The 72,089-nt window shown below is 42.3% G+C and overlaps 1 protein-coding gene and 1 pseudogene across 1 annotated transcript; one reads left to right on the plus strand and one right to left on the minus strand.

The window, feature by feature from the left end:
• Positions 1–17,986: 17,986 nt before the first annotated feature.
• LOC115434204 (cytosolic phospholipase A2 zeta-like) lies at positions 17,987–54,049 on the plus strand. Its single transcript, XM_030156010.1, has 22 exons — positions 17,987–18,268; positions 21,476–21,505; positions 23,131–23,152; positions 23,724–23,799; positions 24,187–24,323; positions 24,471–24,602; positions 25,787–25,827; positions 25,964–26,006; positions 26,549–26,603; positions 28,771–28,904; positions 32,060–32,173; positions 32,336–32,370; positions 32,465–32,603; positions 35,079–35,215; positions 35,734–35,956; positions 36,066–36,183; positions 36,965–37,102; positions 37,206–37,310; positions 44,754–44,933; positions 45,114–45,286; positions 50,094–50,280; positions 53,304–54,049. The coding sequence occupies exons 2-22, from the start codon at positions 21,483–21,485 to the stop codon at positions 53,516–53,518; spliced, it is 2,427 nt and encodes an 808-aa protein (XP_030011870.1). The 5' UTR covers positions 17,987–18,268; positions 21,476–21,482; the 3' UTR covers positions 53,519–54,049.
• Positions 54,050–60,890: 6,841 nt separating this feature from the next.
• LOC115434536 (multimerin-2-like) overlaps positions 60,891–72,089 on the minus strand; it is a 21,500-nt pseudogene continuing 10,301 nt past the window's right edge.

The raw sequence follows: 72,089 nt of genomic DNA on the forward strand, positions 1-72,089 counted from the left end.
AATTTCAATGTCTTCTGATGAATGGGTGTAGGCCTGGGAGATTGACAAGTGATTCAAATTTGAGGCAGATCTTTGTTCGTATGTCCAAACTAAAGAAATTTTTGAATAAGTAAATCTGTAGGGGGCGCTATGCAGCTAACATTAAATTTCTTCCATTGAATGGGTGTAGGCCTGCGAGATGTACCACTGAGTCAAATTTGAGACAAATCGGTGTTCGTATGTCTGAATTAATGAAATTTTCGTGAAGGTAAATTTATAGGAGGCGCTACTGAGCGAAGTGGCAATTTCTTCTGATAAATGGGTGTAGGCCTGGGAGATTGAAAACTGATTCAAATTTGAGCCAAATTGGTGTTTGCATGTCTAACATGAAGTAATTTTTGTAAAGGTAAAATTGTAGGGGGCGCTATGGGACCGAATTTCAAATTTTTCTTATGAATGGGTGTAGGCCTGAGCGATAGACGTCTGAGTCAAATTTGAGCCAAATCGGTGTTCGTATGTCCGAACTGAAGCAATTTTAATAAAAAAATATTAAAAATTTTTGTAGGGAGTGCTGTAGTACAAAATGTCAGTTTCTTTTGACAAATAGATGTAGGCCTGGGAGACAGATGTCTGAGTCAAATTTTAGCTAAATCGGTGTTCGTATGTCAAAGCTATAGCAATTTTTGTGATGGGAAATTTTCGAAAAAACTTTGCAAAGTTTGCAACCTCGTCGCAAAAAAACGGTGACACCGAATAAAAAAATTCAGCTAACTTTTGATTCCCCACTTCTCTAGATACTGTACACCAATTTTGAGCTCATTTGTCCAAGCGGTTTAGTAGGAGATAGTTAAAATACAACGTCAGCGAAAACGCTGACTCAGCATTTTGGAAATTTCAATCCAACATGGCCGACTTCTGGTTGGTTTAGGGGCATGGCCACAATAATATTTTTTGTTTGTCTCCTCATGATGAATCTGTGTACCGATTTTCGTGGCTCTATGCCAAACTTTATGTTGGACATGCTCCCATTGACGTAATGCATTTACAGTTTTCAAGGGGGCGCTGCAGCAACATTTCTTTACCGACATCTACGAAACCTATATGTAAATTCAATTTTGCACATTTCTGAATTTTGGGCAAAATTTGGTGAGTTTTCGTAAATGTTCAGGGGGTCAAAATTGAGCTCAAAGCGCAGGAGAAAGAAAAATAAGACCAAATTAAAGCCGCAAGCGACATCTAAAGGCCCTCGCCACGGGCATGTCCAGTAGAAGTATGTCCATCGTTCAGCAGATGGCCCTCTAGCACCAAATTTCAATGTCTTTTGATGAATGGGTGTAGGCCTGGGAGATTGACAACTGATTCAAATTTGAGGCAGATCTTTGGTTTTATGTCCAAACTAAGGAAATTTTTGTATAAGTAAATCTGTAGGGGCGCTATGCAGCTAAAAATAAATTTCTTGCTTTGAATGGGTGTAGGCCTGCGAGACGTACCACTGAGTCAAATTTGAGCTAAATCGGTGTTCGTATGTCCGAATTAATGCAATTTTTTTTAAGGTAAATTTTTAGGGGGCGCTATTGAGTGAAATGGCAATTTCTTTTGATAAATGGGTGCAGGCCTGGGAGATTGACAACTGATTCAGATTTGAGTCAAATTGGTGTTCGTATGTCCAAACTGAAGCAATTATCGTAAAGGTAAAGTTGTAGGGGGCGCTATAGCACCAAATGTAAAATTTTTTAGATAAATGGGTGTAGGTCTGGGTGATAGACGTCTGACTCAAATTTGAGCCAAATCGGTGTTTGTATGTCCGAACTGAACCAATTTTAATTTTAAAAAATTTAAAAATTTGTAGGGGGCGCTGTAGTGCAAAATTTCAGTTTCTTTTGACAAATAGGTGTAGGCCTGGGAGACAGATGTCTGAGTCGAATTTGAGCCAAATTGGTGTTCGTATGTCCAAACTGGTGTCATTTTTGTAAATGTATATTTGTAGGGGGCGCTATAGTGCAAAATTTCAATTTCTTTTAATAAATGGGTGTAGGCCTGGGAGATAGACATCTGATTGAAATTTAAACCAAATCGGTGTTTGTATGTCTGAGCTGAAGCAATTGTTGTGATGGTAAATTTTCGAAAAAACTTCGCAAAGTTTGCAACCTCGTTGCACAAAAACGGTGACACCAATTTAAAAAATTCGGCTATGTTTTGATGTCCCACTTCTCTAGATACTGTACACAAATTTTGAGCTCATTTGGCCAAACGGCTTAGTAGAAGATAGTTAAAATACAACGTCAGCGAAAACGCTGACTCAGCATTTTGGAAATTTCAATCCCATATGGCCGACTAAGGGTTGGTTTAGGGGCATGGCCATAATAATATTTTTTTTGTCTCCTCATGATGAATCTGTGTACCGATTTTCGTGGCTCTACGACAAACTTTATGTTGGACGAGCTCCCATTGGCGCAATGCATTTCCACTTTTCAAGGGGGCGCTGCCGCAACATTTCTTTACTGACCTCTGCAAAACCTATATGTAAATTCAATTTCTCGCACTTCTGAATTTTAGGCGAAATTTGGTGAGTTTTCGTAAATGTTCAGAGGGTCAAAATTGAGCTCAAGAATCTGAGCACAAGAACAATATAGCCGTTTCTATGGCAACCACATATGGCCTTATTTGAAAGCTCTCGAGCTCCCCCACATGTCTGTCTCAGTGCCGTGAATGTGAATATGTGTGAGAGTGGAGACAGTGGCGAAAGGCGACCGCGTCACTTACGATTTCGTCCCCATGCGCCCACTGCAGACTCAATAGGCCCTGCGCCGGCTTTACTCGGCTCGGGCCTAAATAAATTTAAAAAAAAATAAGAATCTGAGCAAGAACAATATAGCCGTTTCTATGGCAACCACGTATTTGGCCTTATGTTAAAGCTCTCGAGGTCCCCCACATGTCTGCGGGGTCAGATGTCACGTGTCGTGCACTTTCACCCACGTGACTGATCCCGAGTGGGCGTGTCCCATTGACTCCCATTCATTCAGAGCAGGTGTAAATATGCGATTTGTGCACGTCATATACATCTTCGGAAAGGTCTCAGTGCCGTGAATGTGAATGTGTGTGAGAGTGGCGACAGTGGAGAAAGGCGACCGCGTCACTGGCGATTTCGTCCCCATGCGCCCACTGCAGACTCAATAGGCCCTGTGCCGGCTTTACTCGGCTCGGGCCTAATAATAATCTGAGCAAGAACAATATAGCCGTTTCCGTGGCAACCACGTATTTGGCCTTATTTGAAAGCTCTCGAGCTCCCCCACATGTCTGTGGGGTCAGATGTCACGTGTCGTGCACTTACACCCATGTGACTGACCCCGAGTGGCCGTGTCCCATTGACTCCCATTCATTCTGAGCAGGTGTAAATATGCGATTTGTGCACATGTCATATACATCTTCGGAAAGGTCTCAGTGCCGTGAATGTGAATGTGTGTGAGAGTGGCGACAGTGGCGAAATGCGACCGCGTCACTGTGCCGGCTTTACTCAGCTCGGGCCTAATAAAAATTAAAGCCGCAAGCGGCATCTAAAGGCCCTCGCCACGGGCACGTCCAGTAGAAGTATGCCCATCGTTCAGCAGGTGGCGCTCTAGCACCAAATTTCAGTGTCTTCTGATGAATGGGTGTAGGCCTGGGAGATTGACAACTGATTCAGATTTTAGGGAAATCATTGCTCGTATGTCTTAACTAAGGAAATTTTTGGATAAATCAATCTGTAGGTGGCGCTATGCAGCTAAAATTAAATTTCTTCCATTGAATGGGTGTAGGCCTGCGAGATGTACCACTGAGTCAAATTTGAGCCAAATCGGTGTTCATATGTCCGAGGTGATGCAATTTTCATGAAGGTGAATTTGTAGGGGGCACTAGTGAGCGAAATGGCAATTTCTTTTGATGAATGGGTGAAGGCCTGGGAGATTGACAACTGATTCAAATTTGAGTCCAATTGGTGTTCGTATGTCTGAAGTGAAGTAATTTCTTAAAGGTAAAATTGTAGGGGGCGCTATAGCTTCAAATTTCAAATTTTTCTGATAAGTGGGTGTAGCCCAGAGAGATAGACGTCAGAGTGAAATTTGAGCCAAATTGGTGTTCGTATGTCTGAACTGAAGCAACTTTAAATTAAAACTTAAAATTTTAAAAAAAAACTTGTAGGGGGCGCTGTAGTGCGAAATTTCAGTTTCTTTGGACAAGTAGGTGTAGGCCTGGGAGAAAGATGTCTGATTCAAATTTGAGCCAAATCGGTGTTCGTATCTCCGAACTGATGTCATTTTTGTAAATGTACATTTGTAGGGGGCGCTATAGTGCGAAATTCTGAGTGTAATTTGAGCCAAATCGGTGTTCGTATGTCTGAGCTGAAGCAATTTTTGTAATGGTAAATTCGCGAAGAAACTTTACAAGGTTTGCAACGTTGTCACACAAAAATGGTGACACGAATCCAAAAAATTCGGCTAACTTTTGATTCCCCACTTCTATAGATATTGTACACCGATTTTGAGCTCATTTGGCCAAACGGCCAAGGAGGACATAGTTAAAATACGATGTCAGCTAAAACGCTGACTCAGCATTTTGGAAATTTCAATCCAATATGGCCGACTTCCGGTTGGTTTAGGGGCGCGGCCACAATAATATTTTTTCTTTGTCTCCTCATGATGAATCTGTGTACCGATTTTCGTGGCTCTACGACAAACTTTATGTTGGACCTGCTCCCATTGACGTAATGCATTTCCACTTTTCAAGCAGCAACTTTTCTTTACCGACATCTACAAAACCTATATGTAAATTCAATTTTGCACATTTCTGAATTTTGGGCAAAATTTGGTGAGTTTTCGTAAATGTTCAGGGGGTCAAAATTGAGCTCAAAGCGCAGGAGAAAGAAAAATAAGACAAATTAAAGCCGCAAGCGGCATCTAAAGGCCCTCGCCACGGGCACGTCCAGTAGAAGTATGTCCATCGTTCAGCAGGTGGCGCTCTAGCACCAAATTTCAATGTCTTCTGATGAATGGGTGTAGGCCTGGGAGATTGACAAGTGATTCAAATTTGAGGCAGATCTTTGGTTTTATGTCCAAACTAAAGAAATGTTAGTATAAGTAAATCTGTAGGGGGCGCTATGCAGCTAAAATTGAATTTCTTCCTTTGAATGGGTGTAGGCCTGCGAGATTTACCACTGAGTCAAATTTGAGCCAAATCGGTGTTCGTATGTTTGAATTAATGCAATTTTCGTGACGGTAGATTTGTAGGGGGCGCTATTTAGCTAAATGTCATTTTCTGTTGATAAATGGGTGAAGGCCTGGGAGATTGACAACTAATTCAAATTTGAGCCAAATTGGTGTTTGTATGTCTAACGTGAAGTAATTTTTGTAAAGCTAAAATTGTAGGGGGCGCTATGGCACCGAATTTCAAATTTTTCTGATAAATGGGTGTAGGCCTGAGAGATAGACATCTGAGTCAAATTTGAGCCAAATCGGCATTCATATGTCTGAACTGAAGCAATTTTAATAAAAAAAAATTAAAAATTTTTGTAGGGGGCGCTGTAGTGCAAAATTTCAGTTTCTTTTGACAAATAGGTGTAGGCCTGGGAGACAGATGTCTGAGTCAAATTTAAGCCAAATCGGTGTTTGTATGTCTGAACTGATGTCATTTTTGTAAATGTACATTTGTAGGGGGCGCTATAGTGCGAAATTTCAATTTCTTTCAATAAATGGGTGTAGGCCTGGGAGATAGATGTCTGAGTCAAATTTCAGCCAAATCGGTGTTTGTATGTCCGAACTGATGTCATTTTTGTAAATGTACATTTGTAGGGGGCGCTATAGTGCGAAATTTCAATTTCTTTCAATAAATGGGTGTAGGCCTGGGAGATAGACGTCTGAGTCAAATTTCAGCCAAATCGGTGTTCATATGTCTGAGCTGAAGCAATTTTTGTGATGGTAAATTTTTGAAAAAACTTTGCAAAGTTTGTAACCTCGTCGCACAAAAACGGTGACACCGATTCAAAAAATTCGGATAAAGTTTGATGTCCCACTTCTCTAGATACTGTACACCGATTTTGAGCTCATTCAGCCAAACGGCTTAGTAGGAGATAGTTAAAATACAACATCAGCGAAAACGCTGACTCAGCATTTATGAAATTTCAATCCAATATGACCGACTAAGGGTTGGTTTAGGGGCGTGGCCATAATAATATTTTTTGTTTTTCTCCTCATGATGAATCTGTGTACCGATTTTCGTGGCTCTACGACAAACTTTATGTTGGACGAGCTCCCATTGGCGCAATGCATTTCCACTTTTCAAGGGGGCGCTGCCGCAACATTTCTTTACCGACCTCGAAAACCAGTACACAGATTCAATTTAATAACTTTTGTGTCAAAAGTCTGAAATGAATAAGCAGTAATTGCAGAAACGTAGAGTAACTTTCAAAGGCAGATTGCCAACTTCCTGTTGGAGTTAGCTCATGAGTGTCAGTGTATGATTTGTCGGCTCAATCAGACCAACATTTTGGCATTTGTTTCATGTTTCTGTGACATTCCTACTGGCCGCTAGGGCAGTTTTTGTGTGTTTTTTAGTACATAGGTGGCGCTACAGAGTCCATTTTGGCACCCAAGGGGTTAATTTTGATATTGAATCAAAGTGTTCACCAGCCATGAATATACATGGCAAATTTGGTGAGTTTTGGAGCATGTTAAGGGGGTCAAATGGCAGTCTAAAGTGGAAAAAGTATGAAAAGAAACAAATTGCTATAAATCAATAACCGTACATCCTATCTCAAAAATGTTTGCATGTGAGCGTTGTGCTGAGTCCCCTGAACATGCAGATATGTCACATGTGGGGAAAAACTCCAAAGTGAAAAATGAGTTCCAAACATCGCAACTTTGCGGGCTTGTAAAAAAAAAAAAACTAAGACAGTTATAGAAAAAGTGCGAAATAACTTTTTTGAGGAGGGTTCACTCTATCTTTTGGTGCTATTTAGAAGTCAATACGACAAACGGTGTAATCGGAGTTAGTTTTAAAAATTTAATTTTGAAAGGCATATTGCGAACTTCCTGTTGGAGATAGCTCATAGGTGTCAGTGCGTGATATTTTGGGCTCGATTAAACGAAGGTTTTGGTGTTGGTTTCGTGTGTCTATGACATTCCTACTGGAAGTTTGCAATTTGAGCATTTTATTTTGAAAGGCAAATTCTGAACTTCCTGTTGGAGTTAGGTCATGAGTATCTGTGCGTGATTTGTCGGGCTCGATGAGACGAAAATTTTGGCGTTGGTTTCATGTTTCTACGACATTCCTAGTGGGCGCTAGGGCCGATTTGTGTATCTAGGGGGCGCTAGAGAGCTCATTTTGGCACCTATGGGTATAATTTTTACATTTTATCAAATTTTTTGCCAGACCTGACATATGTGCCAAATTTGGTGAGTTTTTGAGCATGTTTAGGGGGTCAAAATCCAGTTGAAAGTGACGTCGGAAAAAAAATAAAAAACGAACAAAAAACAATAGGGCCTTGCTTGCAGGAGAGGCCTCTCACTGTGTGAGAGGGCCTGACCTTTAGGCTCGGTCCCTAAAAATAAAATAAAAATAATAATAATCTGAGCAATAACAATATAGCCGTTTCTATGGCAACCACATATTCGGCCTTATTTGAAAGCTCTCGAGGTCCCCCACATGTCTGTGGGGTCAGAGGTCACGTGTCGTGCACTTACACCCACGTGACTGACCCAGAGTGGGCGTGTCCCATTGACTCCCATTCATTCTGAGCAGGTGTAAATATGCGATTTGTGCACATGTCATGTACATCTTCGGAAAGGTCTCAGTGCCGTGAATGTGAATATGTGTGAGAGTGGCGACAGTGGAGAAAGGCGACCGCGTCACTGGCGATTTTGTCCCCATGTGCCCACTGCAGACTCAATAGGCCCTGCGCCGGCTTTACTCGGCTCGGGCCTAAAAAAAGTAGTGGCTTATAGTCCAGAAAGTACGGTACTCTGAATGAAGCCAAAAGTGTTTTTCACAGCTTTAGGGTCTAAATGTAAGGTGTAGGACAGTCCATCCAAGAGGTAAAGCACTTCAGGTAGGTTCTGCAGATCATCCATTACAATACCTCCATCAACAGTGACGGCAGTAGACAGTGGGTGAAGGTGGAGCTGATGTAGAGTGAGTTGCAGATCTTCATGGACAACACTCAGCACCCCGTCAGATACTTGAGCCAAGGCCTGATCGGTGTCACAATCCTGTGAAGAAACCAAAAAAAAAAACATTACATTACAACAGGAAAATGGTGTCAATTGTCAATTTGAAAATTGACACCATTTCATCTGGTCTGAAGCCAAAAACTAGCTTCACATCCTCAGAAGACACCCCCACTAGAGATGTTCCTGGTGACTAATTTGCTCATTAGTCACAAGGAATGAGTAATTAGAGTCTAAAAGTAAGAAAACAGCCAGAAAACTGTCAACATTTACAACAATGTAAGTAGGGATGGGAATTGAGAACCGGTTCTTTTTGAGAACTGGTTCCCAGTAGCTCAATTCCTTGGAATCATTTGCCTGCCTGTGTAACGATTCTGCTTATCGATTCCACCTTCGTTGTGCACGCGCGATGACGTCACAAGTATGCTGCATTGTTTTGGTCAGAACGAAGACAACATGAGGCAGAAACGGTCTAAACAGACCACACCAGGTCCAACCAGACCACACCAGGTCCAACCAGACCACACCAGGTCTAAACAGACCACACCAGGTCTAAACAGACCACACCAGGTCCAAACAGACCACACCAGGTCCAACCAGACCACACCAGGTCTAAACAGACCACACCAGGTCCAAACAGACCACACCAGGTCCAAACAGACCACACCAGGTCTAAACAGACCACACCAGGTCCAACCAGACCACACCAGGTCCAACCAGACCACACCAGGTCTAAACAGACCACACCAGGTCCAACCAGACCACACCAGGTCTAAACAGACCACACCAGGTCTAAACAGACCACACCAGGTCCAAACAGACCACACCAGGTCCAACCAGACCACACCAGATCTAAACAGACCACACCAGGTCCAAACAGACCACACCAGGTCTAAACAGACCACACCAGGTCCAAACAGACCACACCAGGTCTAAACAGACCACACCAGGTCCAACCAGACCACACCAGGTCTAAACAGACCACACCAGGTCCAACCAGACCACACCAGGTCTAAACAGACCACACCAGGTCCAACCAGACCACACCAGGTCCAACCAGACCACACCAGGTCCAAACAGACCACACCAGGTCTAAACAGACCACACCAGGTCCAACCAGACCACACCAGGTCCAAACAGACCACACCAGGTCCAACCAGACCACACCAGGTCCAAACAGACCACACCAGGTCCAAACAGACCACACCAGGTCTAAACAGACCACACCAGGTCCAACCAGACCACACCAGGTTCAAACAGACCACACCAGGTCCAAACAGACCACACCAGGTCCAAACAGACCACACCAGGTCTAAACAGACCACACCAGGTCCAACCAGACCACACCAGGTCTAAACAGACCACACCAGGTCCAAACAGACCACACCAGGTCCAACCAGACCACACCAGGTCCAACCAGACCACACCAGGTCCAAACAGACCACACCAGGTCTAAACAGACCACACCAGGTCCAACCAGACCACACCAGGTCCAACCAGACCACACCAGGTCCAAACAGACCACACCAGGTCTAAACAGACCACACCAGGTCCAACCAGACCACACCAGGTCCAAACAGACCACACCAGGTCCAACCAGACCACACCAGGTCCAAACAGACCACACCAGGTCTAAACAGACCACACCAGGTCCAACCAGACCACACCAGGTCCAAACAGACCACACCAGGTCTAAACAGACCACACCAGGTCCAACCAGACCACACCAGGTCTAAACAGACCACACCAGGTCTAAACAGACCACACCAGGTCTATACAGACCACACCAGGTCCAAACAGACCACACCAGGTCTAAACAGACCACAGCAGGTCCAAACAGACCACACCAGGTCCAAACAGACCACACCAGGTCTAAACAGACCACACCAGGTCCAAACAGACCACACCAGGTCTAAACAGACCACACCAGGTCTAAACAGACCACACCAGGTCCAACCAGACCACACCAGGTCTAAACAGACCACACCAGGTCTAAACAGACCACACCAGGTCCAAACAGACCACACCAGGTCCAAACAGACCACACCAGGTCTAAACAGACCACACCAGGTCCAAACAGACCACATCAGGTCTAATCAGACCACACCAGGTCCAAACAGACCACACCAGGTCTAAACAGACCACACCAGGTCCAACCAGACCACACCAGGTCTAAACAGACCACACCAGGTCCAAACAGACCACACCAGGTCCAACCAGACCACACCAGGTCCAACCAGACCACACCAGGTCCAAACAGACCACACCAGGTCTAAACAGACCACACCAGGTCCAACCAGACCACACCAGGTCCAACCAGACCACACCAGGTCCAAACAGACCACACCAGGTCTAAACAGACCACACCAGGTCCAACCAGACCACACCAGGTCTAAACAGACCACACCAGGTCCAAACAGACCACACCAGGTCTAAACAGACCACACCAGGTCCAAACAGACCACACCAGGTCCAAACAGACCACACCAGGTCTAAACAGACCACACCAGGTCCAAACAGACCACATCAGGTCTAATCAGACCACACCAGGTCCAAACAGACCACACCAGGTCTAAACAGACCACACCAGGTCCAACCAGACCACACCAGGTCTAAACAGACCACACCAGGTCTAAACAGACCACACCAGGTCCAAACAGACCACACCAGGTCCAAACAGACCACATCAGGTCTAATCAGACCACACCAGGTCCAAACAGACCACACCAGGTCTAAACAGACCACACCAGGTCCAACCAGACCACACCAGGTCTAAACAGACCACACCAGGTCTAAACAGACCACACCAGGTCCAAACAGACCACACCAGGTCCAAACAGACCACACCAGGTCCAAACAGACCACATCAGGTCTAATCAGACCACACCAGGTCTAAACAGACCACACCAGGTCCAAACAGACCACACCAGGTCCAAACAGACCACACCAGGTCTAAACAGACCACACCAGGTCCAAACAGACCACATCAGGTCTAATCAGACCACACCAGGTCCAAACAGACCACACCAGGTCTAAACAGACCACACCAGGTCCAACCAGACCACACCAGGTCCAACCAGACCACACCAGGTCCACACAGACCACACCAGGTCTAAACAGACCACACCAGGTCCAAACAGACCACACCAGGTCTAAACAGACCACACCAGGTCCAACCAGACCACACCAGGTCCAAACAGACCACACCAGGTCTAACCAGACCACACCAGGTCTAACCAGACCACACCAGGTCCAACCAGACCACACCAGGTCCAAACAGACCACACCAGGTCTAAACAGACCACACCAGGTCCAACCAGACCACACCAGGTCCAAACAGACCACACCAGGTCTAAACAGACCACACCAGGTCCAAACAGACCACACCAGGTCCAAACAGACCACACCAGGTCTAAACAGACCACACCAGGTCCAAACAGACCACATCAGGTCTAATCAGACCACACCAGGTCCAAACAGACCACACCAGGTCTAAACAGACCACACCAGGTCCAAACAGACCACACCAGGTCTAAACAGACCACACCAGGTCCAAACAGACCACACCAGGTCCAACCAGACCACACCAGGTCCAAACAGACCACACCAGGTCCAACCAGACCACACCAGGTCCAAACAGACCACACCAGGTCTAAACAGACCACACCAGGTCCAACCAGACCACACCAGGTCCAAACAGACCACACCAGGTCTAAACAGACCACACCAGGTCCAACCAGACCACACCAGGTCTAAACAGACCACACCAGGTCTAAACAGACCACACCAGGTCCAAACAGACCACACCAGGTCTAAACAGACCACACCAGGTCCAAACAGACCACACCAGGTCCAAACAGACCACACCAGGTCCAAACAGACCACATCAGGTCTAATCAGACCACACCAGGTCTAAACAGACCACACCAGGTCCAAACAGACCACATCAGGTCTAATCAGACCACACCAGGTCCAAACAGACCACACCAGGTCTAACCAGACCACACCAGGTCCAACCAGACCACACCAGGTCCAAACAGACCACACCAGGTCCAAACAGACCACATCAGGTCTAATCAGACCACACCAGGTCTAAACAGACCACACCAGGTCCAAACAGACCACATCAGGTCTAATCAGACCACACCAGGTCCAAACAGACCACACCAGGTCTAAACAGACCACACCAGGTCCAACCAGACCACACCAGGTCTAAACAGACCACACCAGGTCCAAACAGACCACACCAGGTCTAAACAGACCACACCAGGTCCAAACAGACCACACCAGGTCCAGTTGAACTCTGTCAAAGCTTCCATTTCTTCTAAAGGTGGAATCCCTCCAGTCTGTTCAAACATTTGTCCACATGTGATTCATTTACAGGAATGCCACGTATTTGATTCTCTACTTAGCGGTGCTTGTGAATGTAGCGGCAGAGTGAATGCCGGGCCGGCAACAAACGTCGTAACTCCTCAAATACAAGTTTCCGAAGGGAAGAAGGGAAAGGAAATGAGGTGCACAACAAGCCGAGCCGAGTCGAACCAGTTCCACGTAGTAGAAATGCTGCAATAGAGGAATTAGTAGAGAGTCTGAAGTTTCACTTTCACTGCACCCCCCCCCCCCCCCGAACCGGGCCCGGCATCATCTGTTCTTATTATTTGTACATATTGTATATGTAATACTTTCTGTGCAGATGGAAATATAAAAGACAGTTAATGCAAACACACCTGTTTGTACTCTTTTATTCCCTCACCCAATGAGAATCAATAAGGAATCAGATCGATAAGCTAAATCGATAATGGAATCAGAATTGTTAAATACTTAACGATTCCCATCCCTAAATGTAAGCGACACAGTCCAAAAAAAAAAACACTGCATGTAAGCAGGAGCCATTTGAATTTCCGGCCAAGTGTAGAGGTTGGGGCTGGGGGGGGCTAGTGGTCAGTGGCTGTATAACATCTTAGATGCAACATGTACATTAATAATATATTAATAATTAGTAGTGCTGGGCAGCAATTAAAATTTTTAATCACAATTAATCACATGGATTTCTGCGATTAATCGCATAGTTATTTTGGGGGGGGGGGGGGGGTTGCTGGCATCAACAGTGTGTATTTCCTTTCAGTGATATTCCAGACTGAAGTACTCTAGTGATAAAAGTAATTGCACATCTCAGTGCTTCTCTCCCCCCCATCTGAAGACATTTCAAATGAAAATGTCCATGGAACAGACCACTACTGTTACACATGTTTATGTCCACACATGTTTATTTACACTTGTGAGTGATTGACAGGAGTCTTAGTCCCACTAATCAGTTCTAATACTAATAAGCCCAATAATACGTGATGTTCAGTTGTTCAAAGTAAACAAAGGGGGCCCTCTAGTGGTGGGAAAAAGTGTCACTAACGTATGCTTTGTCCTTGCGGTGTTCCCGTAGTCAGTTCAGACATAAGAAGGAACTAACAGACACGTTTCTTTCACTGTTTGTATGGCCCCAAAAACGTTTGCCTGTGAGTATTTTACGTTCAGTTGTTGTCAGAATGAATAGTATCAAACATCTCTGATGTGAACCTTTGTTGCTGGATAAAAAGACGTTGTAAATCTTAAGTTAATCTGTAAATGCTAATTGTTAGCGTGTCTATGGATTTTCCCATTCAAGTTAGCATCGAGCTAATCACATCGTAAATAAGTAAAGGTTAGTTCAAAGGCTGGAATATTATACCTAAACACAACCAATGAATTTACATAAACTTAGCATGAGCCTGCAAAAAGAATTAGCAACCCATCTGCAACTGCTAGCATAAACGAATTAGCTTAAACATGTTAATAACACACTGTAATAAACACATCCAAAATAACGTCATAAACATGTTTCTAACGGCACGTTTGCATGTGAAATTATTTAGCAAAAACCAGAATGATTGACACATACAGGCGTTGAACTGCAGGAGTTCCACACAGTTTGATTTGGCATTACTGGGAAAGTTCGCTCTTTTCTCCTCTCAGCTGCACGTGCACAGAGCATGGCGTTTGGTGCGTGTGGAGCACCAAAATAAAAGCATGAGTTTCAAAATAAGAGTCCGTATGTATAAATGAACTAAGATTTGCTTGAAAGGCAGAACAGCAGTAACAGGAGATTTAAAAAATTGTCGGTGTCGGTGTGATTAATGAATGCGTTAACGCGGTAATAACACACCCGGCCCTAATAATTAGTTTAACCAACGAGTGTTTCTGATGCCAACTAGTGATATTAGAAACAATGAACTGACTTCTCAGGAACACCCCTAACCCCAGACCAGTCCCATTCATTAAAACTGTTCACATAATAGCATTATAGAGTGTCTAAGTCCCATCCCTTCCAGTGGACCTCATGGGACCTTTGAGCAGAAAAAAATATGAATGACACTGAATGAGAAGAAAAAAATATATATTTTTTTTGTCCTGTGTGAGGTGGGACATTTATTCAAAATGTAAATTTTAAAGTCAAGAAAGTCATACTTTGGGCTAAAGCTATGGTGGAACTGTTGAGATATAAGCTTTTGAAAAGATGTCATTAGAAAATCTACACTTCACGTGTGACGTCATAGCGTTCGCTCGCTTCTAACAGATCCTGCACCTATGTCAAAGAAGAGCTGCAGGATCTGTTAGCAGCTGCAGGAAGTGACAAAACGCTATGACGTCACACACGCAAAGTGTACACTTTCTAATTTCATCTTTTCAAAAGTTTAGATGATTCACCCAAATAGAAAAAACAGTCATCATCTGCTCATCTCAGTTTACCATGAGAAACCCAAACAGAAGCAGCCTTCACAGACGCACCGCTGCTCCAGCTGTCAGGGCCCGTCACACACTTCCTGTCTTAAAGAGCTCAACAAAGTGTGATGTGTGGCGGTCCAGGACCTCCAAGAAGTCCACCTGTAGGTTCTTGGTGACCCCCCTATGGAATTCTGCAACACCTGCAACTAGGGCTGTTAGAAAATATCGGTATCACAATATATTGTAATATTTCATTTCACTATACTGTACTGATATTAAAAAGTACTGCATGGATATTTGTAGGTATTTATTCAACTGCAGATATTGTGGAGGTTCCAGGTGGTCCAGGTGGTTCAGGTGGTCCAGATGGTCCAGGCACAGACTCCAGTTCTCATCACATGTATGTGTACAGTAATAACAGAATTCAGTCCAACCAGTGGGACACACTGATCTAAGGGGGTGTTTTCCTCTGCTGTGTGCTGATTGGCTGCTGCCTTCCTCCTCTGGGTGGGTGTGACCAGTGGCGCAGACAGGGTCCCCTGAGGCCCCAATCAATCAAGCAGTCAATAAACATAGCATGCAACCTGCACACAATATCTCACTCTGACAGAGACAAACAGGTGAGGGAAGGGCAATCTGGACTCAGAGGGCCCCTTCAGAGAACTGGAGACAGCTGGTGGTTCCTGCACCTTCTCACTGCTGCTGTGTAGTCAACTTCTTCTCTAGACTGTTTGTGTCAGGTCTGTTGGTCCTCCGGGGGCCCCTGCTGCCTTAGGGGCCCCAAGCAGCTGCCTGCCTTGCCCAATGGCAAGCTGCACCACTGGTTGTGACATGGTGACAATTGCGTCATGTGACCTGGTTTACAGTTAAGTGGTTTCAAAAGAAGTTTCATCACTTTCTAAAAAAACAGGATGAACCCAGAGTTAGAGTTTACACTGAACAACTGACTCACACACACACACACACATATACACACACACACACACATATACACACCTATACACACACACACACCCTCACACACACATATACACATATACACACACATATATACACACATATACACACACACACATATATACACACATATACACACCTATACACACACCCTCACACACCTATACACACATATACACATATACACACACACATATATACACACACACATATACACACCTATATACACACATATACACATATACACACACATATATACACACATATACACACACACATATATACACACATATACACACCTATACACACACCCTCACACACCTATACACACATATACACATATACACACACACATATATACACACACACATATACACACCTATACACACACACACACCCTCACACACCTATACACACACATATACACATATACACACACATATATACACACATATACACACACACACATATATACACACATATACACACCTATACACACACCCTCACACACCTATACACACATATACACATATACACACACACATATATACACACACACATATACACACCTATATACACACACACACACACCCTCACACACCTATACACACACATATACACATATACACACACACACATATATACACACATATACACACACACACACACATATATACACACATATATACACACACATATATACACACATATACACACCTATACACACACCCTCACACACCTATACACACACATATACACATATACACACACACATATACACACATACACACACACACACACATATATACACACATATATATACACACACAAATATATACAAACATATACACACACATACACACATATATACACACACATATACACACACATATACACACCTATACACACACATACACACACATATATACACACACACACACCCTCACACACCTACACACACACACACACATATATATACACACCTATACACACACCTTCACACACCTATACACACACACATATATATATATACACACACACACACACACAAAGACATATACACACCTATACACACACACACACACAAAGACATATACACACATATACATATATCACATACACACACACACATCACAAACTCAGGTAATATTTTCTACTATTTCACACTATATTCTTCTGTTTTCTTCTATTTTCTTTTGTTTTCTACTGTTTTCATCACACACTCATCTAATATTTTCTACTGTTTTCTTCTATTTTCTACTGTTTTCTACTGTTTTCTTCTATTTTCTACTGTTTTCTACTGTTTTCTTCTGTTTTCTTCTGTTGTCTTCTGTTGTCTTCTGTTTTCTTCTGTTGTCTTCTGTTTTCTTCTGTTGTCTTCTGTTGTCTTCTGTTTTCTTCTGTTGTCTTCTGTTTTCTTCTGTTTTCTTCTGTTTTCTTCTGTTTTCTTCTGTTTTCTTCTGTTGTCTTCTGTTGTCTTCTGTTTTCTTCTGTTGTCTTCTGTTTTCTTCTGTTGTCTTCTGTTGTCTTCTGTTTTCTTCTATTTTCTTCTGTTTTCTTCTATTTTCTTCTGTTTTCTACTGTTTTCTACTGTTTTCTTCTATTTTCTTCTGTTTTCTACTGTTTTCTTCTATTTTCTTCTGTTTTCTTGTTTTCTTCTATTTTCTTCTATTTTCTTCTGTTTTCTTGTTTTCTTCTATTTTCTTCTGTTTTCTACTGTTTTCTTCTATTTTCTTCTGTTTACTTCTGTTTTCTACCGTTTTCATCACACACTCATCTAATCTTGGTTTATTCAGATTTTTTTCTTTTTCATCAACAGGAGTCAATTAATGCAACAATAAAAGGTTCAGTTTAGATGAAAAATCAGACAAATGTACAAATCCTTGTTTTAGTTCAACAATGGAGCTGAACTTTCTGTTTAACTCATGGATCCTGGAAGTTGTTATGAAACCAGAGTTGACGACAACACTCTTCTCTGGAACTGAAGACACAATATTAACACTGATGATGTAAGACCGATTTTTTACTGCTGCTGGGTCACGCCCACAGGTGACAGGATATTTAAAGCCCACAGCTCAACACCGAGAGGCAGAGTTCAACACTGAGCAACAGAGTTCAACACTGAGCAGCAGAGTTCAACACTGAGCAGCAGAGTTCAACACCGAGAGGCAGAGTTCAACACCGAGAGGCAGAGTTCAACACTGAGAGGCAGAGTTCAACACTGAGCGGCAGAGTTCAACACTGAGAGGCAGAGTTCAACACCGAGCGGCAGAGTTCAACACCGAGAGGCAGAGTTCAACACTGAGAGGCAGAGTTCAACACCGAGCAGCAGAGTTCAACACAAGAACAACACCAGGTGCTTCCACTTCCTGCTGTTACAGGTAACACCAGTATTGGTTCTTTTAGTCCTGCAGTGTAAAAAGTTAACTCTGACCCAGTGTATTTTGTCATTTCTGTTCCAAATATGTGCTCAGATTTAAACTCAGACAGAGTCACCTCCACATGAACGGTTGAGTCTGACAGAAGAACTGATTAGAGACTCCAGATCTGGAAAACCTGAGTTTAACTAATCTGAACAGATCATTAACACTGGTTCCACTGAAGAACAGTGTTAAAATAACACTGAGTGTTCAGGTTGTCATTCACATTCTTGAATTTGGAACATTTATTTGACATCATTTTTCACATTTATTTATTTATTGAGTCTGAATCTGGTTCAGAATACTGGTACTGATCCAGTATTTTCCTGGACCCTTTACTAGGCTGGACCGGACCCTTTGGTGGGCTGGGCTGGACTGGACCCTTTGGTGGGCCGGACTGGAACCTTTAATGGGCTGGACCAGACCCTTTACTGGGCCGGATTGGACCCTTTGGTGGGCTGGACTGGACCCTTTAGTAGGCCAGACCGGACCCTTTGGTGGGCCAGATTGGACCCTTTGGTGGGCTGGACTGGACCCTTTAGTGGGCCAGACCGGACCCTTTGGTGGGCTGGACTGGACCCTTTAATGGGCTGGACTGGACCCTTTAGTGGGCCAGACCGGACCCTTTAGTGGGCCAGACCGGACCCTTTGGTGGGCTGGACTGGACCCTTTGGTGGGCCGGACTGGACCCTTTAATGGGCTGGACCGGACCCTTTGGTGGGCTGGACCGGACCCTTTGGTGGGCCGGACTGGACCCTTTGGTGGGCTGGACCAGACCCTTTACTGGGCCGGACCAGACCCTTTACTGGGCCGGATTGGACCCTTTGGTGGGCTGGACTGGACCTTTTAGTGGGCTGGACCGGACCCTCTGGTGGGTCGGACTGGACCCTTTGGCTGACCAGGTTTGGTCCAGGGGCCACATGTTGGACCTCCTGGTCTGAAATGGTTTAAACTTGAATAAAATTTGTTCAGATTTGCTTCAAAAGTTTCAAATGTTCAAAGTGTTTGAATTTCAGCTGAAAAAATGACAGTAAAATGTGTTCAAGTTCAAAAACACAGACGTACAAATGGAAAAATAAAGAAAATAGAGTTTGGTAACATTTTACAGACCAAACCAATAGTCCAGGGGATTTACTGAAAAAACACCAACAGAGGAAACAGCTGTGGTTTTTACTGTAACACTGAAAAAAAAGTACAAATATTAAGTCTGGGAGGATTTTAAATAAGGTGAAATATTTTTCTTTTAAAAAGTCTCACATTAAATACACTGAACAAAAATATAAACGCACCACTTTTGTTTTTGCTCCCATTTTTCATGAGCTGAACTCAAAGATCTAAAACTTTTTCTACGTACACAAAAGGCCTATTTCTCTCAAATATTGTTCATAAATTTGTCTAAATCTGTGTTAGTGAGCACTTCTCCTTTGTCCTTTGCTGAGATAATCCATCCACCTCACAGGTGTGGCAGATCCAGATGCTGATTAGACAGCAGGATTATTGCACAGGTGTGATTTAGGCTGGCCACAATAAAAGGCCACTCTAAAATGTGCACTTTTACTGTATTGGGTGGTCCAGGGGGGTCAGAAAACCAGTCAGTATTTGGTGTGACCACCATTTTCCTCACACAGTCTTCTTCATGAATTCTCTGAAACAGCTTTGGAGATGGCTGATGGTAGAGAAATGAACATTCAGTTCACAGGCAGAAGCTCTGGTGGAGATTCCTGAAGTCACATGACCAGTGCATATTCCCTCAAAACTTGTGACATCTGTGGTATTGTGCTGTGTGATAAAACTGCACATTTTAGAGTGGCCTTTTATTGTGGCCAGCCTAAGGCACACCTGTGCAAAAATCCTGCTGTCTAATCAGCATCTTGATCTGCCACACCTGTGAGGTGGATGGATTATCTCAGCAAAGAACAAGTGTTCACTAACACAAATGTAGACAGATTTGTGAACAATGTTTGAGAGAAATAAACCTTGTGTGTACACAGAAAAAGTTTTAGATCTTTGAGTTCAGCTCATGAAAAATGGGAGCAAAAACAAAAGTGGTGCGTTTATATTTTTGTTCAGTGTAAATGTAGGATGCATTCAGTAAAAACACAAAACAAAACAGAATATAATATAAATATAAAATGAATGAATGAAATGAAAAATAAAAATAAAAATATAAATGTACATGATATGAATCTACGAAATATATAACAGTTGAAATAAATGCACAGTGAACGTCAACTAATAAATGTAGAAGAATTCAAACTAAAGGTGAACGCTCAGATACGGACACTTCATCTGAGACTGAATAGGAGTCGAACCATCTGAATGAGAAGATTTAATTTACTTATCCCTCTGGTATCCCGCCCACCAAGGCCCTGACTAAGCACCAAGTGTGCCTTTTTCACACACTTGTGGAATAATGTCAAAAAAATTTCATACAGTTTGGTTTTAATTCTTTTACACTTTTTTCTATTTCATCAACTTGAGCTGTAAATAAAAATACCAAATACTCAATAATTGTCACATTTTTTAACCCTTTAAATGCCATGTTTGTAATGGAAACAAACCATTTTTTGATGAAAAAAACACAACTTTTTTTTTTTCCAGTATACTCCATAAAAAGTGGATCACATATTATTAGATTTTTTCCTCCTGGCATATGTCAATGATTAACTCCAACACTGGTTAATTTGCATTATTATTATTTTTGGCTCTAGGTCAAATGTTCAAAAATACTAGCATCTGTCACCAAGTGTGCGTAAAATGCACACCTATAAATCAAACTATTAAATATTATATATTGATTTATTTTTCTGCTCTAGTTTGATTTTATTTTTGTAAATCCAGCTCAGTCCTAATCATACAGATCAAATGTTAGAAATAGTGCGTTTTATGCACACTTGGCAGACAGATGCTAGTCTGGTCATTTTCTTTGTTTACAATGTGCACATTTAAGTTGGTGGACAGAATTTTAAAGATCATGAACAAATGAACAAATTTTGAATTCTAACCTTATTTAAATTGTGAAAAATAATATAAAGTTTTTTAAAATGAACTGCAAAGTGTGCATAAAAAGCACATCTAGATACCAGAGGGTTAAACCAAACCTGAATTGTCCATCATGAACTCCAGTGATGTCATTTCCTGTCTGATCATGTGACTCTGATTCCACAGGTTCAAGATGGCGTCTGGATCCGTCCCACGGTCAGAACTGGTTCACTTTGATCTGGAATGAGGTTCCGTTCACACTGTGGTCCTGAAGTGACCCACATGGACTAAAGAGGCCCTGAAGTGACCCACATGGACTAAAGAGACCCTGAAGTGACCTGGAAAGGTCGGATAAATGCGACCATGACATTCAGACTGAAGTCACATTGGAAAAGATTAGATATGGGTCAGATTTAGGACCACATATGACAGTGGTCTGGGTCAGATTTACAGGGTGGGGAAGCCAAATGTACACTGAACATTTAGTTGTTTTTTCTCAGCAGACACTACGTCAGTTGTTTTGAACCCAAACATATACTGATGTCATAATCATACCTAACACTATTATCCATACCTTTTCACAAACTTTTGCCCATATGAGTAATCAGGAAAGCAAACGTCAAAGAGTGTGTGATTTGCTGAATGCACTCGTCACACCAAAGGAGATTTCAAAAACAGTTGGAGTGTCCATAAAGACTGTTTAGAATGGAAAGAAGAGAATGACTATGAGCAAAACTATTACCAGAAAGTCTGGAAGATACTATTAAAGAAGAATGGGAGAAGTTGTCACCCCAATATTTGAGGAACACTTGCACAAGTTTCAGGAAGCGTGTGAAGGCAGTTATTGAGAAAGAAGGAGGACACATAGAATAAAAACATTTTCTATTATGGACATTTTCTTGTGGCAAATAAATTCTCATGACTTTCAATAAACTAATTGGTCATACACTGTCTTTCAATCCCTGCCTCAGAATATTGTACATTTTGCTTCCCCACCCTGTAGGACCACATATGACAGCGGTCTGGCTCAGATTTAGGACCACATATGACAGCGGTGTGGCTCAGATTTAGGACCACATATGACAGCGGTCTGGCTCAGATTTAGGACCACATATGACAGCGGTCTGGCTCAGATTTAGGACCACATATGACAGTGGTGTGGCTCAGATTTAGGACCACATATGACAGCGGTCTGGCTCAGATTTAGGACCACATATGACAGCGGTCTGGCTCAGATTTAGGACCACATATGACAGTGGTGTGGCTCAGATTTAGGACCACATATGACAGCGGTCTGGCTCAGATTTAGGACCACATATGACAGCGGTCTGGCTCAGATTTAGGACCACATATGACAGTGGTCTGGCTCAGATTTAGGACCACATATGACAGCGGTCTGGCTCAGATTTAGGACCACATATGACAGCGGTCTGGCTCAGATTTAGGACCACATATGACAGCGGTCTGGCTCAGATTTAGGACCACATATGACAGCGGTCTGGCTCAGATTTAGGACCACATATGACAGCGGTCTGGCTCAGATTTAGGACCACATATGACAGCGGTCTGGCTCAGATTTAGGACCACATATGACAGTGGTCTGGCTCAGATTTAGGACCACATATGACAGTGGTCTGGGTCAGATTTAGGACCACATCTGACAGTGGTCTGGGTCAGATTTAGGACCACATCTGACAGTGGTCTGGGTCAGATCAGGTCCAGGTCTCAGTGTAAACGGAGCCTTCTTCTCTTAAACACATTCTATGAAACAGATCAAATGTCACAGATTTTCTTGAACTCGTTCCAGATTTAAAACCTGTTTCTTGTTGTTTTTCTTTCAGGACTGATGAGGACCTTCACCTGGTGAGTCTTCTTCATCCATTCAAAACAGGTTTATGCAGATCTGCAGCTTTGACATTTATTTAAGTGTCATGTCCAGTGGAACCCAGTCAAAGGTATTTGACTGGGTTCCAGTCTAATGACTCCATTTCCTGTAAAATCTCACTGACTGTGGAATATGATGCATGTTTTAGAACGAGCCCAGACTTTGACATGATTTACCTTTAAATATGATCTAATTCTGGATTTAAGATCTTCTGGTTACATATGTTTTTTATATTATTCACACAATATTATGACTCTGTTCTTCTGTTACTCTGACTGTAATCTTTAAATATCAGGTTTTTCATGTTTTTGTGAAAACATTTTAAAATCATCCGTTTAATATTCATATTTTATTTTAGTTTTATGGTTTTAGTCACTGGGCCATAACACTGATTAAAGTTCTGGATTCAGAGGAGTACCTTTAACCCTTAAATACCCTTACAGACCCAAACGTCCACCTTTAACCCTTACAGACCCAAGCGTTTCCATGGTAACGCTGCTGTTGTCCCTCTGTCTCCAGGTGTTCATTCTGTGTTTTCTTTTCCATCAGCAGAAGGAGTCTGTTTCTTTCTGGACTCTGAACGTCACCGTACTGAGGGCCAAGACCCAGCAGAGCCTGGACTACTGTAAGTCTACCTTCAGATGGACCCGGGTCACAGTCTGGTCCTGGGTCACAGTCTGGTCCTGGACCCAGGTCACAGTCTGGTCCTGGTCCTGGGTCCCAGTTGTGGTTCTGTGTCTTTCAGGGTCTCAGTTGGACCTATACGTCCTTCTGTACCCTGGACTCAGGTCTGGTCCTGTACCCGGGTCCCAGTTGTGGTTCTGTGTCTTTCAGGGTCTCAGTTGGACCTATACGTCCTTCTGTACCCTGGACTCAGGTCTGGTCCTGTACCCGGGTCCCAGTTGTGGTTCTGTGTCTTTCAGGGTCTCAGTTGGACCTATACGTCCTTCTGTACCCTGGACTCAGGTCTGGTCCTGTACCCGGGTCCCAGTTGTGGTTCTGTGTCTTTCAGGGTCTCAGTCGGACCTGTACGTCCTCCTGTCCCTGCCCACAGCCAAGGCCACACCCTTCCGCACCAGGACCGTGTCCGGCAACAACAACCCAGAATGGAACCAGACCTTCACCTACAGGGTCCCAGTCCAGACCAAGGTGAGTCCACCTAGTCCAGACCAAGGTGAGTCCACTTTGACAGGTGTTGTGTGGGCGGAGTCAGTGTCAGGTCTGATTGACAAGTGTTGTGTGTGCGGAGTCAGCGTCAAGTCTGATTGACAGGTCTTATCTGTTGTGTTTCCACAGAACGTTCTGGAAATCCAACTGTATGATGAAGACCCTCTGTCCCCTGACGACCTGCTGTCCACGGTCCTGTTGGACCTGAGCACCCTGAGAGCCGGGACCAAGGAGACCAAGAGGTTCAACCTAGACCCACAGGTGGGACCTAGAACACATAGAACACCACCCCCATATCACACCATCTATCTGCTTCTAACTCTTCAAACTCTACTTTAACACTAGAGCAGAGTATTTATTTACAAACACTTCAAACTCTACTTTAACACTAGAGCAGAGTATTTATTTACAAACACTTCAAACTCTACTTTAACACCAGAGCAGAGTATTTATTTACAAACACTTCAAACTCTACTTTAACACCAGAGCAGAGTATTTATTTACAAACACTTCAAACTCTACTTTAACACTAGAGCAGAGAATTTATTTACAAACACTTCAAACTCTACTTTAACACCAGAGCAGAGTATTTATTTACAAACACTTCAAACTCTACTTTAACACCAGAGCAGAGTATTTATTTACAAACATTCAAATTCTACTTTAACACCAGAGCAGAGTATTTATTTACAAACACTTCAAACTCTACTTTAACACCAGAGCAGAGTATTTATTTACAAACATTCAAACTCTACTTTAACACCAGAGCAGAGTATTTATTTACAAACACTTCAAACTCTACTTTAACACTAGAGCAGAGAATTTATTTACAAACACTTCAAACTCTACTTTAACACTAGAGCAGAGAATTTATTTACAAACACTTCAAACTCTACTTTAACACTAGAGCAGAGAATTTATTTACAAACACTTCAAACTCTACTTTAACACCAGAGCAGAGTATTTATTTACAAACACTTCAAACTCTACTTTAACACTAGAGCAGAGAATTTATTTACAAACACTTCAAACTCTACTTTAACACCAGAGCAGAGTATTTATTTACAAACACTTCAAACTCTACTTTAACACTAGAGCAGAGCATTTATTTACAAACACTTCAAACTCTACTTTAACACCAGAGCAGAGTATTTATTTACAAACACTTCAAACTCTACTTTAACACTAGAGCAGAGTATTTATTTTTTCTGAACACTACAAATCAAACATTCTAATGACTGAACGGTTAAAAGTCGGACTTTTTCGGTGCAGAATGAGTTCAAGTGTGACTTCATGGCAGAACTGCACAGTCAGATGACAGGAGTTCAGGGTCAACTCTAATTTTAATATGTATTTCTGTATATATTTTTTGTTAAACTCTGTGTTCGTTCATGCGTTAAATGTTACGACGTGTCACTAGCATGTTGTTTTCTTTTTTATTACAGACTACAGATGAACTTGTGATGGAATTTGAGCTGCTTGAGAGGTAACTGAGCTGCAGAACAGAGTTAATTCTCATTGAACGTACAGTAACGTGTTTTATTCATGCATCTCTGTTTGATCAAATATATAGTTTTATTTTGTGTCTATATTCTATATTTAACATTCTTTTTTTCTTGCAGTACAGACACAAGTCATGAATACCTGACCAATGGCATCCTGATGGTGAGGCGGAGCTTTGATTTTTTATTAATTAATTAATTAATTTATTTATTTATTTTGAACATGCAAAGAAACAAAATAAAACGAAGCAAATTAAGATAAAAACAAAAAAAACTTTAAATGAACAGAATCTGTCTTCGAGCACAAACCAGTCTGAATTTTACAAAAGGAGTAGAAGAAGAAACTGTTAAGTTTTAACAATGAATGCACCTTCATTTGACTGGAAATGATTAAAGCAACCACATGGTATTTTTAATTATCATATTAATGAGACAGTGATTGGGCTTTAAAATACTATAAAAATGTAGTAGTAGGAGTTTAAATCACAAAATTACATTTAAAAAAATACATGGTCAATTCTATATGTTATAATAATGCATAAATAATACACGTGTTCTGAAAACACTCCATAACTAATATGAGCCATAAGAGAAAATAAGTGCACTGTAAAAAAAAAAAAAACAACAACAACACACAGTGTCTTATTTGTTTTTCGTGTCCGTACAGTGTCTTATTTCTTTTCTTTTTTGTCTTTTTTGGTCCAGGCTGCCCCGCTCACTGTTCTGGATGTGGGCGTTGACAAACTACTCCAAAACTACAGTAAGAAAACACTCATAAGAAGAACACATTCAGCCCCATTGACAACGTAGCTAGCTTCACTAGCTATGTGGGAACAACTACCACTTCACAAACTACACAGCTGTTTCAAAATTAACTAAATTCTCCAAAATTCTCCAAAGTTGCTCAGTAAACAGTTGGAAAAATTCAGATAAACTTAAACTAATCAGTTTGAGTCAACACAGATTCAGACCAAACAGCTTTAACAGACTCAACAGAGAACTTCATGAATTCAGTGGGTCAAAAACATCACAATTACAGCATTTATGGACCTAGAACAACTTTGGACCCAGTGAACCATGGCTCATTTAGTCCAGTGGAACATTCTGGGGTCAGGGGAACAGAAGTGGACTGGGTTCATAGGTATTCAACAGTTTGGGAGGCGGGGCCATCACCTTTCACAATGTTTGGACGTTACTTGTGGCGTCCCCCAGGGGTCAGTGTTGGGCCCTGAAACGGTTGTCTTTATGTGTACGTCGAAGTTTTCGTGTTTTCTGTTTGATTTCTCGGCACCAAGGTGGGATTCTTTTGTTGTTGTTTTTTTACAGTTTATGATGAGACAGTCGTGTCCAGTTCACATCAGATGTTTGAAATGACATTTGTAGTTCTTATTTCAACTCATTTTGGAGCCTTTAACCTCCTGAGACCCAAATATGGGTTTTCTGTCCACGCATGTGAACAAGACTTTCACAACTTTATACAAAAAACAAACAAAAAAAAAGAACAAAACAAGTGTCCACTGCAAAAGATAGTTGATACAAAGGTTCAAAAAGTGCATCTGAAAGAACTGTTGCATCTGGATGTTTCCAGTACAGACAGTTATTGAACTAAAACCAGCCCAGACGTGTCCTTTCTACTGTTTGTTGAATCCTGTATTCCAGCTCTGTCTGATTTGTGCGTCTGTTGGTTCAGTTGTGTGTCAGTATAGACTAGGGATGTAACAATCACCGGTATAATGATAAACTGTGGTAAAATTTCCGACGGTTACTGTTACGGTTCAAATTCTAATTATTATGATAACCGTGTTCGATTACCGCACTTTGAAAACTCACGGTACTGTTCATTTCCTGAAGAAGCAGCTCCGCTCCAGGCGTGTGTGCAGTTTGGAATGTTTGGCCTCTGGGAACATGGTGAAGGAACCTGCACAGACAGAGCTGCAGAGTTTAGGGATAGGGGCTCCCACACGGATCCGGTCCGCGCTAGTGTTAACCCCTTCCTGGCCCCAACACTGAAACCGTCTGAATACAGATACTGAGGACAAACTCCTGTCAGTTCAAATGAGTGAACGACAACTGGACACAGACACATGATGTGTGTGAAAACCAAAGAGAGGAGGAGTTATGAACTGAAGGAACTGACACTGGACAAACACTGACTGACCACCGCAGGAACTGGACCAGAGGACACTGACCAGGGCTGAACCACTGACCAGGGCTGAACCACTGACCAGTCTGGATCAGATCAGCCTAACGTGTTTTAAATCCTCATTCTTTCACAATATTTACATTTGTTCATTAAACAGTTCAGTTAAATCTGACTGTGTTTCACTTCCTGTTTGTTCTGGGAAGGCTTTGATCTGAAAATGTTCAAACTCCACTCTGACCTGTCCAACTACTTTTTTTCACACTCAAAAACACCTCAGGAATCAATAGGAGAATTGATAAGGAATTGGACTGATCAGCAGAACTGATAATGGCATTGATATTGATCAGATCCTCTCAGTTCCACCCTGGTGCAGATATCTCTTGTGTCCATAAGGTTCCAGCTTTAATGCACATTTGTATGTTTAATGTTTACATGTTATTATTTGAATGTTTCTGACACAGAAAGTACATTGTGCATGTTACTGTATTAGTTTTTTTCAAAGTACAACTTGGTTAAATTATTTCAGTGTGTGTATTTGTGCTTTTTGAACATTTTGAACACATTTCAACAATACCACAATAATAATGATAACTGTGATAATTTTGGTCACAATAACCATGATATGAAATTTTCATATGGTTGCATCCCTAGTATAGACACAGTCTGGTGCATTAGTGGGGGAAAAAACTAACTTTTAAAAAAAATTTTCCATAAGTATTTTGTGTTAAGTATAAGCAGTTACTTCTTTTTCTCTTGAAACTTTAATGGGTGTTTTTTTTACCAGCTGATGTTGAGGACAAGGTCCTGAAGGTAGCTGGAGCCTATGAGGACACAAAGACCCTGGAGTTAAATGAGGAAGGACCCCAGAAAGTGCGTTTCTACGTCAACAGAGACTTGGAGACTGTACTGGGAGTGGCAGTGAGTACCAAGGGTTTATACCGGTCACATGACCATAAGTACCAAGGGTTTATACCGGTCACATGACCATAAGTACCAAGGGTTTATACAGGTCACATGACCATAAGTACCAAGGGTTTATACCGGTCACATGACCATAAGTACCAAGGGTTTATACAGGTCACATGACCATAAGTACCAAGGGTTTATACAGGTCACATGACCATAAGTACCAAGGGTTTATACAGGTCACATGACCATAAGTACCTAAGGTTTATACAGGTCTCATGACCATAAGTACCAAGGGTTTATACAGGTCACATGACCATAAGTACCTAAGGTTTATACAGGTCTCATGACCATAAGTACCAAGGGTTTATACCGGTCACATGACCATAAGTACCTAAGGTTTATACAGGTCACATGACCATAAGTACCAAGGGTTTATACAGGTCTCATGACCACAGGTACCAAAGGTTTATACAGGTCACATGACCATAAGTACCAAGGGTTTATACCGGTCACATGACCATAAGTACCTAAGGTTTATACAGGTCTCATGACCACAGGTACCAAAGGTTTATACAGGTCACATGACCATAAGTACCAAGAGTTTATACAGGTCACATGACCATAAGTACCAAGGGTTTATACAGGTCACATGACCACAAGTACCAAGGGTTTATACAGGTCACATGACCATAAGTACCAAGAGTTTATACAGGTCACATGACCACAAGTACCAAGGGTTTATACAGGTCACATGACCATAAGTACCTAAGGTTTATACAGGTCACATGACCATGGGCCGTTAGTACAGAACAGGATGAGGGCCACAGGAAAAATATAAAAAGAAGGTCCAACTTATTTATATTTTTTACTATTATTATGAGAAAAAAGTCAGAATTAAGAAAAAAAATTCTGAATTCTGAGATTAAAGTCAGAATTTTGAGGGAAAAAAAGAGTCAGACGTTTGGGTGTTTAAGGGTGACACTGTGTTGTTTTGTGTATTTAAGGGTTAAACAGTGTGTTGTTTTGTGTATTTAAGGGTTAAACAGTGTGTTGTTTGTGTACTTAAGGGTTACACAGTGTGTTGTTTGTGTATTTAAGGGGTAAACAGTGTGTTGTGTGTGTGTGTTTAAGGGGTAAACAGTGTGTTGTGTGTGTATTTAAGGGTTACACAGTGTGTTGTTTGTGTGTTTAAGGGTTACACAGTGTGTTGTGTGTGTATTTAAGGGGTAAACAGTGTGTTGTGTGTGTGTTTAAGGGGTAAACAGTGTGTTGTGTGTGTATTTAAGGGTTACACAGTGTGTTGTTTGTGTGTTTAAGGGTTACACGGTGTGTTTTGTGTGTATTTAAGGGGTAAACAGTGTGTTGTGTGTGTGTTTAAGGGGTAAACAGTGTGTTGTGTGTGTATTTAAGGGTTACACAGTGTGTTGTTTGTGTGTTTAAGGGTTACACAGTGTGTTGTGTGTGTATTTAAGGGGTAAACAGTGTGTTGTGTGTGTGTTTAAGGGGTAAACAGTGTGTTGTGTGTGTATTTAAGGGTTACACAGTGTGTTGTTTGTGTGTTTAAGGGTTACACAGTGTGTTTTGTGTGTATTTAAGGGGTAAACAGTGTGTTGTGTGTGTGTTTAAGGGGTAAACAGTGTGTTGTGTGTGTGTTTAAGGGGTAAACAGTGTGTTGTGTGTGTATTTAAGGGTTACACAGTGTGTTGTGTGTGTGTTTAAGGGTTACACAGTGTGTTGTGTGTGTATTTAAGGGGTAAACAGTGTGTTGTGTGTGTGTTTAAGGGGTAAACAGTGTGTTGTGTGTGTGTTTAAGGGTTACACAGTGTGTTTTGTGTGTATTTAAGGGGTAAACAGTGTGTTGTGTGTGTATTTAAGGGGTAAACAGTGTGTTGTATGTGTATTTAAGGGTTACACAGTGTGTTGTGTGTGTGTTTAAGGGGTAAACAGTGTGTTGTATGTGTATTTAAGGGGTAAACAGTGTGTTGTGTGTGTATTTAAGGGGTAAACAGTGTGTTGTGTGTATTTAAGGGTAAACAGTGTGTTGTGTGTATTTAAGGGTTACACAGTGTGTTGTGTGTGTATTTAAGGGGTAAACTGTGTTGTGTGTGTATTTAAGGGTTACACAGTGTGTTGTGTGTGTGTTTAAGGGTTACACAGTGTGTTGTGTGTATTTAAGGGGTAAACAGTGTGTTATGTGTGTTTAAAAGGTAAACAGTGTGTTGTGTGTGTGTTTAAGGGTTACACAGTGTGTTGTGTGTATTTAAGGGGTAAACAGTGTGTTGTGTGTGTATTTAAGGGTTACACAGTGTGTTGTGTGTGTATTTAAGGGGTAAACAGTGTGTTGTATGTGTATTTAAGGGGTAAACAGTGTGTTGTGTGTGTGTTTAAGGGGTAAACAGTGTGTTTTGTGTGTATTTAAGGGGTAAACAGTGTGTTGTGTGTGTGTTTAAGGGTTACACAGTGTGTTGTGTGTGTTTAAGGGGTAAACAGTGTGTTGTGTGTGTATTTAAGGGTTACACAGTGTGTTGTGTGTGTATTTAAGGGTTACACAGTGTGTTGTATGTGTATTTAAGGGGTAAACGGTGTGTTGTGTGTGTGTTTAAGGGGTAAACAGTGTGTTGTGTGTGTATTTAAGGGGTAAACAGTGTGTTATGTGTGTATTTAAGGGGTAAATAGTGTGTTGTGTGTGTATTTAAGGGGTAAATAGTGTGTTGTGTGTGTATTTAAGGGGTAAACAGTGTGTTGTGTGTGTATTTAAGGGTTACACAGTGTGTTGTATGTGTATTTAAGGGGTAAACGGTGTGTTGTGTGTGTGTTTAAGGGGTAAACAGTGTGTTTTGTGTGTATTTAAGGGGTAAACAGTGTGTTGTGTGTGTATTTAAGGGGTAAACAGTGTGTTGTGTGTGTATTTAAGGGGTAAATAGTGTGTTGTGTGTGTATTTAAGGGGTAAACAGTGTGTTGTGTGTGTATTTAAGGGGTAAACAGTGTGTTGCGTGTGTATTTAAGGGGTAAATAGTGTGTTGCGTGTGTATTTAAGGGGTAAATAGTGTGTTGTGTGTGTATTTAAGGGGTAAATAGTGTGTTGTGTGTGTATTTAAGGGGTAAATAGTGTGTTGTGTGTGTATTTAAGGGGTAAACAGTGTGTTTTGTGTGTGTTTTTCAGCCTGGTGCTGATGACCAGTCTCCTTCTTCTTCTTCTGCTGAATTGGAAACATTTGCTGATCTTCAGCCTCTTCCTGCCAACTACACTGGGAAGGTGTCACTGACTGTGGACCAGGTAAGGGTTAGGGTAAGGGTCAGCTAAGGGGGTTTGCTCAGCTAAGGGGGTTCAGGTAAGGGTCTTCCTTCTGTGTGTGCCCCTCCTCAGTCCTGCCTCTGCTTGTCTTCTTCATATATTCTGTCATTCCTAAATAAATGCAGTTCCTTCTCCTCCTTCCAGGGTGTGGTGGACGTAGACCTAGAAACTACAGAACAGTAAGACTCCACCGTCACCTTCAGTCTGCGTGGGTTTGTTTGTGTGGAACTCAGAGCAGAGTTTCCTTTAAACCTCTGCTTTTTTTGAACCTAGAGTCAAAGCAGAGCCCAGGGTTCGGATGGAGTTTGACATTCCACCGCAGGAGAAGGAGTTCCTGAAGAAGAGGAAGAGTGTGGTGGAAGAAGCCCTGCGCAAACTCCTGGGATTTAGCCAGGAACTGACGCAGGACCAGGTGAGAGAAGGCTAACAGAGCTAACAGAGCTAACAGAAATAACACAGCTAACAGAGCTAACAGAGCTAACAGAAATAACACAGCTAACAGAGCTAACAGAAATAACACAGCTAACACAGCTAACAGAGCTAACAGAAATAACACAGCTAACACAGCTAACAGAGCTAACACAGCTAACAGAACTAACACAGCTAACACAGCTAACAGAGCTAACAGAAATAACACAGCTAACAGAGCTAACAGAGCTAACAGAAATAACACAGCTAACAGAGCTAACAGAAATAACACAGCTAAAAGAGCTAACACAGCTAACAGAGCTAACAGAAATAACACAGCTAACAGAGCTAACAGAAATAACACAGCTAACACAGCTAACAGAGCTAACAGAGCTAACAGAAATAACACAGCTAACACAGCTAACAGAGCTAACAGAAATAACACAGCTAACAGAGCTAACAGAAATAACACAGCTAACAGAGCTAACAGAAATAACACAGCTAACAGAGCTAACAGAAATAACACAGCTAACACAGCTAACAGAGCTAACACAGGTAACAGAACTAACACAGCTAACACAGCTAACAGAGCTAACACAGCTAACAGAACTAACAGAGCTAACAGAAATAACACAGCTAACAGAGCTAACAGAACTAACACAGCTAACACAGCTAACAGAGCTAACACAGCTAACAGAAATAACACAGCTAACACAGCTAACAGAGCTAACAGAAATAACACAGCTAACAGAGCTAACAGAAATAACACAGCTAACAGAGCTAACAGAGCTAACAGAAATAACACAGCTAACACAGCTAACACAGCTAACAGAAATAACACAGCTAACACAGCTAACAGAAATAACAGAGCTAACAGACCTAACAGAGCTAACAGAACTAACACAGCTAACACAGCTAACAGAGCTTACAGAGCTAACAGAAATAACACAGCTAACACAGCTAACAGAGCTAACAGAAATAACACAGCTAACACAGCTAACAGAGCTAACAGAAATAACACAGCTAACACAGCTAACAGAGCTAACAGAAATAACACAGCTAACAGAGCTAACAGAGCTAACAGAAATAACACAGCTAACAGAAATAACACAGCTAACAGAGCTAACACAGCTAATACAGCTAACAGAACTAACAGAGCTAACAGAACTAACACAGCTAACAGAACTAACAGAACTAAGCTCCTGGGATTCAGCCAGGAACTGACGCAGGACCAGGTGAGAGAAGGCTAACAGAGCTAACACAGCTAACACAGCTAACAGAGCTAACAGAACTAACACAGCTAACACAGCTAACAGAGCTAACAGAAATAACACAGCTAACACAGCTAACAGAACTAACACAGCTAACACAGCTAACAGAAATAACACAGCTAACACAGCTAACAGAGCTAACAGAGCTAATACAGCTAACAGAACTAACACAGCTAAGAGAGCTAACACAGCTAACAGAACTGACACATCTAAAACAGCTAACAGAGCTAACAGAAATAACAGAGCTAACAGAACTAAACTACTGGGATTCAGCTGGGAACTGACACAGGACCAGGTGAGAGAAGGATAACAGAGCTAACAGAGCTAATAGAGCTAATATAACTGACACAGGACCAGGTGAGAGAAGGCTAACAGAGCTAACAGAGCTAATAGAGCTAATATAACTGACACAGGACCAGGTGAGAGAAGGCTAACAGAGCTAATGTAACTAACAGAGCTAATATAACTAACAGAGCTAACAGAGCTAAACTACTGGGGTTCAGTTGGGAACCGACACAGGACCAGGTGTGAAGGAGCTAACAGAGCTAATATAACCAGACTTCAGTTTAGTTTCATTAAGTTTAGTTTGGTTCAGTTCAGTTCAGTTGGGTTTAGCTCAGTTTAGCTCAGTTTAATTCAGTTCGGTTCAGTTTAGTGTAGGTCAGTTCCTTTCAGTTTCAGTTCAGTTTCGTTCGGTTCCGTTGGGTTTCGCTCAGTTTTGCTCAGTTTAGATCAGTTTAGTTCAGTTTAGCTCAGTTTATCTTAATTTAGCTCAGTTTAGTCCAGTTCAGTTCAGTTTCAGTTCAGTTTATTTTGGTTCGGTTCAGTTTAGTTTAGTTCAGTTCTGTTCAGTTTCAGTTCAGTTCGGTTCGGTTTGATTCCATTGGGTTTAGCTCAGTTTAGCTCAGTTCAGTTGGGTTTAGCTCAGTTTAGCTCAGTTCGGTTCGGCTCAGTTCAGTTGGGTTGAACACATGTCCATGGTGAACAGGTCAGAGGTCAGACTGGCCGTCCTTCATGTCCACCACAGACAAACGTGGTCGTGCAGTTGGACGACAGGCTGACGTCTGTCTGTGATGTCACATGACCTATGCCGTGGGCTGACCCAGCCCCTCCCTCTGGTAGACAAAGCCCCTCCCTCTGGTAGATAGTTTCCATGGAAGCTCATGGAACGTTCCAGCAGTTCCAACACGTTTGTTTCCTGTGCTCAGGTTCCGTCGATAGCGGTGGTGGGTTCAGGAGGCGGAGCCAGAGCCATGACGGGTCTGCTGGGGGGTCTGAAGGCTCTGAAGGACATGGGGGTCCTGGACACTGTGTCCTACATCACAGGGGTTTCAGGATCCACGTGGTGAGTGAGGCTGATCTGAAGACGGTCAGTTTGAATGACCACAGCTGTGTGGTCAGTTTGAATGTCCACAGCTGTGGTCAGTTTGAATGTCCACACAGCTGTGGTCAGTTTGAATGTCCACAGCTATGGTCAGTTTGAATGTCCACACAGCTGTGGTCCTTGTGGTCAGTTTGAATGTCCACAGCTGTGGTCCTTGTGGTCAGTTTGAATGTCCACAGCTGTGGTCAGTTTGAATGTCCATAGCTGTGGTCTGTTTGAGTGTCCACACAGCTGTGGTCAGTTTGAATGTCCACAGCTGTGGTCTGTTTGAGTGTCCACACAGCTGTGGTCAGTTTGAATGTCCACACAGCTGTGGTCCTTGTGGTCAGTTTGAATGTCCACAGCTGTGGTCAGTTTGAATGTCCACAGCTGTGGTCTGTTTGAGTGTCCACACAGCTGTGGTCAGTTTGAATGTCCACACAGCTGTGGTCCTTGTGGTCAGTTCTAATGTCCATTTCTGTCCTCTGTCTGGTGGACAGGGCTATGTCCGCTCTGTATCAGGACCACAGCTGGTCACAGCAGGACATGGACGGATTCATCAACGCCCAAAAAGAACAGATGAAAAAGGGAAGTCTGAGCGCCTTCTCATCTGAGAAAATGAACTATTACCACAAAGAAATGGAACAGAAGGAGACAGACGGACACCTGGTGTCCTTCAGCGACATGGCAGGACTGGTGTTTGAACACCTGATCTTTGGGAAGGTGAGATGGACGGCATTTACTCTGAAGGAACTAAGCGTTCAGATGAGCAGACTAACATCACCTGTATCCAGTATTTTTTTTGAGTGTCCTCTTGTGTGTGACCTTGCAGAAGGTTTCCAGTACTCTGTCGGAGCAGCAGAAGGCGCTCAGTGAAGGACTCAACCCTTTTCCCATCTACACTGCAGTCAACATGAAGGAGGACCTGCAGGGCACCGAGTCCACCGCTGGTGAGACCCTGTTCCCACTGCCAGTCCAGTCCAGTTTAGTCCAGTCCAGTCCAGTTTAGTCTAGTCCAGTTTAGTCTAGTCCAGTCCAGTTTAGTCCAGTTTAGTCCAGTCCAGTTTAGTCCAGTCCAGTTTAGTCTAGTCCAGTCCAGTTTAGTCCAGTTTAGTTTAGTCCAGTTTAGTCCAGTCCAGTTTAGTCTAGTCCAGTCCAGTTTAGTTTAGTCCAGTTTAGTCCAGTCCAGTTTAGTCCAGTCCAGGTTAGTCCAGTTTAGTCCAGTCCAGTCCAGTTTAGTCTTGTCCAGTCCAGTTTAGTCCAGTTTAGTCCAGTCCAGGTTAGTCCAGTCCAGTTTAGTCCAGTTTAGTCCAGTCCAGTTTAGTCCAGTCCAGTTTAGTCCAGTTTAGTCCAGTCCAGTTTAGTCCAGTCCAGTTTAGTCCAGTTTAGTCCAGTCCAGTTTAGTCCAGTCCAGGTTAGTCCAGTCCAGTTTAGTCCAGTTTAGTCCAGTCCAGTTTAGTCCAGTCCAGTCCAGTTTAGTCCAGTTTAGTCCAGTCCAGGTTAGTCCAGTCCAGTCCAGTTTAGTCCAGTTTAGTCCAGTCCAGCAGAGGTCAGCACCACCCTGGTTAACAGCTGACTGATACGTGTGTGTGTGTATGTGTGTGTGTCTCTGTGTGTGTCTGCGTGTGTGTGTTTCTATGTATGTGTGTGTGTGTGTATGTGTGTGTGTCTCTGTGTGTGTGTGTGTGTGTGTGTGTCTGCGTGTGTGTGTCTCTGTGTGTGTGTGTTCAGAGTGGTGTGAGTTCACTCCCTTCGAGGTCGGACTCCATAAATACGGCGCCTTCGTTCCGACTGAACTTTTCGGCAGTCACTACTTCCTGGGTCGTCTGGTGAAGAAGCTTCCGGAGCTCCGCCTTCCTTATCTGATCGGTAAGAACAGGGTGGAGTTTGAGCCCCGCCCACAGCCCCGTCATCTGTGTAGGGTTAGGGTTACCATGGTAACCAGCCGCTTCCCTGTCTGCGCTCTGAACAGGCATCTGGAGCAGCGCCTTCGCCGTCAATCTGACTGAGCTGTGGAAGACGGTGACGGGGGTGGAGCCAACATGGACGCCACGGGGATCTGAGATCGACAGCATCGGTAACGTTTGATAGACAGGACACGCAAACCGTAAGGCCCAACCCCTGTTCACCCCTTAGCCCACAGGTGTCAAACATGCGGCCCGGGGGCCAAAACCGGCCCATCAAAGGGTCCGGTCCGACCCCCGAGATGAGTCTGTGAAATGGAAAAATGACCCTGAGGACATTAATGATCAAGGATGTTCAAATCATTTTAGGTCAGTTCAATCTAAAGTGGATCTGACCAGTCAAATACTATCAGAATAACCTAGAAATAATGACAGCTGCAAATTTTACTCTTTGTTTTAGTGTAAAAAAGTCAAATTAGAAAAAAGTTACATTGACAGACTATCCTTTTACAAAATATATGAAACACCTGAACAAATATGAACAATCTGAAACGTCTTAAGAAAAGTAAGTGGAATTTTAACAATAGTCTGCCTGTCACTAAATCTGTCAGTTGTGATTCACATGTATAAATGATCAACGGAGGCCTAATATTGTAAACATTGCACTTTTTTTCTTCAGAATTTTCAGGTTGTTCATTTTTGTTGATGTTGTGTTCAAGTACAGTTCGTAGGTGTAAACATTTTCATCACAGAATTTGACTTTTTTCACTCAAAAACAGAGAGAAAACTTTGGAGGTGACATTATTTATCAGTTCTTATTCTATTATTTATATTATTTTACTGGTCCGGCCCACTTTAGGTCAAATTAGGCTGAATGTGGAACTGAACTGAAATGAGTTTGACACCCCTGCCTTAGCCCCTCCCCCTTAGCCCCTCCCCCTTTAACCCCAGTTCTAGGGGGTAGTGGTGGAAATGGTCCAACCCTTCCAGACCTGTTCCGTCAAACAGCCCCTCCCCCTTAGCCCCTCCCCTACGACTCATCAAGAATCGGGACACCCCTACCCCTTCATGTGTATGCACAAAAGAGAGGAGGGAGGGGTAAGGGGGAGGGGTCAAAGGGTAAAATGGGATGGGGCCTAAGTCTAGGTTTGAACCCTTTCATGCATGAACTGCAAACAGATGTTTTCCAGAATGTTCTTATTCCACTTTAGGCAAGTAGTGGAATTAAGGGTTAGTAAGGGTTAAAGGTGGACATTTGGGTGTTTAAGGGTTAAAGGTTGACGTTTGAGTCTGCAAGGGTTAAAGGTGGACGTTTGGGTCTGTAAGGGTTAAAGGAGGACATTTGGGTCTGTAAGGGTTAAAGGTGGACATTTGGGTGTTTAAGGGTTAAAGCTGGACGTTTGGGTCTGTAAGGGTAAAAGGTGGACGTTTGGGTGTTTAAGGGTTAAAGGTGGACGTTTGGGTCTGTAAGGGTTAAAGGTGGACGTTTGGGTCTGTAAGGGTTAAAGGTGGACGCTTGGGTGTTTAAGGGTTAAAGGTGGACGTTTGGGTGTTTAAGGGTTAAAGGTGGACGTTTGGGTCTGTAAAGGTTAAAGGTGGACGTTTGGGTGTTTAAGGGTTAAAGGTGGACGTTTGGGTGTTTAACAGTTAAAGGTGGACGTTTGGGTCTGTAAAGGTTAAAGGTGGAGGTTTGGGTGTTTAACAGTTAAAGGTGGACGTTTGGGTCTGTAAGGGTTAAAGGTGGACGTTTGGGTGTTTAAGGGTTAAAGGTGGACGCTTGGGTCTTGATTTTTGTAACCCTTAAACACCCAAACGTCCACCTTTAACCCTTAAACACCCAAACATCCTCCTTTAACTCTTAAACACCCAAACGTCCTCCTTTAACCCTTAAACACCCAAACGTCCTCCTTTAACTCTTAAACACCCAAACGTCCACCTTTAACCCTTAAACACCCAAACGTCCACCTTTAACCCTTACAGACCCAAACGTCCTCCTTTAACCCTTAAACACCCAAACGTCCACCTTTAACCCTTACAGAATCAAACGTCCACCTTTAACCCTTACAGACCCAAACGTCCACCTTTAACTCTTAAACACCCAAACGTCCTCCTTTAACCCTTACAGACCCAAACGTCCACCTTTAACCCTTACAGACCCAAACGTCCACCTTTAACCCTTACAGACCCAAACGTCCTCCTTTAACCCTTACAGACCCAAACGTCCACCTTTAACCCTTAAACACCCAAACATCCTCCTTTAACTCTTAAACACCCAAACGTCCTCCTTTAACCCTTAAACACCCAAACATCCTCCTTTAACTCTTAAACACCCAAACGTCCACCTTTAACCCTTAAACACCCAAACGTCCACCTTTAACCCTTACAGACCCAAACGTCCACCTTTAACCCTTACAGACCCAAACGTCCTCCTTTAACCCTTAAACACCCAAACGTCCACCTTTAACCCTTACAGACCCAAACGTCCACCTTTAACCCTTACAGACCCAAACGTCCACCTTTAACTCTTAAACACCCAAACGTCCTCCTTTAACCCTTACAGACCCAAACGTCCACCTTTAACCCTTACAGACCCAAACGTCCTCCTTTAACCCTTAAACACCCAAACGTCCACCTTTAACCCTTACAGACCCAAACGTCCACCTTTAACCCTTACAGACCCAAACGTCCACCTTTAACCCTTAAACACCCAAACGTCCACCTTTAACCCTTACAGACCCAAACGTCCACCTTTAACCCTTACAGACCCAAACGTCCTCCTTTAACCCTTACAGACCCAAACGTCCACCTTTAACCCTTAAACACCCAAACGTCCACCTTTAACTCTTAAACACCCAAACGTCCACCTTTAACCCTTACAGACCCAAACGTCCTCCTATAACCCTTACAGACCCAAACGTCCACCTTTAACCCTTACAGACCCAAACGTCCTCCTTTAACCCTTACAGACCCAAACGTCCACCTTTAACCCTTACAGACCCAAACGTCCACCTTTAACCCTTACAGACCCAAACGTCCACCTTTAACCCTTACAGACCCAAACGTCCTCCTTTAACCCTTACAGACCCAAACGTCCACTTTTAACCCTTACAGACCCAAACGTCCTCCTTAACCCTTAAACACCCAAACGTCCACCTTTAACCCTTACAGACCCAAACATCCTCCTATAACCCTTACAGACCCAAACGTCCACCTTTAACCCTTACAGACCCAAACGTCCACCTTTAACCCTTACAGACCCAAACGTCCACCTTTAACCCTTACAGACCCAAACGTCCTCCTTTAACTCTTAAACACCCAAACGTCCACCTTTAACCCTTAAACACCCAAACGTCCACCTTTAACTCTTAAACACCCAAACGTCCTCCTTTAACCCTTAAAGACCCAAATGTCCTCCTTTAACCCTTACAGACCCAAACGTCCACCTTTAACCCTTAAACACCCAAACGTCCTCCTTTAACTCTTAAACACCCAAACGTCCTCCTTTAACCCTTAAACACCCAAACGTCCACCTTTAACTCTTAAACACCCAAACGTCCACCTTTAACCCTTAAACACCCAAACGTCCACCTTTAACCCTTAAACACCCAAACGTCCACCTTTAACCCTTAAACACCCAAACGTCCTCCTTTAACCCTTAAAGACCCAAACGTCCTCCTTTAACCCTTACAGACCCAAACGTCCACCTTTAACCCTTACAGACCCAAACGTCCACCTTTAACCCTTACAGACCCAAACGTCCTCCTTTAACCCTTACAGACCCAAACGTCCACCTTTAACCCTTACAGACCCAAACGTCCACCTTTAACCCTTACAGACCCAAACGTCCTCCTTTAACCCTTAAACACCCAAACGTCCACCTTTAACCCTTACAGACCCAAACGTCCACCTTTAACCCTTACAGACCCAAACGTCCACCTTTAACCCTTACAGACCCAAACGTCCTCCTTTAACCCTTACAGACCCAAACGTCCACCTTTAACCCTTACAGACCCAAACGTCCTCCTATAACCCTTACAGACCCAAACGTCCACCTTTAACCCTTACAGACCCAAACGTCCTCCTTTAACCCTTACAGACCCAAACGTCCACCTTTAACCCTTACAGACCCAAACGTCCACCTTTAACCCTTACAGACCCAAACGTCCTCCTATAACCCTTACAGACCCAAACGTCCACCTTTAACCCTTACAGACCCAAACGTCCTCCTTTAACCCTTACAGACCCAAACGTCCTCCTTTAACCCTTACAGACCCAAACGTCCACTTTTAACCCTTACAGACCCAAACGTCCTCCTTTAACCCTTAAACACCCAAACGTCCACCTTTAACCCTTACAGACCCAAACGTCCTCCTATAACCCTTACAGACCCAAACGTCCACCTTTAACCCTTACAGACCCAAACGTCCACCTTTAACCCTTACAGACCCAAACGTCCACCTTTAACCCTTACAGACCCAAACGTCCTCCTTTAACCCTTAAACACCCAAACGTCCACCTTTAACCCTTACAGACCCAAACGTCCACCTTTAACCCTTAAACACCCAAACATCCACCTTTAACCCTTAAACACCCAAACGTCCTCCTTTAACCCTTACAGACCCAAACGTCCTCCTTTAACCCTTACAGACCCAAACGTCCACCTTTAACCCTTACAGACCCAAACGTCCACCTTTAACCCTTAAACACCCAAACGTCCACCTTTAACCCTTACAGACCCAAACGTCCTCCTTTAACCCTTACAGACCCAAACGTCCACCTTTAACCCTTACAGACCCAAACGTCCACCTTTAACCCTTACAGACCCAAACGTCCTCCTATAACCCTTACAGACCCAAACGTCCACCTTTAACCCTTACAGACCCAAACGTCCACTTTAACCCTTACAGACCCAAACGTCCTCCTTTAACCCTTAAACACCCAAACGTCCACCTTTAACCCTTACAGACCGAACGTCCACCTTTAACCCTTACAGACCCAAACGTCCTCCTTTAACCCTTAAACACCCAAACGTCCACCTTTAACCCTTACAGACCCAAACGTCCACCTTTAACCCTTAAACACCCAAACATCCACCTTTAACCCTTAAACACCCAGACGTCCTCCTTTAACCCTTACAGACCCAAACGTCCTCCTTTAACCCTTACAGACCCAAACGTCCTCCTTTAACCCTTACAGACCCAAACGTCCTCCTTTAACCCTTACAGACCCAAACGTCCTCCTTTAACCCTTAAACACCCAAACGTCCACCTTTAACCCTTACAGACCCAAACGTCCACCTTTAACCCTTACAGACCCAAACGTCCACCTTTAACCCTTACAGACCCAAACGTCCTCCTTTAACCCTTACAGACCCAAACGTCCACCTTTAACCCTTACAGACCCAAACGTCTTCCTTTAACCCTTACAGACCCAAACGTCTTCCTTTAACCCTTACAGACCCAAACGTCCACCTTTAACCCTTACAGACCCAAACGTCTTCCTTTAACCCTTACAGACCCAAACGTCTTCCTTTAACCCTTACAGACCCAAACGTCCTCCTTTAACCCTTACAGACCCAAACGTCCACCTTTAACCCTTACAGACCCAAACGTCCACCTTTAACCCTTACAGACCCAAACGTCTTCCTTTAACCCTTACAGACCCAAACACACACCTTTAACCCTTACAGACCCAAACGTCCACCTTTAACCCTTACAGACCCAAACGTCCACCTTTAACCCTTAAACACCCAAACGTCCACCTTTAACTCTTAAACACCCAAACGTCCACCTTTAACCCTTAAACACCCAAACGTCCACCTTTAACTCTTAAACACCCAAACGTCCTCCTTTAACCCTTAAAGACCCAAATGTCCTCCTTTAACCCTTACAGACCAAACGTCCACCTTTAAACCCTTAAACACCCAAACGTCCTCCTTTAACTCTTAAACACCCAAACGTCCTCCTTTAACCCTTAAACACCCAAACGTCCACCTTTAACTCTTAAACACCCAAACGTCCACCTTTAACCCTTAAACACCCAAACGTCCACCTTTAACCCTTAAACACCCAAACGTCCACCTTTAACCCTTAAACACCCAAACGTCCTCCTTTAACCCTTAAAGACCCAAACGTCCTCCTTTAACCCTTAAAACCCCAAACGTCCACCTTTAACCCTTACAGACCCAAACGTCCACCTTTAACCCTTACAGACCCAAACGTCCACCTTTAACCCTTACAGACCCAAACGTCCTCCTTTAACCCTTACAGACCCAAACGTCCACCTTTAACCCTTACAGACCCAAACGTCCTCCTTTAACCCTTAAACACCCAAACGTCCACCTTTAACCCTTACAGACCCAAACGTCCTCCTTTAACCCTTACAGACCCAAACGTCCACCTTTAACCCTTAAACACCCAAACGTCCACCTTTAACCCTTACAGACCCAAACGTCCTCCTTTAACCCTTACAGACCCAAACGTCCACCTTTAACCCTTACAGACCCAAACGTCCACCTTTAACCCTTACAGACCCAAACGTCCACCTTTAACCCTTACAGACCCAAACGTCCTCCTATAACCCTTACAGACCCAAACGTCCACCTTTAACCCTTAAGGACTCAAACGTCCACCTTTAACCCTTACAGACCCAAACGTCCACCTTTAACCCTTACAGACCCAAACGTCCTCCTTTAACCCTTAAACACCCAAACGTCCACCTTTAACCCTTACAGACCCAAACGTCCACCTTTAACCCTTAAACACCCAAACATCCACCTTTAACCCTTAAACACCCAAACGTCCTCCTTTAACCCTTACAGACCCAAACGTCCACCTTTAACCCTTACAGACCCAAACGTCCTCCTTTAACCCTTACAGACCCAAACGTCCTCCTTTAACCCTTACAGACCCAAACGTCCACCTTTAACCCTTAAACACCCAAACGTCCACCTTTAACCCTTACAGACCCAAACGTCCTCCTTTAACCCTTAAACACCCAAACGTCCACCTTTAACCCTTACAGACCCAAACGTCCACCTTTAACCCTTACAGACCCAAACGTCCACCTTTAACCCTTACAGACCCAAACGTCCTCCTTTAACCCTTACAGACCCAAACGTCCACCTTTAACCCTTACAGACCCAAACGTCTTCCTTTAACCCTTACAGACCCAAACGTCCACCTTTAACCCTTACAGACCCAAACGTCTTCCTTTAACCCTTACAGACCCAAACGTCCACCTTTAACCCTTACAGACCCAAACGTCTTCCTTTAACCCTTACAGACCCAAACGTCCACCTTTAACCCTTACAGACCCAAACGTCTTCCTTTAACCCTTACAGACCCAAACGTCTTCCTTTAACCCTTACAGACCCAAACGTCCTCCTTTAACCCTTACAGACCCAAACGTCCACCTTTAACCCTTACAGACCCAAACGTCCTCCTTTAACCCTTACAGACCCAAACGTCCACCTTTAACCCTTACAGACCCAAACGTCCACCTTTAACCCTTACAGACCCAAACGTCCTCCTTTAACCCTTACAGACCCAAACGTCCTCCTTTAACCCTTACAGACCATTTCAGTTCATTTTTGTCTGTCTTCTTTTCTTTTGCAGAGTCAGACACCACCCCTTCCACCTTGGACACGTTCGTCTTTAATCCCGTCACCAAAATTGCTGGAGTATTGAACAACTTCTTCAGCAAACGTGCAGGCGTCGCAGAAATGTTCAACTACATGCGTGGTCTGTTCCTGCACAAGAACTACAACAAACACAGCAACTTTGTAGCATGGAGAGGTAGGATGGATGGATGGGTGGATGGATGGGTGGATGGATGGGTGGATGGGTGGATGGATGGATAAACAACAACCCAAAACAAACCAAAAACAATACCCCCTCCCTGGGAGGGGCTGTTTCCTGTTTCCTGTAACTCTTCCTGTTTCCTGTTTCCTGTAACTCTTCCTGTTTCCTGTCCAGACACTCACCCTGATGCCTTCCCGAACCAGCTGACCCCCAGTGACCACACCCTCCACCTGGTGGACTCTGGACACTCCATCAACATCAGCTGTGCTCCAGTTCTGAGGCCTGGCAGACACGTGGACGTCATCATAGTCCTCAGCTACTCCTGGGACCCAGACCACGCCCTCGATGTAAGGATTTATTTATGTATGTATGTATGTATGTATGTATGTATGTATGTATGTATTTATTTGTTTATTTATTTATTTATTTATTTATTTATTTATTTATTTGTTTGTTTGTTTGTTTGTACATCACAAACAACAAAAAAACTGAATTATGCAAGAGACACTATTGAGTAAGAGGTTCAAAGACAAAAAGGATTCTATCAGTGGTTCTCTAACTATGTATATCTATAAACAGTATGAACAGTATGTATTATCTATAAATAACAGTATGTATTATCTATAAATAACAATATGCATTATCTATAAATAACAGTGTGTATTATCTATAAATAACAATATGTATTATCTATGAATAACAGTATGATTTAGCTATAAATAACAATATGTATTATCTATAAATAACAATATGTATTATCTATAAATAACAGTATGATTTAGCTATAAATAACAATATGTATTATCTATAAATAACAATATGTATTATCTATAAATAACAGTATGTATTATCTATAAATAACAGTATGTATTATCTATAAATAACAATATGTATTATCTATAAATAACAGTATGTATTATCTATAAATAACAATATGTATTATCTATAAATAACAGTATGTATTATCTATAAATAACAGTATGTATTATCTATAAATAACAATATGTATTATCTATAAATAACAGTATGTATTATCTATAAATAACAATATGTATTATCTATGAATAACAGTATGATTTAGCTATAAATAACAATATGTATTATCTATAAATAACAATATGTATTATCTATAAATAACAGTATGATTTAGCTATAAATAACAATATGTATTATCTATAAATAACAATATGTATTATCTATAAATAACAGTATGTATTATCTATAAATAACTGTATGTATTATCTATAAATAACAATATGTATTATCTATAAATAACAATATGTATTATCTATAAATAACTATGTATTATCTATAAATAACAATATGTATTATCTATAAATAACAGTATGTATTATCTATAAATAACAATATGTATTATCTATGAATAACAGTATGTATTATCTATAAATAGCAGTGTGTATTATCTATAAATAACAATATGTATTATCTATAAATAACTGTATGTATTATCTATAAATAACAATATGTATTATCTATAAATAACAGTATGTATTATCTATAAATAACAATATGTATTATCTATAAATAACAGTATGTATTATCTATAAATAACAGTATGTATTATCTATAAATAACAATATGTATTATCTATAAATAACAATATGTATTATCTATAAATAACACTATGTATTATCTATAAATAACAATATGTATTATCTATAAATAACAATATGTATTATCTATAAATAACACTATGTATTATCTATAAATAACACTATGTATTATCTATAAATAACACTATGTATTATCTATAAATAACAGTATGTATTATCTATAAATAACAATATGTATTATCTATAAATAACAGTATGTATTATCTATAAATAACAGTATGTATTATCTATAAATAACAATATGTATTATCTATAAATAACAGTATGTATTATCTATAAATAACAGTATGTATTATCTATAAATAACAGTATGTATTATCTATAAATAACAATATGTATTATCTATAAATGACAGTATGTATTATCTATAAATAACAATATGTATTATCTATAAATAACAGTATGTATTATCTATAAATAACAAAATGTATTATCTATAAATAACAGTATGTATTATCTATAAATAACAGTATGTATTATCTATAAATAACAGTATGTATTATCTATAAATAACAATATGTATTATCTATAAATAACAGTATGTATTATCTATAAATAACAGTATGTATTATCTATAAATAACAATATGTATTTTCTATAAATAACAATATGTATTATCTATAAATAACATATGTATTATCTATAAATAACAATATGTATTATCTATAAATAACAGTATGTATTATCTATAAATAACAGTATGTATTATCTATAAATAACAATATGTATTATCTATAAATAACAGTATGTATTATCTATAAATAACACTATGTATTATCTATAAATAACACTATGTATTATCTATAAATAACAATATGTATTATCTATAAATAACAGTATGTATTATCTATAAATAACAATATGTATTATCTATAAATAACAGTATGTATTATCTATAAATAACAGTATGTATTATCTATAAATAACAATATGTATTATCTATAAATAACAATATGTATTATCTATAAATAACAGTATGTATTATCTATAAATAACAGTATGTATTATCTATAAATAACAGTATGTATTATCTATAAATAACAATATGTATTATCTATAAATAACAATATGTTTTATCTATAAATAACAATATGTATTATCTATAAATAACAATATGTATTATCTATAAATAACAGTATGTATTATCTATAAATAACAATATGTATTATCTATAAATAACAGTATGTATTATCTATAAATAACAGTATGTATTATCTATAAATAACAGTATGTATTATCTATAAATAACAATATGTATTATCTATAAATAACAGTATGTATTATCTATAAATAACAGTATGTATTATCTATAAATAACAATATGTATTATCTATAAATAACAGTATGTATTATCTATAAATAACAGTATGTATTATCTATAAATAACAGTATGTATTATCTATAAATAACAATATGTATTATCTATAAATAACAGTATGTATTATCTATAAATGACAGTATGTATTATCTATAAATAACAATATGTATTATCTATAAATAACAGTATGTATTATCTATAAATAACAAAATGTATTATCTATAAATAACAGTATGTATTATCTATAAATAACAATATGTATTATCTATAAATAACAGTATGTATTATCTATAAATAACAAAATGTATTATCTATAAATAACAGTATGTATTATCTATAAATAACAATATGTATTATCTATAAATAACAGTATGTATTATCTATAAATAACAGTATGTATTATCTATAAATAACAAAATGTATTATCTATAAATAACAGTATGTATTATCTATAAATAACAATATGTATTATCTATAAATAACAGTATGTATTATCTATAAATAACAGTATGTATTATCTATAAATAACAATATGTATTATCTATAAATAACAGTATGTATTATCTATAAATAACAGTATGTATTATCTATAAATAACAATATGTATTTTCTATAAATAACAATATGTATTATCTATAAATAACATATGTATTATCTATAAATAACAATATGTATTATCTATAAATAACAGTATGTATTATCTATAAATAACAGTATGTATTATCTATAAATAACAATATGTATTATCTATAAATAACAGTATGTATTATCTATAAATAACACTATGTATTATCTATAAATAACAATATGTATTATCTATAAATAACAATATGTATTATCTATAAATAACAGTATGTATTATCTATAAATAACAGTATTTATTATCTATAAATAACAATATGTATTATCTATAAATAACAATATGTATTATCTATAAATAACAGTATGTATTATCTATAAATAACAGTATGTATTATCTATAAATAACAAAATGTATTATCTATAAATAACAAAATGTATTATCTATAAATAACAATATGTATTATCTATAAATAACAGTATGTATTATCTATAAATAACAATATGTATTATCTATAAATAACAGTATGTATTATCTATAAATAACAGTATGTATTATCTATAAATAACAATATGTATTTTCTATAAATAACAATATGTATTATCTATAAATAACAGTATGTATTATCTATAAACAGTATTAATCTCGATAATGTTGGTATCAGACCCTACATGAATTTTCACTTCCTGTTTGTATTTGTATTATTTTATTTTATTTTATTTGACCTTTATTTCACCAGGAAAACCTCATTGAGATTAAGAATCTCTTTTTCAACAGCGTCCTGGCCCAGACGGGCAGCAGCTCATTAAATAGTTCCAGACTTCCACACACAAAACGAATACATTAAAAGCTCGTAGACAAGTCAAACCTTCCAAAGTCAACTCTGCAAAAAGTGCTCATGAAATGTAGACAAAGTGCGTCAGGTAGAACATCTGCAGACACGTCTGTGTCTAAGTCGTACAACGTCCTCTTCAAAGTGTCCAGTGAAAGCAGATCCTTCAGTTTCAGGTCTTTGTGTCGTTCGTTCCAGGTGAATGGGGCCGTAAACCTGAAGGCCTTTTTCAGTTCTAACTTTAGGACCAGACAAAAAGAAAAGATCCCGAGAACGCGGATTAGAAGTGTGTGGTTCTACAGCTGATGTAGGTCTGAAGGTAGGATGGAGCAGACCTAGAACAGACTTGTAAATTCAAATACACCACCGACTCAGTCTGCGAGCCGACAGAAGACCATCCTACAGCAGCAGAAAGCAGACGATGATGAGTGAGAGATTTCAAACAGCTGATGAAGCTCAGAGCTGCAGAACCCACAGTGTCAGGTGAGCGTAAACTATGGGTGGAGGCACCAGCGTAGTCCACCACAGAGAACTGGAGCTGAGACCAGTCTGCTTCTGGAGTCAAAAGACAGACAGGATCTGATTCAGAAGAAGAAAAGTTTCAGTTTGAGTTTTCTAACAAGCAGCTGAATGTGTGCAGAGAAGGAAAGGGAGCTGTCACTTAAAATGCCTAAATATTTATCGGTCAGGACGAGTTCTATCTGAGTTCCCTGATCAGTGAAGGCAGGTTTGACCGTTCGGACCTGGACTTTGAAAACATCATGTATTAACTCTCCTTGGTGTTGTCCAGGTCATTCGACTCACTGCGGAGTACTGCTCAGAACATCACATCCCCTTCCCCAACGCTGACTATTCCAGTCTGGAACAGGAGCCTGAGCAGGAGGTCTACGTCTTTGAGGACCCACAGAACCCCGCAGCCCCCCTGGTCATCCACTTCCCACTGGTCAACGTCACCTTTAAAGACTTCAAACGGCCTGGTACGTCTGCTGGACGTCCACTGGACGTCTACTGGACGTCTACTGGACATCTACTGGGTGTCTGTTTGACGGAGTCTGTTTTCAGAACTGCCCAAAGAAAATGTACCGACACATTCAGACGACAACACACACACACACACATGCACCACATACACACACACACACACATGCACCACACGCACACATGCACCACACACACACACTACACACACACACACACACACACACACACATGCACCACACACACACACCACACACACACACACATGCACCACACACACACACACACACACACATGCACCACACACACACACACACACACACACACATGCACCACACGCACACATGCACCACACACACACACCACACACACACACACATGCACCACACACACACACACACACACACACACACACACACATGCACCACACGCACACATGCACCACACACACACACACACACACACACACACATGCACCACATACACACACACACATGCACATGCACCTCCCCCCCCCACACACACACACACACACACACACACACAGGTGGAACCCTTTAACACCATTAGATCAGATTTACTTTTTTCAGTTTGTGTATTACTGCTTTTTGAACATCTTGAGCACAATTTCAACAATACCACGATAATAATAATAATAATAATAATAATAATAATAATAATAATAATAATAATAACTGTTGACACGGTGGTGCAGTGGTTAGCACTGGTGCCTCACAGACAGAAGGTCCTGGGTTCGATTCCAACACCAGTGGACGGGGGGTGGGACCTTTCTGTGTGGAGTTTGCATGTTCTCCTCATGTCTGCGTGGGTTCTCTCTGGGTACTCTGGCTCCTCCCACCATCCAAAGACATGCACTGATAGGTTAATTGGTTAATCTAAATTGCCCATAGGTGTGAATGTGAGAGTGATTGTTTGTCTGTATATGTTCAGCCCTGCAGTGAACTGGTCACATGTCCAGGGTGAACCCCACCTTCACCCCTATGTAGCTGGGATAGGCTCCAAGAGACCCCCGTGACCCCAGTGAGGAGAAAGTGGGTTCAGAAAATGAATGAATGAATAATAACTATGATAATTTTACTCACAGTAACCGTGATAAGAAATGTTCATATGGTTCCATCCCTACTCTTGAGTTTCACATGTTTCATACCATGTACGGGGGGGGGGGGGGGGGGGGGGGGGGGGGGCTGTTGTGAACAGTTCCCAGTGTGACTCAGTCGTTCCACTGCAGTCAGACTGTGCACACCTTCAGTTCACTGTCCTCAGACTGACTGGTTTCCTTCAGATAAACCCACATTAGATACAAACTGTGAACAGTAGGACTACAGACATGTGGTGAACCATCCGTGGTGTGATCAAATGTGTGCAGAAAAAGGGCTGAGCCCCCCCCCCCCCCCCCCCCCCCCCCGGACATTCATGCTGACATGGTGTCTATAGGGTTAGGGTCTGTAACCTTTATCATCAGTCAGAGCTGTTTTGCCCCCTCCCTTTTCTGCCAAAAAGAAATAGTCTGGAGCCACAAAAAATACACTGAATACAACAAACAGAAGTGCAGTGTGGAATGGATTGTGGAGTAGGATTACTCTAAAAGTACACAGTAAAAGTAGTTCATAGTATTTGTGGTAATAGTATATGAAGTAGTAACACCAAAAATACCAAATTCATGACGTACTTAATGGAAAAAAATCTTAAAAGTCTTAAAGTCTATTTCAGATGAAAAAACACACTTCTGTAGCTTGGAAGGGAATCTGTTGTAGGATTACCCCAAAAGTACACAGTACTCATACTCATACAGTCGCTCTATGAAAAGTATCACTGATGATTCTCTTCCAAACTCAGCAGTTCCCAGTCGTACTGCCCCATATTCTCCAAGAAAACCGACAGAATTACGTGAGTAATACAGTTTAGAAAGGACGGACAGAACCTTCCGTCTGCGTCTGCGTCTGTGTCTTTAACCTCGAGCAGAAATTAACCTTGACTTTTGTTGAAGGCACATTTGCTCCATTCAGCTCATCTACTGGAACTGTCCAATGAGGAGAACACGAGAAGAACACTAGCAGCTGGACTGACCGCAGTAAAGGGAGGAGCCACTACAAGGAGGAGACGCAGTAAAGGGAGGAGCCACTACAAGGAGGAGACGCAGTAAAGGGAGGAGCCACTACAAGGAGGAGGAGGAGACGCAGTAAAGGGAGGAGCCACTACAAGGAGGAGACGCAGTAAAGGGAGGAGCCACTACAAGGAGGAGGAGGAGACGCAGTAAAGGGAGGAGCCACTACAAGGAGGAGACGCAGTAAAGGGAGGAGTCACTACAAGGAGGAGGAGGAGACGCAGTAAAGGGAGGAGCCACTACATGGAGGACGAACAGATGCAGTAAAGGGAGGAGCCACTACAAGGAGGAGGAGACGCAGTAAAGGGAGGAGCCACTACAAGGAGGAGACACAGTAAAGGGTGGAGCCATTACAAGGAGGAGGAGGAGACGCATGCGGCTCTGGAGCTGCAGGTTGCCCACCCCCGCCCTAGGGGCTGATGCTTCATTTTTATCAACTGTGCAAAACTGGGAAGAGGAATTCAAGAGGGGGAGGGAGAACGAGGGAGAACGAGGGAGGGGTGAAGAGCAAACATTTACATGAACTGTCTGTGGTCCTGCTGTTCACAGTTTGTATCTAATGTGGGTTTATCTGAAGGAAACCTTCAGTCTGAGGACAGTGAACTGAAGGTGTGCACAGTCTGACTGCAGTGGAACAACTGAGTCACACTGGGAACTGTTCACAACCCCCCCCCCCCCCCCCCCCCATCACTTAATTCTACCAACAGTTCTTTTTTCCATTTATCTCTAATGTACAGAGTTGACTTTGTTCTGTTTGACTGAAGGAGAACAGTTGAACCGTTCAAAGCAGTCACATGACTTCAGACTCAGCTGTTTTCTGTGGACGCTTCGCTCTTATTCCAGAACCTCGGTCGTATTTCCGACAGTTCATCTGTTTGTGTCGCTGTGACTTTTCAGGTGTGAAGCGTGAAACTGCAGAGGAGCTGAAAGCTGGAGCAGTGGACGTGAAAAGTGAAGATTCTCCGTACACAACAAAGAACTTCACCTACTCTGAGCAGGACTTCCAGAACCTGGTGGACTTGGCCTACTACAACGTCATCAACAACACAGAGAGCGTGTGCAGCGTCATCAGAAAGGCCCTGCACACCAAGACCCACCGCCATGACGCCTAGACCCACCGCCATGACGCCAAGACCCACCGCCATGACGCCTAGACCCACCGCCATGACGCCAAGACCCACCGCCATGACGCCTAGACCCACCGCCATGACGCCTAGACCCACCGCCATGACGCCAAGACCCACCGCCATGACGCCTAGACCCACCGCCATGACGCCAAGACCCACCGCCATGACGCCTAGACCCACCGCCATGACGCCTAGACCCACCGCCATGACGCCAAGACCCACCGCCATGACACCAAGACCCACCGCCATGACGCCAAGACCCACCGCCATGACGTCTGGACCCACCGCCATGACGCCAAGACCCACCGCCATGACGCCTAGACCCACCGCCATGACGCCAAGACCCACCGCCATGACGCCAAGACCCACCGCCATGACGCCAAGACCCACCGCCATAACGCCTGGACCCACCGCCATGACACCAGCCAGTAGATCTGTTGAGCCACTTCTGAAAACACCCTTTTATAGACAGGCCTTTCTGTGACATCTGTCCCATTTTAATTGGAATTTTTAAAATTTAATTTTTTTCTTGTTTGGTTATTAATTTATATTCTCATACATGATGTTGTTTTTATCTCATTCTTTCATTTTTAGATTGATTTGACAGCATCATGTTCCGTTCTCCCTGCCCTCTTTACTCCCATTCACTTCATTTCTTCATAGTGTCATAGTGTTTACGTGTATCTTGTGTCTTTCTGCTTTGTCTGTCAAAGCACTTTGGAAACTTGGATTTTAAAGCTGCTATAGAAATGAAGCTATTTTATTATTATTATTATTATTATTATTATTATTATTATTATTTAGTTCTGTCCCTCACATCTGTACCACATGACCTGCTCTCTCATTTCTCTTCCTCTTCGTCCTTATCATTTCAGTTCTATCTGTTCTACGGCTTTAAATGGAGTTGGATTTTTTCCATCGTATATTTATTGTACGTTGTTGTGGTTGTTGTTGGTGTCATATGTCATATGTTCTGTATGTTGTACTTCTTCCATTGGCAGATGTTTTTGCTTGAATTAAAGCTCCTGAACAGACTTTGTAACAGTTCACTTATTTTCTAAAGCACCTCCACTACGTCACATTTAAGGACATTTAAGGTGGAATCACCATCAGCAGAAAAAGAAGAGAAAAAACTAAATATGTTTGTGTTTGGCTCTGTACTGGCCTTTGAATTATCACAGGTGAAATACACACACACACACACACACTTGAGCGCATCCACATTAATGCTGCATTCAGGGCCATTTTTTCAGTCTGTAAGTCATGACTTCAAACCATGACTCATGACTTTGTAGCGTTCCAGTCAAGTCAGGCCAAACTGCCTGAGCGCAAGGAATTCTGGGAGTTAGATGTAAACAAACCAGCATGGTGGACCGTACATTCTGTTCATTTATAGTCATTTCTATCCTAAAGGTGTTTGTTCTTTGTTTATCTGAGGGAAACAGGAGGAAAAATGGAGCATGAGGACAGAGCAGCTGTTCTACCTCTGATGTTCTTTGTTTATTTGGATTCAGATTTGGTTTGAATTTATTCTGTCACTCATTGGACTGAAAACTAGCTAACACTAGAGCAGCTGCTGATTCTACAGAACATTTACACAGAAATAATGTCAGAGCAACACCTGGTTTTAACAAGAAAAGCAGTCGGAGAATGCAGACCTCCGCCAAGACAGACCCCCTGATCACCACCACAATGTAATCATGTCTTCCTTGTGCCAGGATCAACGTTTACTGAAAATTTAGGGAAAATCCGTCCAGAACTTTTTGAGTCATCTTGCAAACAAACAAACAAAAACACACACACAAAGCAAAGTGATCACAATCCCCCCTGGTGGAGGTAATAAATAATCTGCATAAACACCACATCCATGGGGGGGCGCCATTGCTACGTGACGTCAGAACTCAGAACTAGAACATGGATCTAGTACGAGTTCAGGTGGAAGTCCCAGGTTTGACTGAACATTCCAGTGCATTTACACCAGTAGAAGGATGGAAGAACAGCAGTAGAAGGATGGAAGAACAGCAGTAGAAGGATGGAAGAACACCAGCAGAAGGATGGAAAAACACCAGTAGAAGGATGGAAGAACAGCAGTAGAAGGATGGAAGAACAGCAGTAGAAGGATGGAAGAACAGCAATAGAAGGATGGAAGAACAGCAGTAGAAGGATGGAAGAACAGCAGTAGAAGGATGGAAGAACACCAGTAGAAGGATGGAAGAACACCAGTAGAAGGATGGAAGAACACCAGCAGAAGGATGGAAGAACAGCAGTAGAAGGATGGAAGAACACCAGCAGAAGGATGGAAGAACAGCAGTAGAAGGATGGAAGAACAGCAGCAGAAGGATGGAAGAACAGCAGTAGAAGGATGGAAGAACAGCAGTAGAAGGATGGAAGAACAGCAGTAGAAGGATGGAAGAACAGCAGTAGAAGGATGGAAGAACACCAGCAGAAGGATGGAAGAACAGCAGTAGAAGGATGGAAGAACACCAGTAGAAGGATGGAAGAACAGCAGTAGAAGGATGGAAGAACACCAGCAGAAGGATGGAAGAACAGCAGTAGAAGGATGGAAGAACAGCAGTAGAAGGATGGAAGAACACCAGCAGAAGGATGGAAGAACACCAGCAGAAGGATGGAAGAACAGCAGTAGAAGGATGGAAGAACAGCAGCAGAAGGATGGAAGAACAGCAGTAGAAGGATGGAAGAACACCAGTAGAAGGATGGAAGAACATCAGTAGAAGGATGGAAAACAGGAGTTACAGGAGGACTGGAACGCAACAAGAACCCCGAAATGCCACGAACACACCACACAGCAACCACAGAAAGTCTGTCCAACAAAACACACTGAACAAAACAATGACCATAAGGAATTCAAAGCAGTTCAACCCCCCCCCCCCCCCCCCCCCCCCCCACACACACACACACACACACACACAACCCCCCCCACACACACAAACACACACACACACACACACACACAAACAGACACACACACACACACACACACACACACACCCTCACACACACACACAACACCCCACACACACCCACACACACACTCACACACATACACACACACACACACACACACACACTCACACACACACACTCACACACACCCACACACACACACACTCACACACACACACACACACACACACACTTCCCAAAGGTCCCCGCACACACAGTCACAGCAGCAGTGCATGCGCAGTCTGTCCTCCTAGCTCCGCCCCTTGGGCCTGTGTGGGCTCCTCCGGCTCAGTCTGTCATCCATGAGGACCAGAGGACCTGGGTTCAACCACACGTTCACTTCCACAGGCTCTACGGCTCTGGCACGCGTCCAACCCGGCGTGTGACGTCACACTCCTCCGAGCATCCGTCCGTGCGCGTGCGTCTCATCCACCCCTGTTTATACTGTGGCCTGGGTAACTCATTATTACATATTTTAACCAAATACAACAAATAATAAATCACCCATGTGACCAAACTGTTCACATCAAAGGTTTGACCAGTTAGTTATTTTGGCCCTGCCGGAGGGTTTTTTTTTTTTTTTCCTCAACCTTATTGAAAATATTCAGGTATACAAAACATACATTTTGAACAAACAAACATCAAGATGTCAAAAAGAGAAAGCACTTGAACAAATACATTTAAGGAAAAAAGAATAGATTTAAAGACTCAAGGCAGAATAGACAAATAGTAGCATAAATAAATAAATAAATAAATAAATAAATAAAAATAACATACCTAATAAAAATAAATAAATACATCCATCAGAGTTCAGTCTATTTTAAAGAATTCTTTCTAAATTGCCAGGGTGCTGGTGCTTTTTTGGTTCAAGATAAATTCTAAAGATTTAATATATTTTTCAAATTCCATCAGGAAGTTTTTAAAATTTGGGTGTTTCGGTATGTTTATTTTTGTGAATATGAAATTTTCCAAATAAAATGATCAAATTTACAACAAATTCCAAATTGTGAATATCATGTTTAAAATATGTAATTACATTTTGAGATGTGATCGTTATTTTTTCATTCCTTTTAGATATGATATGTTTTTCAATTTTAGACCAGAAGTTAGAAGAGTGTTCACACACAATGAATAAGTGTCGAGTAGTTTCAGGACAAGAAGGACAAAAGTTACACACTTCTTCCATGTCAGAAAATTGAGACAAAACAGTGTTGGAGGTGAGAATATGTTATGTCAAATCTGTAGATGTATAATTCTAATTTTGTTTGTAATCCAGTATTCCTCTGGTCATGTCCATGCTTTGGACCACTCAGTTTTAGAGACAGTTAAACTCCAGACTGCTTTACCTTTGGGGGAAATGTTCCTCTTTTCATGCAGGAAATTGCATATATGTTTGTTATTACAGCTGGAGCTAAAAATATTAATGCCATTGATCAATAAATAAAGTATATCTGTCTGTAATGTTTGATAATTAAGATGACTTTTCATAAGTCAGAAAATACCATTAGGGATAGCTTTGAATACATAGTTGTATTCTTTATTTGAAACAGGAAACACATTTATTGTCATAAATTGTTCGTATCTTAATAAGTTCCCATCTTTGTCAAACAGGTCATTAATGAAAATAAGGTCTTTGTCAATCCAGCTCTGTCAAAAAATGGATTTCTTTCTAACAATCATGTGTTCATTATTCCAATAATGCCCCTGCTGGAGGTGTGAAGCATGAGGCATCAGTCTGGAACTGACCTGTGGGTCTGTCCATCTGTCAGCTGGAAAAGGCTCATTTGTACACATATGCCTGTGTGTGTAGCAGTTGTATTCATGCGTTGTGTAATCTATGACAAAAGCGAATGTCTTTGGACACTTGTGGTTTATTCCAGGTACACGGCACAGCCAAACTGTTCCATTTAAAAGTCCAATAAATGTAAAGTCCACCAAATGCAAACCAGGAAAAAAGTCCACAGTCAGTGGCATTAGAACCAGCTGAGCCTAAGCCTAAGCCTAAGCCTGACCCTGGGGTGCACCACCCTAGTCCGCAGGGGTGTGGCGTTCAATGACCATGAAATAAAACTGTAATTAATACAATGACAGTGGTAGAAGCCCAGTGGAATCCACAGCACATACATGAACTGTGTTCCAGCTGATCCTAGTCCACAGTTTAAACTCAGATGATCTGAACCCAAACAGGTTCTGTTTCCATCTGCCCTGGGTTAGGGTTAGGACCAGACCGGACCGGTTTACAGCGGACTGACATCACCATGACAACAACACACCGAACGACAGAGTTTAGTAGAAAGAAGTCAGATGAAGGAGGGAGGAGTCAGATGAAGGAGGGAGGAGTCAGATGTGTCCTTGAACTAAACAAATGGATGAGTGTGACCCCTGGGTGACCCTGACCCATGTGAGAGTCTGACCTGTGAAGGGTTAAAGTCAGAACAGATGTGTGACCTGTACATGAGGAATACACTGTAAAAAAAAACCCCAGTTATATTCCTTCAGCAGGGGCGCCAAAAAATACTGTTAAAGAAAATAACCATCTCATAAAAATATGGTAGTTTTCCATCATTCAAATACAGTTTTTGCCCTAACTTTACATGAGATTTGGCTTCTTTTTTTTTTTTTTACTTTTTAATGTTTAATACAGAATATTTACATGTATTAAAACAATCCAATTCCCTATAAATATATATATAAATAATTTTCAGTGAGACTCAGTTGTCCAATCCACTGATAAAAACTGTATTTGGACAGTTTATCAGTGCTTATACATGTTATACATTCACAAAAATACATTTATTCAACATTTTTGTTGTGAAACCTCCTGTAATTACACAAGATATTTGTCAATGAACAAACAAGTCTGGTTCAACTGACAGAACTAATACTTCTGTTACCATTAATTGTCAGTAATTTCATGTTTTTTTTTTGTTTTTTTTTTTACAGTATTAAATTTTAAATTAACAGTTTAATCTCATAAATAGAAAATAAATATTTGTGAAATTACAATACATTTGCAAATGTATTTTAACTGTATTTTTCTGTGAAAAAGAAAAAAAATTCTTTTAAAAAATGGAAATTTTCTGGTTCTTCACAGTTACAGTTTTTTTGTCTTCTTTTCCATTTGACATGTAAAATCAGTCTGTTTTTGTCATTTCATTGATATTTTCCTGTATCTGAAAAATACAGGAAAACTCTGTCCAATAAACAGTGAAAATTCTGTTAAATGACAGATTTTTTTTAGTGTACAGTAAATCACCACCATCACACATACACAGCTCCAACTTTATTCCGTTTCCATGTGCTGACAGTTTACAGGTGAATATTAGTTCTTTATAAATATTTGCTGCTGTTTGTACATCTGTGTACAGGTACTTTTATCACATACAGGTGGAGGTACAGTCAAATACAACTACATGTGTCAAACAGTCCAGACCACAGACACTCTGTCCAGAGGGTCCTGGGTCTGCCCCATGGACTCCGCCCACTGGGACACGCCCACAACTCTTCCCCAGGGAGGAGTCCAGGAGGCAAAACACTTTGCACTGAAAAACGAGACTTTTGGTGAAACTGTTGCATTTCCAACAGGAGAACTGAAATGTGCAAGTTCTATTCGGACTGCTGGGGGGGGGGGTCAGGTGGTGATGGAAGCTTCTAGAAGGTGCTCTGAAGTTAACTCTCCTGATGTCCACATGTCCCTCAGGTGTCCCAGGTGTCCCCCCCGTCCTCAGGTGTCCCCCCTGTCCCAGGTGTCCCCCCCGTCCTCAGGTGTCCCCCCTGTGCCCCCCCTGTCCCAGGTGTCCCCCCGTCCTCAGGTGTCCCCCCTGTCCCAGGTGTCCCCCCGTCCTCAGGTGTCCCCCCTGTGTCCCCTCTGTCTCAGGTGTCCCCCTGTCTCAGGTGTCCCCCCGTCCTCAGGTGTCCCCCCTGTGTCCCCTCTGTCTCAGGTGTCCCCTCTGTCTCAGGTGTCCCCCTGTCTCAGGTGTCCCCCCGTCCTCAGGTGTCCCCCCTGTGTCCCCTCTGTCTCAGGTGTCCCCCCGTCCTCAGGTGTCCTCCCTGTGTCCCCTCTGTCTCAGGTGTCCCCTCTGTCTCAGGTGTCCCCCTGTCTCAGGTGTCCCCCCGTCCTCAGGTGTCCTCCCTGTGTCCCCTCTGTCTCAGGTGTCCCCTCTGTCTCAGGTGTCCCCCTGTCTCAGGTGTCCCCCCGTCCTCAGGTGTCCTCCCTGTGTCCCCTCTGTCTCAGGTGTCCCCTCTGTCTCAGGTGTCCCCCCGTCCTCAGGTGTCCTCCCTGTGTCCCCTCTGTCTCAGGTGTCCCCCCTGTCTCAGGTGTCTCCGTGCCTCAGGTGTCCTCCCTGTGTCCCCCCTGTCCCAGGTGTCCCCCCCTGTGTCCCCCCTGTCTCAGATGTTCCCCCCCGCTGGAGCAGTAGCCCTATGAACACATTGTCCCTTGACTCCGCCCCCTGGCCGCTCCTCAGCTCCAGCCCCACCTCCTCCCCCGTTCTGAGCAGTGCCACGCCCATTCCGGTGACAGGCCCCGCCTCCATTACCTCCTGCAGAAGGAGGGACACTGGAGCTCCATCCCTGACCGCCTCAGGACAACGTGGGCGTGGCCCAGCCTCAAGTTCAAGGTGAGGACGAACAGATAGACCCCGCCCACTGGGACGGTGAACGAGCCGGACTGGACCTGATCCTGGGGGGTCAGAGGTCCTTTGAACACAAGGGCCCCGCTGGGATCAACATGAGGGGACCCACCCATAAACATCAGAGTCTGCTGTGATTGGTCGAAGGGGACGGGAACGGCACCTGGAGAAGAAAAGAAGATCCAGTTTAACCCTTTGATGTCTACTGCAGGAGGCGGAGCCAAGTGGGTGGAGCCAAGAGGAACCAATACCCTCAGTTCATTCTGTTGTGTATTTGTACTACTACAGTACTGTGCTCATATATGCAGTATACTGCAGTACTGTTGTGTACTTGTACTACCACAGTACTGTGCTCATATATGCAGTATACTGCAGTACTGTTGTGTACTTGTACTACTACAGTACTGTGCTCATATATGCAGTATACTGCAGTACTGTTGTGTATTTGTACTACTACAGTACTGTGCTCATATATGCAGTATACTGCAGTACTGTTGTGTATTTGTACTACTACAGTACTGTGCTCATATATGCAGTATACTGCAGTACTGTTGTGTACTTGTACTACTACAGTACTGTGCTCATATATGCAGTATACTGCAGTACTGTTGTGTATTTGTACTACTACAGTACCATGCTCATATATACAGTATACTGCAGTACTGTAGTGTATTTGTACTACTACAGTACTGTGCTCATATATGCAGTACACTGCAGTACTGTTGTGTATTTGTACTACTACAGTACCATGCTCATATATACAGTATACTGCAGTACTGTAGTGTATTTGTACTACTACAGTACTGTAGTACTGATAGTCTAACAGTAGATAATAGTTCTTCTTGTTGTAAATTCTCTGTATGTTGTTGTGTTTTTTATTGTGTTCTTCACTCAGTGAGGGTGGAGAAGGTGGGCGGAGCTACATGTCAGACACTGCCTGAACAGTGGGGTTTTCCTGTTAACGTCCCTGTAAATTGGTTTGGAACTTCAAATGAACACCTACTGGTGGGAATTTGAAGTCAGCACAGAAAATTGTCTCTAACTGCCTGGAACTACCGTGAACCCCCCCTCTGGTTCCAGAGCCTTGGTAATAACCCCTCCCCAGCCCCTTGGACTATGTGAGGTTGTGGTCTGTAAATGGTCCTGCTGTGAGCTATCCAAATGCAAATGGAGTCGTACATGACACAGCAGTTTACAGTGGAGGTGACACAACAACTGACTGACTTGAACCAGGCAGACACTGGATGAGCCACCAGACTGTGGACCAGAACCAGAAAAAGGCTGGAGCACAATCCAAGAACTGTGGTAAGTATATATTCACTTCATTATTACATGTGTGCTGTTTGGGTGGAATTTGATCTGTGTGACTTTCTGAGTTAATTGCACAGTGTATGATTGTGTGGTTTGACTGGTGGAACTGATTAAAGTCCTGAATGTGTCACATTGACCTGCTGGAACCTGGAGGGGTTTGTTCCCAAAGTCACTGATTTTTTGTCTTGTATGTTTTAAGGAAGGTGTGCACTGTCTGCAAAACAGTGAAGGAAACAACAGACGTATGAACCAGAGCAAAGGTCCGATTTAAAAGTCTGGATCCATTCTGCTCTATAGAAGTGCATGTCTGCTTTTTCTGAACTCTTTCTATTTGGTTTTCAGACTGAGCTCACCCACAGTGAAGCGGTGACTGCTCATTTAATGGCAGCTCCAGCTGAAGGTCCAGGCTGGAATGGAGTAGAAAGTGGAGTCCTGTTGATGAAAGAACTTTAATAGTTGGTTGTGTTTTCTTTCTCTATTGTTCTAATCCTATGCATCTATTTTTTTACTCTTCCTAACTTGTATATTTGAATTCCAGTGGCCTGTAAGATATAAAGAAACAGTCCAATGGAACTACACATACAGCCGACCAGATCTAACAGTCCAGGCAGAAGACATGAACATTTCAGCCCACAGCAGAGAAGAAAGACGGGAAGATTTAGAAGAATCTGTTTAATCTGAATCTGACACTAACACCACATTCTACTACTGTTAGCCTCACAGTGCAGCACTGATGGTACTTCTGTCTGGACAGCAGAACCAACACATGTTCTACCACCGCAGACACTACAGCAGAACCAACACATGTTCTACCACCACACACGCTACAGCAGAACCAACACATGTTCTACCACCACACACACTACAGCAGAACCAACACATGTTCTACCACCACAGACACTACAGCAGAACCAACACATGTTCTACCACCACACACGCTACAGCAGAACCAACACATGTTCTACCACCACACACACTACAGCAGAACCAACACATGTTCTACCACCACACACGCTACAGCAGAACCAACACATGTTCTACCACCACACACGCTACAGCAGAACCAACACATGTTCTACCACCACACACACTACAGCAGAACCAACATATGTTCTACCACCGCAGACACTACAGTAGAACCAACACATGTTCTACCACCGCAGACACTACAGCAGAACCAACACATGTTCTACCACCACACACACTACAGCAGAACCAACACATGTTCTACCACCACACACGCTACAGCAGAACCAACACATGTTCTACCACCACACACACTACAGCAGAACCAACACATGTTCTACCACCACACACACTACAGCAGAACCAACACATGTTCTACCACCACACACACTACAGCAGAACCAACATATGTTCTACCACCGCAGACACTACAGTAGAACCAACACATGTTCTACCACCGCAGACACTACAGCAGAACCAACACATGTTCTACCACCGCAGACACTACAGCAGAACCAACACATGTTCTACCACCGCAGACACTACAGCAGAACCAACACATGTTCTACCACCGCAGACACTACAGCAGAACCAACACATGTTCTACCACCGCAGACACTACAGCAGAACCAACACATGTTCTACCACCGCAGACACTACAGCAGAACCGACACATGTTCTACCACCACACACACTACAGCAGAACCAACACATGTTCTACCACCGCAGACACTACAGCAGAACCGACACATGTTCTACCACCGCAGACACTACAGCAGAACCAACACATGTTCTACCACCGCAGACACTACAGCAGAACCAACACATGTTCTACCACCGCAGACACTACAGCAGAACCGACACATGTTCTACCACCACAGAAGACTGGACTGGACCACCCTCAGAGAAGATGGCACCAACACTTGTCTGATGTGATGTTTTTAGGTCAAAGACCAAACTTATTTTATAAGTTGTATAAATTACTTTCATAGGTTACAATAAGTTAATAATAGATAAATAAATGTTAAAATGTGTTAAAATGGAGTTGGCTTAAGAGTTGATAGGAGTGAGATGTTGCCTCCTTAAGGCGGCCATACACTGTGCGACTATTTCGATCATTGCACGCAGCTCCATCTCAAACTGTGCGAATCAGTCGTACAGTCAGACTCACGATTCCTGTTCTCACACTGCACGGACCGACGCTCGTATGCGACCTGACTGCTCACACTGTAGGACCATACACCACAGGACGCACCACATGTTTGAGTGTTGTATCCGGAAATACAACGTTAAAATACCAAGGAATCCGTAAAAGTGCACAGACGATTGTGTATTGGCATGAGTCACGAAATGGTAGTGCTAAACAGAAACCAACGAGCTGCTTTGGTAACATGTGCCATTATCTGTGAGGAATCAAAAAAGAAGAAAAGACAACAATGTGTTTAGTGCAGGCATTGGTTGTCCAGACGTGGACAGTATGGGCTGTCATCCTACAGCAGGAACTAGAGGTAAGCTCCAACAGCTAAACTGCACTAGGACAACAGACAGCTACTGTTAGCTTGTACGCTACTGTACGCGTCTGTGTTCGCGCATGCACAGTGTGACAATCTGAGGCCCATCGGTTCGTGGCACTGCTTTGACAGTACGATACACTCACGAGGAGCGAGCAGGATTTCAAACAGCTCCGTTTTCCTTGCGAACACACGATTGCTGGTCGTGAGGTGGTCGTGAGGTGCTAATCGCTTCTCTTTACCCCATGTACACTGCACCAAGCACGACACACGATTAGAGGCACATCGGGCCCGATCCCAGAAAGAGTCGCACGAGTGACAAATCGTCTCTAAACTCGCACAGTGTAAGGCCGCCTTTAAGGATCTTTGTGTTCGCTGTGCGCTAAGGTTGTATACAGAGTGAGCGCTCTTTTGCTAGAGATGATCTTTGCCGTATATTTCCGTTCGTTCTTTTCTCTGCAGTTAAAGTTCAGAAAAACTCATGTTCGCTAAGTGTGCTCTACTACTGTGTGCCTTGGAAAATGTTCGTCTTTGTAAGTGTATATATCCGAAAACAATCTTAAGTTGTAGATGTTGGTTGATTGAAGCTGTTCTGTGAACGTGTACTGAAGCTAACGTTGATGCTATTCAAGCTAGCGATGTGAGTTCATTCCATGTGCAGTGGAATTAATAAGAACTGTCTGTGAGTCAGTGAAGGTGGATGGATTTTATATGTTGCAGTTCCAAAAACGTTAAAGAAAAAGTCAAGTATAGGAGAACCTCCAACTCAGAACAGAAAGCCTTGTTTGGACTCTGGTTTAGTTTGGTTTGTGGCTGGAGCTGCACAGTCACATGTTGTGAGGACAGGACATCTGACTTTTACTTTTTTAGATTCTAAGTTAGTTGCAATTTGAAAATTTAATTTTTATTTATTCTAAAAGTTTGTTTTAATTTGAAAGTGTTGGCACTGTTTTCTTAAATATGTAAGTGTGCTTTTTGCATTCTGCATTTTATTTAAGCTTGTCTTTATTTTTTAACATGATCTTGGCAGTCGTGTTCTTTCTTAATTGATATTGGTGGTGATGTTTTCAGTATGTGAATTATTACCCTGCAACAATAAATACATATATAAATAAATACCTGAATAGTAAAAACAATAATAATAATAATAATAGGGGTGACATGGTGGTGCAGTGGTTAGCACTTGTGCCTCACAGACAGAAGGTCCTGGGTTCGATTCCAACACCAGTTGATGGGGGGTGGGACCTTTCTGTGTGGAGTTTGCATGTTCTCCCCGTGTCTGCGTGGGTTCTCACCGGGTACTCCGGCTTCCTCCCACCATCCAAAGACATGCACTGATAGGTTAATTGGTTAATCTAAATTGCCCGTAGGTGTGAATGTGAGAGTGATTGTTTGTCTCTATATGTTCAGCCCTGCGATGAACTGGCGAAATGTCCAGGGTGAACCCTGTCTTCGCCCCTATGTAGCTGGGATAGGCTCCAAGTGACCCTAGTGAGGATAAAGCGGGTTCAGAAAATGAAGTGAATGAATAATAATAATAATAATAATAATAATATTTTTAATGGGTGGGGCATATTATAATGCTGCACAGATGACCAATCACATGTGAACTGTCCTTTGTGGTAACATCCAATGGGATGCTATAAAAAGAAAAAAAACATCCAGTGGGTGTCTCTGTGGTCAGACATGGCAGGCACCAGTGACATTCAAATGTAAATTAAAGCTGCAAGCAGCATTGGGTGGGACATCGCACTGGGCGATTCGCCTCCCCTGCAACCCGCCTCTCGTAACCATCGACACCTCAGCTCCACTCACACCTCTCCGTCCCAATACCAGTTCCCACCCTTTAGTGTCTGTCCTCTTTACATCTGTACAGAACACCAGCGACCCTCTGCTGAAACCACCATCACCTTTAAATGAGACTTTTATTTTGGAAACCCTACTGTGTGTATGTGCATTTGTTTTGTATGTGAGAGAAAGAATCAGTTTGAAAACTGAATTGAAATTGTATGAATAATTGAGCGTAAAAGTGATGATTTCTCACATTTAAGGCTTTTATTTTGGAAAAACCCTATTGTGTGAGCATGTGTGTCTGTGAGAAAGAATACTTTAGAATGAAGAAACATTGTACAAACAGTTGAGCGTTTAGTAAGAAAAATGAAAAGAAGTTATGTAATAGACATTATTTAATATTTTTAATAGGGGTTTTATTTAGAAAAAATGTACTCTGTGTACTTTTTAATGTGTGTAAAATGTCCAATATCCACAATACAATGCAGCAAAACCTGTTTTAAAAGGTGAGGGGGAAAAAGGAAAAAAAAAAAAAAAAATTATGTCCCATGTAGGGTTTGAACCCACGAGTCCTAAACCATAGAACACAACTCTTGCCACTGGGCTATTCTCAGACACAGACTAAGCTGTGCTACTTTGCCTTATATAGGGATTTTATCATTGTGAAAAGTGAAACTAAACATACTGTTGAAAAAATCGCCATAATTCCATAACCGTAGGTCGTATCTGAAAAATTCTTTCACTTTTGGATTCTGCAGACTTGGAATTTAATGAGGTATAACTTTTGTGTCAAAAGTCTGAAATGAATAAGCAGTAATTGCAGAAACGTAGAGTAACTTTCAAAGGCAGATTGCCAACTTCCTGTTGGAGTTAGCTCATGAGTGTCAGTGTATGATTTGTCGGCTCAATCAGACCAACATTTTGGCATTTGTTTCATGTTTCTGTGACATTCCTACTGGCCGCTAGGGCAGTTTTTGTGTGTTTTTTAGTACAAAGGTGGCGCTACAGAGTCCATTTTGGCACCCAAGGGGTTAATTTTGATATTGAATCAAAGTGTTCACCAGCCATGACATACATGTCAAATTTGGTGAGTTTTGGAGCATGTTAAGGGGGTCAAATGGCAGTCTGAAGTAGAAAAGTATGAAAAGAAACAATTGCTATAAATTAATAACTGTACATCGTATCTCCAAAATTTTTGCATGTGAGCATTGTGGTGAGTCCCGTGAACGCGTAGATATGTCACATGTGGGGAAAAACTGCAAAGTGAAAAATGAGTTCCAAACTTTGCAACTTTGCGGGCTTCTAAAAAAAAACCGAAGACAGTTATGGAAAAAGTACGAGATCACTTTTTTGAGGAGGGTTCACTCTATCTTTTGGTGCTATTTAGATGTCAGTAAGACAAACGGTGTCATACGAGTTAGTTTTAAAAATTTTATTTTGAACGGCATATTGCGAACTTCCTGTTGGAGATAGCTCATAGGTGTCAGTGCGTGATTTGTTGGGCTCGATTAAATGAACGTTTGGGTGTTGGTTTCGTGTGTCTATGACATTCCTACTGGAAGTTTGCAATTTGAGCATTTTATTTTGAACGGCAAATTCTGAACTTCCTGTTGGAGTTAAGTCATGAGTACCTGCACGAAATTTGTCGGGCTCGATGAGACAAAAATTTTGGCGTTGGTTTCATGTTTCTACGACATTCCTACTGGGCGCTAGGGCCAATTTTGTGTATCTAGGGGGCACTAGAGAGCTCATTTTGGCACCTATGAGGTTAATTTTTTCATCTTATCAAATTTTTCGCCAGATCTGACATGTGTGCCAAATTTGGTGAGTTTTTGAGCATGTTTAGGGGGTGAAAATTCAGGTGAAAGTGGCATCGGGAAAAAAATATAAAAACGAACGAATAACAATAGGGTCTTGCTTGCAGGAGAGGCCTCTCACTGTGTGAGAGGGCCTGACCTTTAGGCTCGGTCCCTAATTAGGATCATTCACACCTCTGTGAGCTGTTAACCCCCGCACCCGCTCGCCCCCCCCCCCCCCCCGTTGACTCCGTTTGTGTCAGTTTCCAGCACAGCTGAACTTCTCTGTAAACTCATGATAATTACCGGGAATCTTTGAAGTTGGCGGACATTTACGGGGTCGATAATCTGGTTTTTCATGCAGTGAGACGTGTCATGTGACTTCAGTTCAGTGTCTGAATTCAGCGCTCTGGACGTTGTCCCAGTGGAAGATTTATGACACATTTCCACTACGTGGTACTGATTCCACTCCACTCCACTCTGGTACCAGGTCCTATTCCAGACCCTTTCCACTCTGGTACCAGGTCCTATTCCAGACCCTTTCCACTCTGGTACCAGGTCCTATTCCAGACCCTTTCCACTCTGGTACCAGGTCTTATTCCAGACCGTTTCCACTCTGGTACCAGGTCCTATTCCAGACCTTTTCCACTCTGGTACCAGGTCCTATTCCAGACCCTTTCCACTCTGGTACCAGGTCCTATTCCAGACCCTTTCCATTCCAGATCCTCCCTCTTTCCAGTCCCTGGTCGTCATAGCGATGCGGTGCGTTCCTTCTGTGTGCTCTGCTCACAGTTGCTGATAAACTCACTGGTTGCCTGTTGTCTGGTCAAACTCCTGCTGAATGTTTGCGTCTGAACCTCCTGGACAAACCATGGTGTAGTTTTACAGACTGTCATCATGTGGATTCACCTACTGACAGATTTACTGGAAAAGGGCGGGGCATACAGACCACTCTGACCAATCAGAGGTCTGCAGTGTTTACAGTGTCACCTTTAGGATCTGGTCCCCAGTCCTGGAACCTCAGAGGAGGAGGTACCAAAAAACTAGTACCAGGTACCAGATTCCAAAAAACTAGGACCAGATTCCAAAAAACTAGGACCAGGTACCAAATTCCAAAAAACTAGGACCAGGTACCAGATTCCAAAAAAACTAGGACCAGGTACCAAATTCCAAAAAAACTAGGACCAGGTACCAGATTCCAAAAAAACTAGGACCAGGTACCAGATTCCAAAAAAACTAGGACCAGGTACCAGATTCCAAAAAAACTAGGACCAGGTACCAAATTCCAAAAAAACTAGGACCAGGTACCAGATTCCAAAAAAACTAGGACCAGGTACCAGATTCCAAAAAAACTAGGACCAGGTACCAGATTCCAAAAAAACTAGGACCAGGTACCAGATTCCAGGTCCTTTTTCATAATGGAAACGCAAAAAGACTGAGTCGAGTCGATATTACATAGTGGAAACATGGTAATATATCAATGTCAGATTCACCCCACCTCCACCTCCACACCCCCACTTCCACCCCCCCACTTCCACCCCCCCACCTCCACCTCCACACCCCACCCTCCACCCCCCACCTCCACCTCCATCCCCATCCCTTTGAAAAATCTTCAGGAAAAGAAAGAAAAAAGGGAAAGTGGGCCCAGCTGTTGTGCGTTTCAGTCCTGTACATGAGCAGCTGACTTCACTGTCCAGTTTGTGTCCGTCTCACCTGTTTAGTGTCTGAGTGTTTGCACTTCTTCAGGATGGAAGTTTACAGTATTTTTTTATCATCATTTAATGGAGTTGAAGGAACGATCTCCCAGATGAACTGAATTCAGACATCATGCAGATCTGCAGCTGTGGTCCAGACTGGAGGAGGACACTCACCTGACACCTCCCTCCTGCTGCGATGCTTCCCCCCTGCTGCTGCTCCTCCTGCTGCTCCTCCTGCTGCTCCTCCTGCTGCTCCTCCTGCTGCTCCTCCTCTTTTCTTCTGCCTCCTCCCCTCTTTACTCCTCAGCAGCTCATACAGTTTGTCCAGCTCCAGCGTCTCCTCAGAGGACACTAACACATCTGCGTTACTGAAGACGTTCTTGAACACCCTCAGATGTTCCTCCAGACCACGCTTCAGCCATGTCAGCTCCGCCCACAGCTTGGCCTCCCCCTCAGAGGAGGAGGAGGAGGAGGAGTTGAGCGTCCTCTGCTCCACCTGCCCCACCCTCAGCTGTAGCTCTTCCACCATCTTCTCCAGGTTCCACAGGTAGCTGCCGTCGGCTCTGAAGCCCCCCCAGGCCTGTGTTCAGGGGGGAACACCACCTGACGCTCCCTGGCTGGAGCTCCACCGCTGCTGCTCCTACTCACGCCCCCAGGGGTCCAGTCATCAGGGGGGAGGGGGAAGGATGAGGAGGTGGAGGAGGGCTGGTCTGCTGATGGGACCTCCTCTATATCTGCAAGGACATACATTTAATATGATTATTATGATTTTTATAAACTTTAAAATAAGAAGCTTCAGATTCTTGACCTGGAGAGAGTTGTTGGTATTTTTTAGTTCTACTTCAAAGCCTCCAGAACCAGAACCTCAGACACATTCATAGAAGTTGTATTGTATAATTGGTTCTTTTAACAGGTCTGTGTATCAGCCTGAATCTGGTGATACCATACAAATCACAATACTAGGATCACAATACAATACATCATGATACTGTTAAAAAGGCAATTTTTTGTTTGTATCTGTTTTTTTAATGATTATTTCCTTGTAGAATTGAATTCCAGCAGAAATCTGCACAAATCCTAAACACATTAGTATTTGATCCCAACAGGATCTAATGTTCTATCACAAATGTTCAAACTGTGTTCAAACTGAAATTCTGTTTTCCAGACATTCCAGTTTCAGATCCTGTTCAAATGTTCAGATTCTATTAGTTCACAACGAACATCAGAACAGGATTTGAGTTCAATCCAACAAAGGAACCAACATCTGCCTCTCAGACAGAAAAAAGTGCTTTTAGGAGGATTTATATAACCATTATTTAATAAAACAGTGTTAAATAATAATAAATAAAATATAAACAGTAAAGAAAACCATAAAACTAAAATGCACCTCTGTCATATCTGCATTTGAATAAATACCTACAAATATTGATACAGTACTTTTGAATATCGATATAGTATTGTGAGATGAAATATCGTGATATATTGCAGAACCAATATTTTCTTACAGTCCTACTTTGAATTTCTTAGAGTGCATCAGTGCTCATTCAACACTAATTCCATTCATCCTCATGTCCTGCTGTACACACTCACTGGACTCAGCTTAATGTTTATACTCCTAGTCATCTTCTTCCTCTTATCCGAGTCCAGGTGTGTGTGTGTATGGGTGGGGGTGAGGTGGGGGGGCAGCCTCAGCAGAGGAGCCCACACAGCCCCTCCCCCTCCCCAGCCCCTCCCACCTGCTCCTCCTGGTGAACCCTGATTGGTTCCCAGACCACAGATAGAACCCCTCCAGGTCTCCTCCGGGATGGACACACCCCTAACCCCTCCCCAGGGAGGAGTTCAGGAGGCGTCCTCACTGGATGGACACGCCCCTAACCCCTCCCCAGGAG

The sequence above is a fragment of the Sphaeramia orbicularis genome, chromosome 15, assembly GCF_902148855.1.
Source record: "Sphaeramia orbicularis chromosome 15, fSphaOr1.1, whole genome shotgun sequence".
NCBI lineage: Eukaryota > Metazoa > Chordata > Actinopteri > Kurtiformes > Apogonidae > Sphaeramia > Sphaeramia orbicularis.

Bases quoted from the DNA above. Each gene is read 5' to 3' on its own strand.
- LOC115434204 (XM_030156010.1), top strand. From the start codon at position 21,483: ATGGCGTCTGGATCCGTCCCACG. The intron at 24,324-24,470 runs GTGAGTCCACCT...GTGTTTCCACAG, and splicing joins GGGTCCCAGTCCAGACCAAG to AACGTTCTGGAAATCCAACT. The intron at 32,174-32,335 runs GTAAGGGTTAGG...TCCTCCTTCCAG, and splicing joins TGTCACTGACTGTGGACCAG to GGTGTGGTGGACGTAGACCT.